At 40.8% G+C, this 72,089-nt stretch overlaps 3 non-coding genes across 3 annotated transcripts; 1 reads left to right on the top strand and 2 right to left on the bottom strand.

Annotated features, from left to right (window-relative positions):
- Positions 1–1,298: 1,298 nt before the first annotated feature.
- Positions 1,299–1,406, bottom strand: LOC130977657 (small nucleolar RNA R71). The gene has a single exon (XR_009085341.1). It is a non-coding gene; the product is annotated as a small nucleolar RNA R71 (small nucleolar RNA).
- Positions 1,407–38,199: 36,793 nt separating this feature from the next.
- On the bottom strand, positions 38,200–38,307 carry LOC130977778 (small nucleolar RNA R71). Its single transcript, XR_009085454.1, has one exon. It is a non-coding gene; the product is annotated as a small nucleolar RNA R71 (small nucleolar RNA).
- Positions 38,308–46,534: 8,227 nt separating this feature from the next.
- Positions 46,535–46,642, top strand: LOC130977736 (small nucleolar RNA R71). The gene has a single exon (XR_009085415.1). It is a non-coding gene; the product is annotated as a small nucleolar RNA R71 (small nucleolar RNA).
- Positions 46,643–72,089: the final 25,447 nt, after the last annotated feature.

Genomic DNA, 72,089 nt, shown 5'->3' with positions numbered 1-72,089 from the left:
CCCAAAAGGGTAGAGTTTTGGGCGTTAAACGCCAGAATGTGCACCATTCTGGGCGTTTAACGCCAGGATGGCTAAAGGGGGAAGATTTTGTTTTCAAATCAATTTTTTTTAAAAGTTTTCAAAATCTTTTCAAAATCAAATCTTTTTCAAATCAATTTTTCAATTAAATCTTTTTCAAAATTACTTTCTTTCCATTTTTAAAGATACTTGCCATCAATTAATGATTTGATTCAACATTTCAAGTATGTTGCCTTTTTTGTTGAGAAAGGTTTAATGATTGAATCATATCTTTTCTTGATAGCCAAGTTATTAATTTTTTCTTTTAAATCAAATCTTTTTTAAAATTGATTTCAAATCATATTTTCCCAATCACATCTTTTTAAAACTAATCACATCCTCTTAACCACATCTTTTTCAAAACAGTTTTCAATCAAATCTTTTTGATTTCTAATTTCAAAATCTTTTTCAAAAATCACTTTATTTCTTTCCGACTTTCATTTTTGAAAATTAAGTAATGTTTTTCAAAAATGTTTTCAAAATCTTCTATTTAATTTTCGAAAATTACTTCCCTTCTTCTTACATCCTTCTATTTATGGACTAACACTATTCCTTAATGCGAAATTTGAACTCATTCTTCTCTGTTAAGTTCGAATTTTCTGCTTCTGTCTTCTACTCTTCTTTTCCTCTGACACCTAAAGGAATCTCTATACTGTGACATAGAGGATTCCATATTTTCTTGTTCTCTTCTCTCTCATATGAGCAGGAGCAAAGACAAAGGCATTCTTGTTGAAGCTGACCCTGAACCTGAAAGGACCTTGAAGCGAAAACTAAGAGAAGCTAAGGCACAACTCTCTGTTGAGGACCTGACCAAATTCTTCAAAGAAGAAGAAGCCATGGCAGCCGAAAACAACAACAATGCCAACAATGCAAGGAAGGTGCTGGGTGACTTTACTGCACCTACTCCCGACTTCTATGGGAGAAGCATCTCTATCCCTGCCATTAGAGCAAACAACTTTGAGCTTAAGCCTCAATTAGTTTCTCTAATGCAACAGAATTGCAAGTTCCATGGACATCCATTGGAAGATCCTCATCAGTTCTTAGTTGAGTTCTTGCAAATCTGTGACACTGTCAAGACTAATGGGGTAGACCCTGAGGTCTATAGACTTATGCTATTCCCTCTTGCTGTAAGAGACAGAGCTAGAACGTGGTTAGACTCACAACCTAAAGAAAGCCTGGACTCATGGGAAAAGCTAGTCAATGCCTTCTTGGCAAAGTTCTTTCCACCTCAAAAATTGAGTAAGCTTAGAGTGGAAGTACAAACCTTCAGACAGAAGGATGGAGAATCCCTCTATGAAGCTTGGGAAAGATACAAGCAATTAATCAGAAAATGTCTTTCTGACATGCTTTCTGAATGGAGCATCATAGGTATTTTCTATGATGGTCTCTCTGAACTATCCAAGATGTCTTTGGATAGCTCTGCTGGAGGATCTCTTCATCTGAAGAAGACGCCTACAGAAGCTCAAGAGCTAATTGAAATGGTTGCAAATAACCAATTCATGTACACTTCTGAAAGAAATCCTGTAAATAATGGGACTAGTCAGAAGAAAGGAGTTCTTGAGATTGATGCTCTGAATGCCATATTGGCTCAGAACAAAATATTGACTCAACAAGTCAATTTAATTTCTCAAAGTCTGTCTGGAATGCAAAATGCACCAAGCAGTACTAAGGATGCTTCATCTGAAGAAGAAGCTTATGATCCTGAGAACCCTTCAATGGAAGAGGTGAATTACCTAGGAGAACCCTATGGAAACACCTATAATTCTTCATGGAGAAACCACCCAAATTTCTCATGGAAGAATCAAGAGAGACCTCAACAAGGTTTCAACAACAATAATGGTGGAAGAAACAGGTTTAGCAATGGCATGCCTTTTCCATCATCTTCTCAGCAACAGACAGAGAATTCTAAGCAGAACCCCTCTGACTTAGCAACCATGGTCTCTGATCTAATCAAAACCACTCAAAGTTTCATGACTGAAACAAGGTCCTCCATTAGAAACTTGGAGGCACAAGTGGGACAGCTGAGCAAGAAAATTACTGAACTCCCTCCTAGTACCCTCCCAAGCAACACAGAAGAAAATCCAAAAGGAGAGTGCAAGGCCATAAACATGGCCGAATTTGGAGAGGAAGGAGAAGAAGTGAACGCCACTGAGGAAGACCTCAATGGGCGTGTACTGACCTCCACTTAGTTCCCTAATGAGGAACCATGGGAATCTGAGGCTCAAAATGAGACCATAGAGATTCCATTGGACTTACTTCTGCCTTTCATGAGCTTTGATGAGTATTCTTCCTCTGAAGAGGATGAGTATGTCACTGAAGAGCAAGTTGCTAAATACCTTGGAGTAATCATGAAGCTAAATGACAAGTTATTTGGAAATGAGACTTGGGAGAATGAACCTCCTTTGCTCACCAAAGAACTGGATGACTTGTCTAGGCAGAAATTACCTCAAAAGAGACAAGATCCTGGGAAGTTTTCCATTCCTTGTACCATAGGCACCATGACCTTCAAGAAAGCTCTGTGTGACTTAGGGTCAAGTGTAAACCTCATGCCCCTCTCTGTCATGGAGAAGCTAGGGATCTTTGAGGTACAAGCTGCAAAAATCTCACTAGAGATGGCAGACAACTCAAGAAAACAAGCTCATGGACTTGTAGAGGATGTTTTGGTAAAAGTTGAAGATCATTACATCCCTATTGATTTCATAGTCCTAGAGACTGGGAAGTGCATGGATGAATCCATCATCCTTGGCAGACCCTTCCTAGCCACAGCAAAGGCTGTGATTGATGTTGATGGAGGTGAACTGATCATTCAAGTGAATGAAGAATCCTTTGTGTTTAAGGCTCAAGGATATCCCTCTATCACCATAGAGAGGAAGCATGAAGAGCTCCTCTCAAATCAGAGACAAACAGAGCCCCCACAGTCAAACTCTAAGTTTGGTGTTGGGAGGCCACAACCAAACTCTAAGTTTGGTGTTGAACCCCCACATTCAAACTCTAAGTTTGGTGTTGGGAGGTTCCAACATTGCTCTGAGAAAATGTGAGGCTCATTGAGAGCCATCTGTCAAGCTACTGACATTAAAGAAGCGCTTGTTGGGAGGCAACCCAATGTTATATTTTATATATTTTTCTTTGTTATTTTATTTTATTTTGTAGGTTGATGATCATGAGAAGTCACAAAATTAATTGAAAAAGCAAAAACAGAATGAAAAACAGGAAGAAAAACAGCACACCCTGGAGGAAGAACCCACTGGCGTTTAAACGCCAGTGAGGCTAGCAGTTGGGCGTTTAACGCCCAGTCTGGCACCATTCTGGGCGTTTAACGCCAGAAAGGGGCACCAGACTGGCGTTAAACGCCAGAAAAGGGCAAGAACCTAGCGTTAAACGCCAGGAATGGGCACCAGCCCGGCGTTTAACGCCAGAAATGGCTCAAAACGTGATTTTGAATGCCATTTGGTGCAGGGATGACTTTTCCTTGACACCACAGGATCTGTGGACCCCACAGGATCCCCACCAACCCCACCACTCTCTCTCCCTTCTTCACCCATTCACCAATCACCTCAACACCTCTTCCCCAAAAACCCTTCACCTATCAAATCCCATCTTTCTCTTCACCACTCACATCCATCCTTCATAAAACCCCACCTACCTCACCATTCAAATTCAAACCACTTTCCCTCCCAAACCCACCCATACATGACCGAACCATACTCCCCCCTTTTCCTATATATACCCTTCTTCACCCCTTCATTTTCACACAACCTAAACACCACTTCTCCCCCTCTTTGGCCGAACACAAAGCCACCCCCTTCTTCCTCATTTCTTCTTCTTCTACTCTCTTCTTTCTTCTTTTGCTCGAGGACCAGCAAACATTTTAAGTTTGGTGTGGTAAAAGCGTTGCTTTTTCGTTTTTCCATAACCATTTATGGCATCCAAGGCCGGAGAAACCTCTAGAAAGAGGAAAGGGAAGGCAAAAGCTTCCACCTCCGAGTCATGGGAGATGGATAGATTCATCTCAAGGGTGCATCAAGATCACTTCTATGAAGTTGTGGCCTTGAAGAAGGTGATCCCCGAGGTCCCTTTTTCACTCAAAAAGGGTGAATATCCGGAGATCCGCCATGAGATCCGAAGAAGAGGTTGGGAAGTGCTTACCAACCCCATTCAACAAGTCGGAATCTTGATGGTTCAAGAGTTCTATGCCAATGCATGGATCACCAAGAACCATGATCAAAGTGTGAACCCGGACCCAAAGAATTATCTTACAATGGTTCGGGGGAAATACTTGGATTTTAGTCCGGAAAATGTAAGGTTAGCATTCAACTTGCCTATGATGCAAGGAGATGAGCATCCTTACACAAGAAGGGTCAACTTTGATCAAAGGTTGGACCAAGTCCTCACTGATATTTGTGAAGAGGGCGCCCAATGGAAGAGAGATTCAAGAGGGAAGCCGGTTCAATTGAGAAGGCATGACCTCAAACCCATGGCTAGAGGGTGGTTGGAGTTCATCCAACGCTCAATCATTCCCACTAGCAACCGGTCCGAAGTTACTCTAGACCGGGCCATCATGATTCATAGCATCATGATTGGAGAAGAAGTGGAAGTTCATGAGGTTATAGCCCAAGAACTCTATAGGGTGGCGGACAAGTCCTCTACCTTAGTAAGGTTAGCCTTTCCTCACCTCATTTGTCACCTCTGTTATTCAGTAGGAGTTGATATAGAGGGAGACATCCCCATTGATAAGGACAAGCCCATCACTAAGAAGAGGATGGAGCACACAAGGGACCCCTCTCATCTTGAGATCCCTGAGATACCTCAAGGGATGCACTTTCCTCCACAAGACTATTGGGAGCAAATGAACACCTCCCTAGGAGAATTGAGTTCCAACATGGGACAACTAAGGGTGGAGCACCAAGAACATTCCATCCTCCTCCATGAAATTAGAGAAGATCAAAGAATCATGAGAGAGGAGCAACAAAGACAAGGAAGAGACATTGAGGAGCTCAAGCACTCCATAGGATCTTCAAAAGGAAGAAAGAGCCGCCATCACTAAAGGTGGACCCGTTCTTTAATCTCCTTGTTCTTTATTTTCTTGTTTTTCGAAATTTATGCTTTATGTTTGTCCATGTTTGTGTCTTGTGATCATTAGTGTCTTAGTGTCTATGCCTTAAAGTTATGAATGTCCTATGAATCCATCACCTTTCTTAAATAAACATTGTTCTTAATTGAAAAAGAGAAGAATTGCATGAATTTTAATTTTTATAACAGTTTAATTATTTTGATGTGATGGCAATACTTTTGTTTTCTGAATGTATGCTTGAACAGTGCATATGTCTTTTGAATTTGTGGTTCATGAATGTTGGCTCTTGAAAGAATGATGAAAAAGGAGACATGTTACTGAGGATCTAAAAAATCATAAAAATGATTCTTGAAGCAAGAAAAAGCAGTGAATACAAAAAAAAAAAAGAAAAAAAAAGAGAGAAAAAGAAAAGAAAAAGAAAAGAAAGAAAGAAAGCAATAAAGTTGTGATCCAAGGCAATAAGAGTGTGCTTAAGAACCCTGGACACCTCTAATTGGGGACTTTAGCAAAGCTGAGTCACAATCTGAAAAGGTTCACCCAATTATGTGTCTGTGGCATGTATGTATCCGGTGGTAATACTGGAAGACAGAGTGCTTTGGGCCACAGCCAAGACTCAATAAGTAGCTGTGTTCAAGAATCATCATACTTAACTAGGAGAATCAATAACACTATCTGGATTCTGAGTTCCTAAAGAAGCCAATCATTCTGAATTTCAAAGGATAAAGTGAGATGCCAAAACTGTTCGGAGGCAAAAAGCTACTAGTCCCGCTCATCTAATTTGGAGCTAAGTTTCATTGATAGTTAGGAGTCTATAGTATATTCTCTTCTTTTTATCTTATTTGATTTTCAGTTGCTTGAGGACAAGCAACAATTTAAGTTTGGTGTTGTGATGAGCGGATAATTTGTACACTTTTTGGCATTGTTTTTAGTATGTTTTTAGTATGATCTAGTTAGTTTTTAGTATATTTTTATTAGTTTTTAGTTAAAATTCACTTTTCTGGACTTTACTATGAGTTTGTGTGTTTTTCTGTGATTTCAGGTATTTTCTGGCTGAAATTGAGGGACCTGAGCAAAAATCTGATTCAGAGACTGAAAAGGACTGCAGATGCTGTTGGATTCTGACCTCCCTGCACTCGAAGTGGATTTTCTGGAGCTACAGAAGCCCAATTGGCGCGCTCTCAACGGCGTTGGAAAGTAGACATCCTGGGCTTTCCAGCAATATATGATAGTCCATACTTTGCCCAAGATTTGATGGCCCAAACCGGCGTTCAAAGTCACCTACAGAAATCCCAGCGTTAAACGCCGGAACTGGCACCTAAATGGGAGTTAAACGCCCAAACTGGCATAAAAGCTGGCGTTTAACTCCAAGAAGAGTCTCTATACGAAAATGCTTCATTGCTCAGCCCAAGCACACACCAAGTGGGCCCGGAAGTGGATTTTTATGTCATTTACTCATCTCTGTACACCCTAGGCTACTAGTTCTCTATTTATAGGACCTTTGGCTATTGTATTTTATCATCTTCGGACATCTAGTTCTTAGATCAGATCTTGGTTCTTCTGGTTCCCTCTTTGGGGCCGAAACCAATGATCACCTTTGTTCTTATGTATTTTCAACGGTGGAGTTTCTACACACCATAGATTAAGGTGTGGAGCTCTGCTGTACCTCGAGTATTAATGCAATTACTATTGTTCTTCTATTCAATTCCGCTTGTTCTTTGTCCAAGATATCACTTGTTCTTCAACTTGATGAATTTGATGATCCGTGACACTCATCATCATTCTCACCCATGAACAAAGTGACTGACAACCACTCTTGTTCTACAAGCATCCGAGGCCCTAGTGAATATCTCTTGGATTCCTGATTGCACGATGCATGGTTGATCGCCTGACAACCGAGTGCTCGTCTGACAAACGAGCCAGCCATTCCGTGAGATCAGAGTCTTCGTGGTATAGGCAAGAACTGATGGCGGCATTCAAGAGAATCCGGAAGGTCTAACCTTGTCTGTGGTATTCTGAGTAGGATTCAATGATTGAATGACTGTGACGTGCTTCAAACTCCTAGCAGGCGGGGCGTTTGGTGACAGACGCAAAAGAATCGATGGATTTTATTCCGGCCTGACCGAGAACCGACAGATGATTAGCCATGCTGTGACAGAGCATCGGAACGTATTTTCACTGAGAGGATGGGAGGTAGCCACTGACAACGGTGAAACCCTACACAAGCTTGCCATGGAAAGGAGTAAGAAGGATTGGATGAAGACTGTAGGAAAGCAGAGAGACGGAAGGGAAGGCATCTTCATACACTTATCTGAAGCTCTCACCAATGATATACATAAGTATCTCTATCTTTATCTTTATGTTTTATTCATCATCTATACCCATTTGAGTTTGCCTGACTGAGATTTACAAGGTGACCATAGCTTGCTTCATACCAACAATCTCCGTGGGATCGACCCTTACTCGCGTAAGGTTTATTACTTGGACGACCCAGTGCACTTGCTGGTTAGTTGTGCGAAGTTGTGTTTATGCCATGGTATTGAGCACCAAGTCTTTGGAGCCATTACCGGGGATTGTTTTGAGTTGTAGTGATCACAATTTCGTGCACCAGCGCCACAAAGAGGAAAAATGGCTCTCTTGGCAGCAACGTTTGAGCCAACATTTGACCTCAAACGTTGAGGCAAACGTTGGCTACATTTTGGCAAGAAGGAGCATGGAAGAACAACCCTGGTTGATGAGCTAATTGAGCCACGTTTGCGCTAACGTTTGACCTCAAACGTTGGGCCAAACGTTGGCCAGAAAGGAAGCTTGGGGAGATCCACGTTTGAGCTCACGTTTGACCTCAAACGTTGAGCCAAACATGGATGACAGCAACAAATGGCTCTGCATAATGGTTCACACGGCAACGTTTGAGTCAACGTTTGACCTCAAACGTTGGCTCAAACGTGAAAGTCACTCGGCCCGGTTCACAAGTGGATTTCTTCCCAACACCAAGAGCAAGCAATAGAGGCCTAATTCAACCCAATTCCATCAAGGCCAAGGCCCAATTGAAGGCTCTAGGATCATGTAAAGAAAGTGTATAAATAGCTTAGGATTTGAAGTTTTAAGCAGCTTTCTTTTTAGAATTTTTAGAATAGTTACAGAGAGCTCACTTTTACATTTTTTTGTTATTGCCTTCAGAATTCTGAGTCTTGGGGAAGGAGAATTGAATTCTCTTCCTCTTAGTTTTCTTGCTTTCAATTTCAATTACACTAGCTTGGATCTTGGGTTGGAGAATTGAAGGAATTCTATTTCAATCTCATCCTGAGATCTCTCTGTTTTCATTTTACTGCACAATTGAATTTCCATTTTGGTTAATTGTTTCTGTCTTCTACTTTCTCTGCACTTTACAATTCTTCATTTCCTTTGCAATTGTTCTTGTTGGATCTAGGAAGGCATTGAGATCTAGACTTGGTTATCTAGTCTCTTGGGTCCTGAGATCTGAATTCCAATTTTACTTTCCTCGTTTAATGCTTTTCAATCTCATTTACATTCCTGCTTCAAGATCCGATTCAATCCAAGTCATCTTCTATTTCCTGTTTATTGCAATTTTACTTTTCCTTGTTTAATTTCTGCAAATCCAATTCCCAATTCCCTTTACAATTCAAGTCATTTACATTTCTTGCAATTTAAGATTCTGCAATTTACAATTCTTGCGTTCTAAGTTTCTGCCATTTAATTTCTTGTTCTTTAAGATTCAGCACTTTAAATTTCAGTTTTCTTCAATTTCATGCAATTTACCCATTCCTTTTACATTCTATGCAATTTACATTCTGTCAACACAAATTCACACAATCAACACTTGTTTGCTTGACTAATTCAACCACTAAACTAAAATTGCTCAATCCTTCAATCCCTGTGGGATCGACCTCACTCATGTGAGTTATTATTACTTGATGCCACCCGGTGCACTTGCCGGTGAGTTTTGTGTCGGATCGTTTTCCGCACATCAACCATCCATGGAAGAGCACTCACATCCATCAATCCAAGAGCAAGATGATCCCAATTATGCTATTGATATGGAACAGGAAAGAAGGAATCATCTTTGCGAATCCATACTTCATAAAGAGCTAGAGGAGGCCCTACGGGTAAGGGTAGGAGAGACCCTTGAAGATGAAAGAATAGTTGAAAGGAGTTGTCATAGAAAGAAAAACATCGAGGATGAGTACGATTTTATACTTAAACAACTGGACAAAGCAGCAATTATTAAAAAGGAAGAAGTGGTTGCAGACTTAAGAGATGCTGTACCTCCATTGGAAAGTCCAGTCACAGAGCCTCCTTCCACGGTGTTTGATGTTGATGTTGAGAAGAGCGTACAACCTCCAAGGCAGATCATGGTTGAAGATTTTGTAGAGGTTGATCAAGAGGTAGAAGATGTCAAAGAAGAGCACAAGGGAGTGGAGCTTGAGATTACCTTGCAAAAGTTGTTGGAAACCCCTCCACTTAAGTTGCCATCATCCTTCACAACATTCAAGTGGGTAAAATTCATATCCCATAGCTTTCTAATCCCACTTGAATATAGGCTACTGGAGACGGATGGTCAACTTAGAGCTCTTTGCGGCATTAAGAGTAAGAGGAAGATGGCCAGTGATAAGAATTGTCAAGCAAGGTTCAACATGGTTGTGCGCTCAAAGTTTAAATGCAAAGGTTGGTGTAAGGCTCAACTGAATGGGTCTAGGAAGTTGTTTGGACACTTCAGTGAGAATTCTAAAACTGAACCACCCGGATGGAATCATGATAATCAACTTGAAGACGGGTACAAAAGCAAGGTTTGGGACCCCGGAATTCATTCCAACAATCAACACTCTTGGGGCCTTGTAACTTGCTTTAACTTACTTGAAGGCTTTCTGCGCTTAGTTTGGGACCCTGGAGGTTACTGGAGATACAAACATTGGTGGAGATTCCTGGATGAGTTCAAGCACAAGCCACCATAACAAGGAGCTCACCAAATGTCCAACTTAAGGACTTTAACTAAAAGTGCTAGGTAGGAGACAACCCACCATGGTATGATCGTTTCTTTTTCAATTTTATTTCGTTTTGTTTGTTTTTATTTTATTTTATTTTATTGAACCTGGAGTTTTGCATCACATTCATATTAACACTGCATTCTGCATCTTTTCAGATTAAAAAAAAAAAGCGAGCACGCGACGCGACCGCATCAGCGACGCGTCCGCATCGCAAGGAGATGAGAGAATAATAAATTGAATAGAGAGTTACGCAGGAGCAGGGCTGGAGGCGCGCTATTAGCACAAATTGACTCCACGCGAACGCGTCAATGACGCGTCCGCGTCATTTGGAAAAATAGCCTCCCACGCGACCGCGTCACCCACGCGGCCGCGTGACCTGAAATCGGCGTAAAAAGGGTGTATGGCCGAAAGTTGAGCTGGAATTGGGCTGGACCCGTGCTAGTAGCACAAGCCCTGCCACGCGAACGCGTCACCCACGCATCCGCGTCATATTGGAAATAAGGCCACCCGCGCGATCGCGTCGACCACGCGACCGCCTCACCCTGGATTTTGGCAATACTGACGTTTTGAACAGAGAGTTGTGCGACCGCGAGGCTGCACTCGCGCCACTAGCACAAATCGAGTCACGCGATCGTGTGCCCCACGCATCCGCGTCGCCCAACCTTATCGCGCACCACGCGACCGCGTCACCCACGAGACCACGTCGCCAGCGTCGTACAACCTAACTAGATTAGTGCCAATTTTCTTATCTTTTCTCTTCTAATCCTAATTTCTTCCTTCTCTCTCCTTTCTCACTTTCTTTTTCTACTTCTCATTCTTTTTCACTTTCATTTTATTTTATTTAATTTATTTGCATACTTTCATTCATTGCATATTTTATTTTTCTAAAAGTTATTATTGGTGTTCAAATATTCTTATTCAACTGTTACATCTTTTCTGGTATTTTCTTGGTGCTTCATGACTTGTTTAATTCTGATTGAGTAATATTATTTAAATCAATGCCAATCTTTTATACCTATATTACTTTTGCATTGACATGAATTTATATTATCTCTCCTTACCCACACTCTCTTCCCTATTGTTGCAACTTTTTGCACTCTTGATTTGCCATGTCCTTCTATTATTTTCTTACTTACATGTTGTAGCTACCATGTAATTGAGACCCTTATTTTTGGCATTAACCAACCCCTGTTTTATTTGTTTTCTATCTTTGCTTTGGGTTACTTTCCTTCCCTTTTTCTTTCAGGATGGCCACCAGGAAGAGACCGGAAGACGTTTACATGGGAGAGACAAACAAGTTCCTACGCACATTCCTTGATGAGAAAAGCATCAGTTGGAGCAACCCATCCACCTGCACATCTCAGCATGCACTGAGGACGGTGCAATCTTTAAGTGTAGGGAGGTCGATACCGATCTCCATGGGTTAGTACTTTCCTGTCTCAAACACCAATATTTTATTTTCTTTGTTAATTGTTGCATTTGCATATTTAATTTCATGTTTATTTGATTTTTGCATTTAGTTACTGCTTGGTTAAAATAATAAGTTTCTTCTTAAGATCCTATTTTTTGAAAAATTTTACTAATTTAAATTGAAAATTTTTTTTGTTAAATTTGTTTGAAGTTGTATTTGGAACATGGTTTTTGAGCTAAAGAACACACAACCTGTGAGACTTTGAGCTTATTTACATGGTTATATTATTTAACCATAAATATTTTATTCCTGTGTGTTTCCTTCTCCATGATTGTAATCTGTATTTTGTTCCAGTCTATATGTCCTTTGTTTAGTATATTTACATGCTTGCGTATGATTGAGGCCATATTTGATTATCAACTCACTTACCCCAAATAAGCCTACCTTTTACATCACCTTTGTTAGCCCCTTGAGCTTTTAATCCCCTTCTGTTCTATAACCACATCACTAGCCTTAAGCGGAAAACAAATTAATTATCCCAATTGAATCTTTGGTTAGCTTAAGATAGAGATTGTGTAGCAAATAAGTGTGGGGAAATTTTGGGAACATGGGTTGATAAGGGAATGTAACATGTTTCTAATTTATTTGAATATTAGGAATTTGGGAACCTACTTGTTCCGAGGGTTACCTGAAACGTGTAGCTCGGTCGTCTGGCAAGACCCGAGGTAGGGGTTCCGTGACCCGAGCTTGGTGTGCTGAGCGGCGGGGGGTTGTACCTGCAATGACACTCCGATGCTTAAGTTAGCATGGGTCCAAGCAGATATTGAGTAGAATTAGAGTATGAGTTATACCTGGGTGCTCCAGTGTATTTATAATGATGAGATGTGGCCTCCTGTAGATAAGATAAGTTAGTTATCTTATCTTTATCTTTAGGTAAGGTCATCTTATCTTCAAGGGAACCGCCTTTATCTTTCTGGGCTTTAGCCGCCTTTAGATTGGGCTATGTTCCTTCGTTTTGGGCCTGCTTTGGGCTCCTTTGGCTTTATTGTCCGAGGTCCGACCTCAGGCGTGGGCCTTTGGGACGAGGTCGGACCTTCTGCGAACTTCCCGAGTTTGGAGAGCTCGGTCAGGGTATGAACAGTGCCCCTGTCCGAGTTCGTCCTTTTGAGAGGTCGAGCTCGGGCATAGTCGTCTTTTCAAAATTTGAAAATGGCCGTTTCAGCATTTATTGCTTTTTACCGTTTCTCCTCGATTTCCGTTCGGGCTCTGTGAAGGCATTATTTATTTGCCCCTTTCCTCATTTTCTTTGTTTATTCTGTTCCCTTTCCCTTTTTCTGGGTTTTTCAGACTCGATCGAAGACCATTCCGACTCCTCAGTTCCGAGCTATAACTCAAGATCCTCTGACCTCCGGACCCGGTCACCTTTCCCCGTCTTCGACCTCGGGTCCTCCCCCCAAGAAACAGAAGACCTCTCAAGAGCTTGCCGGTTTCAATGATAAGGATTTTGACGCTCTTGGTTGGATTGAGCAGCACATTCTCCCCCAGACCTTTATTTCTACTGATGATGCGTCTATGGAGCATCACTTTCAGTATATGGCGCGGAGCTGTGTTCGGATGGCTAGTCTTCATGCCGCTATTGCTCGGGAGTTCAAGAAAGCTCCACTTGGGGCGACCAGCTCCCGACTTGAGAAGGCACGGTCTGAGCTTGATAAGATTAGTCAACTGAAGGCTGCCAGGATTACTGAGCTGGAGGCCTCTTTGGAGGAAGAGAAAACTAGGGCCACCGCGGCTGTGGCGGCGGCGAAGACATCTGAGGAGATGACGAGGGTGGCGACGGAGAACTATACTAAGCTGTATGCCGAGCTTGTGGAGACGAAGGAGAAGTTGCAGTCTGCTCGGGATGATTTTTACGAGCTGGAAGATAATGTGGCCAAGGGTATGGATGCTATGTTTGTGAATTTGAGGGATCAGGTCCGGGTTCTTGCTCCCGACCTGGATCTGAGCTTATTCAGTACGGAAAACATTGTCGTGGAGGGAAAGATTGTTCCTGCTCCTGCCGAGGATGAGGTTCCGGTGTCCGACCACAAGGCTCCGGTGTCCGACCCCGAGGTTCCGGTTGTGAACCCGACTTCACCATTGGCTGAGGATAGATCTGGTGTGGAGGTTTTAAACCGGGATGACGTTGCCGTCGATGCAGTCCCGATATCTATGTTTCATCCTGCTGTCGATGTGGAGTCCGGAAAGGGCCTCGATCCTCTGTAATCTTGTACTTCTTGGTGTTTTGCCCGACCTGTGGGCTCTTTTGTTTTTGGATGGTTTCTGTTGAACGCTTTGGACACCTTTTTGTTTTATTTAGCTACTTGTAGTAGCTTTGTGGTGTTTTTTTGTTCGCGCTTTTGTTTCCGCTTTTGCGCTTTTTAGTCGTTTTCGGATAACAACTTTTTAGCTAGCGTTTTGACTTCTTGTTTTCGCTTTTGTGCTTTTTAGTTGTTTTCGATTAACAACTTTTTAGCTAGCGTTTTGACTTCTTGTTTCCGCTTTCGTGCTTTTTAGTTGTTTTCGATTAACAACTTTTTAGCTAGCGTTTTGACTTCTTTCGATTTCGTTCTTTTCGCTTGTACTTTTTAGTTGCTTTTTGTAAAGCAACTTTTTAGTAAGCGTTTTTCAAAATCCTGGTTCTTGCCGTTTTGAGGCTTCTTTCTTGGGCCGAGCTTTTTCTCGGACATCGGGTGCTCGAGTACCTCCTTTTTGTTAGGTCCGACTTTGTCGTTGGTCGGTTCTTCTGAGTTATTTCTGTAATCTCTTTTTATTTGGCTTTTTGAGCCATTTTAGAGTTACTTTATAACTTTTCCCTTTGCTGGGTCCGACTTCGTCGTTTGGTCGGCCTTTTTAAGTTATTTTTGTAACCTCTTTTTATTTGGCTTTTCGAGCCATTTCAGAGTTACTTTATAACTTCTCACATTAATTTGAACCTCGTCGCTTTATCTTTGCCGACCTTGTATGGTCTCTTGGCAAATGATTTTTTGCGTTTTGCCGAGCATAAATTAATGCGCCTTGGTGGGGTACTTTCTAGGATTTGCTTCATCATGAGGAAGAGAAAATAGAGAAATTTGATTAGTGAAAAAAGAAAGAATATTTACAAAGTGTTTACCCTTTAGGTCGGGTATCCTACTTAACCGGGTGTCTCATTAAAAAACCCTTGTAGGGAAAAAGAGTACACCTCGGGTTAAGTTTTTCTAGCTGTAGTACCGTCTTAGATTACAGGCGTGCCAGGTCCTGGGCAGCTCATTGCCTTCTAGGTCGGATATTTTGTAGTAGCCTGTCCCTAAGACTTCTGTTACCTTGTAGGGCCCTTTCCAATTTGCGGCTAGCTTTCCTTCTCCTGACTTTTGTGTTCCGATGTCATTTCGGATTAGAATCAGGTCGTGAATGGAGAAGCTTCGCTTTATTACCTTTTGATTGTATCTGAGGGCCGTTCGCCGTTTTAAGGCTTCTTCTTGAATTCGGGCTCTTTCTCGGACCTCGGGGAGGAGGTCGAGTTCTTCCCTTTGTGCCTGTGGGTTGCCTTCTTCGTTGTAGAAGATGACTCTGGGCGACCCTTCATCTATTTCGATAGGAATCATTGCCTCCATCCCATAAGCTAGCCGGAATGGGGATTCTCCCGTTGTAGAGTGCGGGGTTGTCCGATATGCCCATAGTACCTGGGGGAGTTCGTCGGCCCACGCCCCTTTGGCCTCTTGGAGTCTTCATTTTAACCCGGCCAAGATGACTTTATTTGCAGCCTCTGCTTGTCCATTGGCTTGTGGGTGCTCGACCGATGTGAATTGCTGTTTGATTTTTAATTCGGCCACCAAGTTCTGAAAACTTGTGTCCGTGAACTGTGTTCCATTGTCTGTTGTGATGGAGTAGGGGACTCTGAACCTCGTGACGATGTTTTTGTATAGGAATTTACGGCTTTTCTGAGCCGTAATAGTGGCTAAGGGTTCGGCTTCGATCCACTTTGTGAAGTAGTCGACCCCTACTATGAGGTATTTGACTTGCCCCGGTCCTTGTGGAAACGGGCCGAGTAGGTCGAGTCCCCATTTTGCGAAGGGCCATGGCGCGGCGATGCTGATAAGGTCTTCGGGCGGTGCCTTGTGAAAATTGGCGTGTTTTTGGCAGGGGGGCATATTTTCACAAACTCTGTTGCGTCTCTTTGCAAGGTCGGCCAGTAGAACCCGGCCCTAACTACTTTCTTGGATAGTGCCCGAGCTCCGAGATGGTTCCCACACATGCCTTCGTGGACTTCTTCGAGGACGCCCTTTGTTTCTGAGGTCGGAACGCACCTAAGGAGGGGGTTTGAGAATCCTCTTCTGTATAATACGTCGTGAATTAGCGTATAATTCTGGGCGTCCTTTGTAAGCCTTTTAGCTTCTTTTCTTTCTATGGGGAGAGTTCCTGACTTCAGGTAGTTGAGTATGGGGGTCATCCATCCTTGCTGTTGGTTGGATATATTTAACGTTTCTTCCTCTCTTAGCACGGAGGGAGATTGTAGGGTTTCTTGGAGAAGACTTCTGTTGTTGCCTCCGGGCTTGGTGCTAGCAAGCTTTGAGAGGGCGTCTGCCCGGGCATTTTGTTCCCGAGGTATGTGCTGGATTTGTATTTCTGGGAAGTGGCGTAATTGTGCCTGTGCTTGGTCCAGGTATTTTTTCATAGTTGGGTCTTTGGCCTGGTAACTTCCATTTACTTGTGATGTGATGACCTGGGAGTCGCTGAAGATCGTGATTTTCTGGGCTCCGACCTCTTTGGCTAGCTTTAGACCAGCTAGTAGGGCCTCGTATTCAGCTTGGTTGTTTGAAGCCTGGAACTCGAATTTTAGGGATAGTTCTATCCGCGTTCCTTGGTCGCTTTCGAGTATGACCCCGGCTCCGCTTCCCGTTTTGTTTGAGGACCCGTCGACATATAGGTCCCATGAGAGTGGGGTTCCCGGGGTCTCAGTATATTCTGCGATGAAGTCGGCTAGATATTGAGATTTTATGGCAGTCCGGGCTTCATAGTGGAGGTCGAACTCGGACAGTTCCACCGCCCATTGTAGGATTCGTCCTGCCATGTCTGTTTTTTGTAGGATGTGTCTCATGGGTTGGTTCGTCCGGACTTTGATGGTGTGGGCTTGAAAGTAGGGACGGAGCCTCCGAGCCGTGAATACTAGGGCGTAGGCGAATTTCTCTATTTTCTGATAGTTTAATTCGGCCCCTTGTAGTGCCTTGCTTACGAAGTATATGGGGTGTTGTCCTTGGTCATTTTCTCGTATTAATGCTGAAGCAACTGCCTGATGTCCGACCGAGAGGTATAGTACGAGCTTTTCCCCTTTTAGAGGTCGGGTTAGGATTGGTGGCTGCCCGAGGAATTCCTTGAATTCTTGAAAGGCTTTTTCGCACTCCGGGGTCCATGAGAAGGGTTTCCCCTTCTTTAGGAGTGAGTAGAGAGGCAGTGACTTTATTGCTGATCCTGCCAAGAATCTTGATAGGGCGGCTAGCCTTCCATTCAGTTGTTGTACTTCTTTGACACACGTCGGGCTCTTCATTTTGAGTATCGCTTGGCATTTGTCCGGGTTTGCTTCGATGCCTCTTTGAGTCAGCATGAAGCCTAAGAACTTTCCGGCTTCTGCGGCGAAGGTGCACTTGGTCGGGTTAAGTCTCATGTTGTGTTTCTTGAGGGTGCCGAAGACACTTGTGAGGTCGGGAACCAAGTTTCTGTCTTCTTGTGTCTTTACCAGCATATCGTCGACGTACACTTCTAGCTGTAACCCGATGTGCTCTGAGAATACTTTGTTCATTAGCCTCTGGTAGGTTGCCCCGGCGTTCTTCAGCCCGAAGGGCATTACTACGTAGCAGTAGTTTGCCCTTGGGGTTATGAACGAGGTCTTTTCTTGGTCGGGTCCGTACATCGGGATTTGATTGTATCCCGAGTATGCATCCATGAAGGAGAGATATCTGTAGCCTGAGGCTGCGTCGACTAAGGCGTCGATGTTTGGCAGTGGATATGGGTCTTTGGGGCAGGCTTTGTTGAGATCCGTGTAATCGACGCACATCCTCCATTTCCCGTTGGGCTTTTTTACCAGGACCACGTTTGCGAGCCATAGGGGATATTTTACTTCTCTAATGAATCCTGCATCTAGCAGTGCTTGTACCTGTTCTTCTATTGCTTGCATGCGCTCGGGTCCGAGCTTCCGGCATCTCTGTTGGACGGGTCTGGATCCCGGGTATACTGATAGCTTATGGCACATCAGGTCGGGACTTATGCCTGGCATGTCGGAGGCCTTCCAGGCGAAGAGGTCGGAGTTCTCCCTTAAGAGGGTTATGAGTTCCTCCTTTAGGCCTGCTTCGAGGTTTGCTCCAATGTTTGTTACTTTTTCAGGTGTGTTCCCGATTTGGATCCTTTCGGTTTCTCCCTCTGGTTGTGGCCGAAGGTCTTCTTGGGTTTGAACTCGCCCGAGTTCTATTGTGTTGACCTCTTTCCCTTTTAGGCTTAGACTTTCGTTGTAGCATCGCCGTGCTAATTTTTGGTCGCCTTTTAGGGTGGCGATTCCCTTTGCGGTAGGGAACTTCATACAGAGGTGTGGGGTTGAGACCACAGCTGCCAGTCTGTTTAGGGTTGGTCGCCCAATGAGGGCATTGTATGCTGAGGTAACGTCGACTATAATGTAGTCGATGCTTAACGTTTTAGATTGCTCGCCTCTTCCGAAGGTAGTGTGTAGCGAGATGTATCCTAAGGGGTGGATCGGGGTGTCCCCTAGCCCAAATAGGTCGGAGGGATAGGCCTTTAGCTCTTTTTCTTCAAGTCCGAGCTTGTCGAAGGCCGCTTTGAACAGGATATCTGCTGAGCTTCCTTGGTCAATCAGGGTTCGATGTAAGTTGGCGTTTGCTAGGATAATGGTGATCACCATAGGATCGTCGTGGCCGGGTATTATCCCCTGAGCATCTTCTTGGGTAAATGAGATGGTTGGCAGCTCGGGCAGGGGGTTGTCTTCTCGGACATGATAGATCTCTTTGAGGTGTCTTTTTTCGCGAGGATCTGGATGTTCCTCCGCCTGCAAAACCTCCGTTTATCATGTGTATGTGCCTTTCAGGGGTTCGCAGGGTCTGTTCGGCCCGATCCTCGTTATCTCCCCTCCTTCTCTTTTTGGTCTCTTCTCCTTTTTCCGCTATGTATCTGTCGAGTTTTCCTTCTCTGGCTAGCTTTTCTATAACATTCTTCAGGTCGTGGCAGTCATTAGTAGAATGACCGTAGAGCTTGTGGTATTCACAGTATTCGGACCGTTCTCTCCCCGCTCTCTTGTGTTTTAAAGGTCGGGGCGGTGGGATTTTTTCGGTGTGGTATACTTCTCTGTAGACGTCTACCAGGGAAACTCGGAGGGGAGTGTAGCTATGGTACTTCCGTGGTTTGTCCGAGTTGGATTCTTCTTTTTTTTTCTGTTCCCGATCTCGGTCTCGGAGTGGGTAGGTTGATTCCTTCCTAGAAGAGTCTCTTAGCTGGGAGGTTTCCTCCATGTTGATATATTTTTCTGCCCGCTCTTGCACCTCGTATAAGGAGGTCGGGTATCGTTTGGATAGGGATTGGCTAAATGGTCCTTCTTTTAGGCCGTTTGCTAGTCCCATGATGGCTGCTTCAGTGGGCAAGTGTTGTATGTCCAGGCAGGCTTTGTTGAATCGCTCCATGTATTCTCGGAGAGTTTCTTGGTTACCCTGTTTGATCCCGAGTAGACTGGGGGCATGTTTTGCCTTGTCCTTTTGAATAGAGAACCTTGTTAGGAATTTTTTGGTTAGGTCCTCGAAGCTGGAGATTGATCCTGGTGGCAGGTTGTCGAACCACTTCATGGCCGACTTGGTGAGAGTGGTGGGGAAGGCTTTGCACCGAATCGCGTCGGAGGCGTCGACCAGATACATTCTGCTTCGGAAGTTGCTGAGGTGGTGACTTGGGTCGGTGGTGCCGTCGTAGAGATCCATATCAGGTGGTTTGAAGTTTCGCGGTACCTTCTCCTTCATGATCTCTTGTGTGAAGGGATCATGGTTGTTTTCGGGGGTGGTGCCGCGTTCCGTCCGGTCTTTCAACTCGGCCTCTATCTTCCGCAGCTTTTCTTCTAACTCTCTGCGCTTGCGAGCTTCCCTTCTCAAATCTCGTTCAGTTTCTTTCTGCTTTTTTATGTCCTCTTCGAGTTGTTTCAGTCGGTTTTGCTGTGCCCGTACTGCTTCTAGAATTTCTGAGCTCTCTTCCTTTTCGGGATTTTGTGGATTTTTGTTTGGAAGTGATGTCTTTGGGCGATTCTGTTTGTTTCCTCCTGGAGTGCGTGGTGATAGAGGGCTGTCCGGTCGTTCTCCGGTGTCAATTTCCTCTTCTTGTTCTGATGTAGCGTGGTTATTGTTGGGAAGGTCGTCCGCCATGATAAAGGGATGACTTCCAGGTTCCCCGGCAACGGCGCCAATGTTCCGAGGGTTACCTGAAACGTGTAGCTCGGTCGTCTGGCAAGACCCGAGGTAGGGGTTCCGTGACCCGAGCTTGGTGTGCTGAGCGGCGGGGGGTTGTACCTGCAATGACACTCCGATGCTTAAGTTAGCATGGGTCCAAGCAGATATTGAGTAGAATTAGAGTATGAGTTATACCTGGGTGCTCCAGTGTATTTATAATGATGAGATGTGGCCTCCTGTAGATAAGATAAGTTAGTTATCTTATCTTTATCTTTAGGTGAGGTCATCTTATCTTCAAGGGAACCACCTTTATCTTTCTGGGCTTTAGCCGCCTTTAGATTGGGCTATGTTCCTTCGTTTTGGGCCTGCTTTGGGCTCCTTTGGCTTTATTGTCCGAGGTCCGACCTCAGGCGTGGGCCTTTGGGACGAGGTCGGACCTTCTGCGAACTTCCCGAGTTTGGAGAGCTCGGTCAGGGTATGAACACTACTCATGAAAAACCAAAATAGAAAAATAATAGAAAATCCATGTGCATTGATAAGTTATGTTTATTTCTCTACAAAAAAAAAGAGAAAAAGAAAAAAATAAAAAAATAAAAAAATATATATAATATAAATAAATAAATAAAGGGGACAAAATTACCCCAATGTTAAGTTAATGAAAAAATCAATGCACATGTAATAAATTAAAAAGAAAAAGTTGATACATGAGTATGGGAATTATACAAAAGTGGGAATTATGGGTAGCTAGGCATGAATTTAAAAGTATATAGAGTATATGTATATTAGGTGAGAGTTTAGGTTAATTAAAGATTCAATTTATAAAGCTCACTTAGCCATATATATACCTTTACCCTTACCTTAGCCCCATTACAACCTTGAAAAAGACCTCATGACGTTTGCATTGGTATATTAAATATTGTTGATTGGTTAGATGAAGAACAAGGTTTAGAAAGCATGACTAGAGAAGAGTAGAGTGAATAACCCTATACACTTGAGAGATTAGAGTGATACACACTACCAGTGAGGGTTCAATGCTTGATTCTATGTTCCCTGCTTTCATGAGCTGTCTTCTTACAAGTTTACTTGCTTTTTATTGTATGATTTGAATTAGTGAAATCTGGTTTATGTTTGTCTTGAAGAGCTTATTTACTTTTAACCAAGTAGGTAGAAACATTTTTTTGCATGTAGTTGCATTCATATAGATAGGTTGCATTTCATACATTCTACCATTCCTCTTCATCTTTATAGTCTCTCTTGAGCTTAGCATGAGGACATGCTAATGTTTAAGTGTGGGGAGGTTGATAAACCACTATTTTATGGTTTATCTTGTACTCAATTGAGTGGTTTTTATTAACTCTTTACCCACTTATTCATACTATTTGCATGGTTTTATATTTCCTTCCTAATTATGTGTTTTGATTGAAAACATGCTTCTTTGATCTTATATTTGCTTATTATTAATCCTCTCTTATTACCATTAGATGCCTTAATATGTGTGTTAAGTGTTTTCAGAGATTATAGGGCATGAATGGCTCAGAGGATTGGAAGAAAGCATGCAAAAGAGGAAGGAATGCAAGAAGTTGGAGAAATTGCTAAGCTGTCCAACCTGACCTCTCTGCACTCAAACGGCTATAACTTTAGCTACAGAGGTCCAAACGACGCGGTTCTAGTTGCGTTGGAAAGCTAACGTCTGAGGCTTCGATTTGATAAATAATTTGCCATAGCTGCCCCGACGCCAGGCGACGCGAACGTGTGAGTCACGCGGACGCGTGACCTGGCAGAAACGCAACCCGCGCGGCCGCGTGAGTCATGCGGCCGCGTCACTTTTCCGCGACCTGTACGGACCAGAAAGCACTGGAAGTGACTTCTGGGCTGCTTTTGACCCAGTTTTCAGCCCAGAACACACAGATTAGAGGCTATAAAGTGGGGGAATGCATGTATTCATAATTATTCACTCATAATTCACTTCTCATGATTTAGATCTAGTTTTGAGAGGGGTTCTCTCCTCTCTCTTTAGGATTTAGGATTTAGGACTTCTCTTAGTTTTAGGAGTGACTCTCGATCCCAGGTTCTTTATTTTTATTTATCCCAATTTAATTTATGAATTCTTCCATGTTACAGATTACTCTTTTAAATTAATGTTATTTGAGATATTTTAGATTGATGATTGCTGTCTTTTATTTATATAAATAATTTGGATTTTCCTATTGCCCAATTGGCTTATGAATATTGTTAGTTTTAGATTTTACTACTTTGAATGAATTGAAGGTATTCCAGATATTTATGATTTTAATTTAGGTTTTTACATTCTTGCCTTTGGTTAAATAATTGGTGGCTCTAGAGTTATCAAACTCATTGTTGATTGAAAATTGGATTTCTTCGTTTCATTAATTCAAGTTCTAATAACTCTAGTCTTTCCCAAGGAAAGACTAGGACCTGAGGAATCAAAATTAGTTCATCCACTTAACTTACCTTCATAGTTAGAGGTTAACAAAGTGGGAGAAAAATCCAATTCTCATTACAATTGATAAGGATAACTAGGATAGGACCTCCAGTTCCCATACCTTGCCAAGAGTTTATTTTATAGTTATTTATTTATTTTTCTTATTATTTTTTGTGCAACATACTGCCCCCTTGATGTGTGGAAAACGATCCAACACAAAACTCACCGGCAAGTGTACCGGGTCGCATCAAGTAATAATAACTCACATGAGTGAGGTCGATCCCACAGGGATTGAAGGATTGAGCAATTTTAGTTTTAGTGGGTGATTTAGTCAAGCGAATCAAGTTTTGGTTGAGTGGGTTGTATTTAACAGAAGATAAATTGCTTGAAATGTAAAGGGAGAGGGGAAATTGCAGTAAAGTAAAGAACAGGAAAGTAAAATAAACTGAATCTTAAAGAACAAGAAATTAAATGACTGAAACTTAAAGTGCAAGAAATGTAAATTGCAGTAGCTTAAATGGCAAGAAATATAAATTGCTTGAATGTAAAAGGGAGTTGAGGACTGGGATTGCAGAATCTAAACAAAGAGAAAGTAAATTGCAACAATCAATAAGAGTAGAAGATGAATTGGTATAAACTGAAATTCAACAGAAAATGAAATTAAAGTGCAGCAGGTTCACAGAAGAACCAAAAGTAAATTGTGGTCTCAGGTCTCAAGAGACTAGGTAGCAGAGCCTAGATCTCTATTTGCCTTCCCAGATCCAAGTTCTCAAAGCAATTGACAAGAAATTGAAGAAGAAACAGTAAAGAGAATGTAAATTGATTCAATTATGCAGAAAAGAAAATAAAGAGTTCTTGAGTGAAGATTGAGACAGAATTTCCTCAATTCCAAACACCCAAGAATCAAAACAAGGAAATTAAAAATGCCCAAGCAAGAACGAGGAAGAAGAGAGATCAATTCCCCTCCCCAATTCTCTGAAAGCTCGGTTCAGTCTCTCTAGGAAAGTAGCTAAAATTCAAAGCTCAAAGAAAGTGCAAAATTCAAAAGCTAAGCCAAAGGTCAGTCTAAAGGCCCTAATTACATCAAACTAGCTCCTATTTATACACTTTCTATTCTTGGATTTTGGGATTTGGATGGGCTTTTGATTTGGTGAAGAAAAGAATTTAATTGGAATTTTAATTGAATTTTTCGGCCCAAAATGGTAGCTCCCAGGAGGCTGCCCTGCCCTTGTGGAGGGCAGGGCAGGATTTGGTGCATGTTGGTGCTTGCTTGGTGCGGCTTGGTGCGGCTTGGTGCAGTCTTGGTGCGCAAAACGCTGCCCTGCCCTCGCGGAGGGCAGGGCAGGAAAAATTGGTGCTGCCAGGATGTGCCACGGTGCGTGCTTGGTGCTGCCAGATTTGTTTCTTGGTGCGCCAGAATCATGTCAACAAAATGCTGCCCTGCCCTCGCGGAGGGCAGGGCAATGTGCGTCATGGTGCGTTTGAAATATTTTGCGTGCCAAGTCTTGGACATCATCAAGGTAGCGCTCAAGTGGTGCAGCTTCCTTGCTTTCTTTGTGAAGGATCCGTGTTCGAGACTGGCTGGGAGCATTTTGGCCAATTTTTGGCTTATTTTCCTTTGTGAGTAGCGCTCCCCCACTCCCCCTTGCTCATGAGTTCGAACCTTGTGGCAAGCATTGGTAGGCAGAATTTCTTTGGAAGCTTGTTTCATTATGTTGCCCTCCTGGAGGGCAGTGTGCCCTTGTGGAGGGCAATGCTTGCCTCCCCCATTGTATGTGGCACACTTTTCTCTCTTTGACCACACTTTCTTTTCCTTGGGCCACACTTCCTTAGGCTACGCTTTTTTCTTTTTTCCTTTTCTTCACCTATAATAAACCAAAACAACCACTCAAAGTATCACTAAATTCAAGAGGCTTATAAATCAATTAAAATTCAATTAAAATTAGCTTAAACCTCATGGATTAACATTAATTTCATGGTGGTTGCTTGATTTAAAGAAGTTGTGCATTTTCACTCCAAATCACTTACTTAAGAAGCAAGAAAGTGCATAAAGACTAACAAAACAAGTGAAATTAGCTTGAAAAATGGGTATATGATGACTTGTCATCACAACACCAAACTTAAATCTTGCTTGTCCCCAAGCAAGCATCAAAAATAAGAGTAAATGACATGAATAAGAAAAGAACACATATCCTTATTAGGCATATAGCAGAACTTGATTTATGGAGTCTTTATGCAGACAATGACAACTCACTTATTGTTGCTGCTACATAATACATCTTTCCTCAAAGGCTTGCTAAACTTGCTGTTAGAAGACTCACTTTTTAATTACTCCCTTGCTAACTTTTCTTGGCTTATAATGCTTACAAGCTTATTATTCTTTTAGAGGTTTGGTGTCAAATGTTGCAGTATTAGCCTTTGGCTTTATTTTCTTTTCTTTTGCTCAACATCTTTCCACCACAGACACATTGCTCACTAATTCTTCCTAGGATCATTGATGCCCAGCATCTCTTTGGATAACTAAATGTTCTGTATCTAAGTTGCTCTTTATTGTGGACTTTCAATTGGCCATCCCAAATCAGTTGATCTAAGTGACCGAGTTTTAAAATACCCCTTAGAATTTACTCATCCAAGCATATCTTAGTACAAGAACACCACAGGCATATGTCCTAAGTTCCAAGCTATTGGTGTCCAACCTTTATTCTTTATTTTTCTTGCCATTTTGGTTTTTTCTTTCCCTTTTCTTTCTATTTTTGTTACCAAGGGCTTTTTCATTATTGATAAGAGTCTTTACAACAGCAAGCTAACTCACAATTGAATGAGAATGATATTATGCAACAATTATTTCATGAGTTATGCATTTAATCAAACACATATACCACCACCAACTTCCATTCATACTTATGCAACATTGGATATTTCACTTTTCAATTCAAACCAAACTCTTTTATTTAAGCATATGGGAAACAAAACAATTTTCAAGCTAAGTGATGGATAACAAGCATTATGCAGACTTAGCATTTTTAGCAAACAATTTCACTTGCAACTAGATAAACACTTTAGCAAGACATACAATGGTTTCCAGATTCAAAACATTTCACAGCAGCAAGGATTAAGTTTAGATACAACCTTTGAAGTTGCAGCCCTTTGATTTTTCCTTCTGTTGTGTTCTCTTTGAGTTAAGATGCATAATGTCTTCAATTGTTGACTCATGTCCTGCATATTCCTCAAAGTTGCTTGCTTCTCAAGCCCTTAATTATATGGTTAGTATGCATAAACTGAGTGTGGTTCCAGGATTGGTTTTTGGTGTAGGGACACCAAACTTAATTGTTTGCCACTGCCTCAGATGCAACAAGTCAACCATATTTGAAACCAAGTATCCTTGCTAAAGGTTAATGAAATTAAAGCTAGAAAACAATTCAATCAGTTGAATAATGTGTTTGATTGCTTGGAGCTAGAATCATGCAAGAGGTGAGAATGTGTTTTTAAATGATATTTTTGGTGGAACACCAAACTTAGAAGTTTTCATTCTTCCTCAAATTGTTTTGGTGTGCAACACCAAACTTAGCTCCTTGCAATGCATACCAATTATTCAACATTTTTATTGAAAAAGCTATGAAAAAGAAAACTACATCAGGTTGGGTTGCCTCCCAACAAGCGCTCTTTTAATGTCACTAGCTTGACATTCCTTATTCTTGCTCAACTTCCAAAGTGTTTCAGGGTCAAAAGGTGTGGATTCATTGCTCTTTCCTCCTGTCACAAAAGCAGAAGCACAAACAGAGCCAGAAACTAAAATAGAGCACTTTGTAACCTGAGTGCAGTTAGAGTTAGTAGAGGAAAAATCTCGAACAGTTAGTGTGTTAGTTTAAAAATAAAGAAAAGTGCTTGATCTAGATCTCCACTTCACTTAATCATTGTCAATCTATTTCAATCCCCGGCAACGGCGCCAAAAACTTGATGTGTGGAAAACGATCCAACACAAAACTCACCGGCAAGTGTACCGGGTCGCATCAAGTAATAATAACTCACATGAGTGAGGTCGATCCCACAGGGATTGAAGGATTGAGCAATTTTAGTTTAGTGGGTGGTTTAGTCAAGCGAATCGAGTGTTGGTTGAGTGATTTGTGTTTATCAGGAAGTAAATGACAGTAAATGTAAAGGGGGAAGGGAGAAATGCAGTAAAATAAAGAACAGAAGAGTAAAAGTGCAGAAACTTAAAGAGCAAGAAAGTAAATGACTGAAACTTAAAGTGCAAGAAAGGTAAATTGCAGTAACTTAAATGGCAAGTAATGTAAATTGCTTGAATGTAAAAGGGAATTGAGGAATGGGATTGCAGGATCTAAACGAAAGAAAAGTAAATTGCAGTAATGAAGGTAGCAGAAATTGAGTTAGATGCAAGCAGAAATTTAAACAGCAAGGAAATTAAAGTGCAGTAAGGTTCATAGAAGAACCAAAAGTGATCTCAGGATCCCAAGGGCTTAGGTAGCAGAGCCTAAAACCCAATTTCCTTCCCAGATCTGAAGTTACTAAGCAATTGACAGAAAATTAAAGATGAAGCAGTAGAAGAACAGAATTTGGATTGAATTATGCAGAAAATATAATGCAAAGAGTTTGAATGGGAATTGGGACAGAATTTCCCCAATTTCACACACCCAATACTCAGAAAACAGAAGAGGAGAATTGCCCAAGGGAATTGAGGAAGGAGATCAATCAACTCTCCCTTGATCCTCCGAAGTCTCGGCCAATTCTCTCCAGAACAATTCCAAGAGAGTCAAAGCTCCAAAGGAATGTGAAAATGAAAATTCAAAAGCCAAGGTAAAGTAAAAATTCAAAAGTGAGCATAAAGGTCCTTATTACATCAAACTAAGTCCTATTTATACACTTTCTATTCTTGGATAATGGGATTTGGATGGGCTTTTGGATTGGTGAAGAAATGAATTCAAATTTATTTTTAATTTGAATTTTGGCCCAAAAACCACTCCCAGGAGGCTGCCCTGCCCTTGTGGAGGGCAGGGCAGAAAATCGATGCTAGGCACAAGAAGTTGGTGCGGCCATGTTGCTTGTTGGTGCGAGTTGGTGCGCATGAGGAGGAAATTTGGTGCGCCAGAGGCTGCCCTGCCCGCGCCAAGGGCAGGGCGGGAAAGGTTGATGCGCCAGGATGAGCGTTGCGCGCGGATGGTGCTGCCAAGAAGAAAAGTTGATGCGCCAGGAAGGAATTTGGCGCGCCAGGATGCGCTGGTGCGTGGGAGGCTGCCCTGCCCGCGCCAAGGGCAGGGCAGGATCGGTTTGGTGCGCCAGGGATGGGACGCGCGCGCCAGGATCGTGCCAAGGAAGGAATTGGTGCGCGCGTTGGTGCTTGTTGATGCGCCAAGTTCAATTGCCGCCCTGCCCGTGCCAAGGGCAGGGCAGGGTCCTTCCTTCACGCTTCGGGTTCGATCCTGGGAGCTTGCAAAAACGCCACTTTTTCTTTTGATTTCTTGGCACGCTAGTTGGTTTCAAGGCTTGGCTTCCTCATGGTTCTTGGTTCGAACCTTGTGGCATGCATGGGAGCTATTTTTCCTTGGATTTCTTTCCTTGATGTGCCCGATCCTGCTCTCCACAAGGGCAGGGCAGAATTTGCTTCTCTTGGCTCCAAGGCACCATTTTGTGCTCTGCCCTTGGAGTGGGCAGGGCAAGGTTGCCTTGTCTTGGTTCGGTCACTTAGTGCTGCCCTCCTAGAGGGCATTCTGCCCTTGTGGAGGGCAAGGTTGCTTCCCCCATTAGTTGAGGCACGCTTCTCCCTTCTTTGGCCACGCTTCCCTTTTCTTTTGTCACGCTTCTTAGGCCACGCTTTTCATTTTCTTTTCTTTTCTTCACCTAAAATAAACCAAACAACCACTCAAAGTATCACTAAATTCAAGAGGCTTATAAATCAATTAAAATGCAATTAAAATTAGCTTAAACCTCATGATTTATCATTAATTTCATGGTGGTTGCTTGATTTAGAGAAGTTATGCATTTTTACTCCAAATCACTAACTTAGGATGCAAGAAAGTGCATAAATGCTAACAAAACAAGTGAAATTAGCTTGAAAAATGGGTATATGATGACTTGTCATCACAATCCATGCGACGCGATCGCGTTGCTCACGCGGTCGCGTGGGATTGGTTTTGTGTAAGTGGCGCAATCGCATGGGGCATGCGATTGCGTGGGCCAATTTGTGCAAAACGCACAAGGGCCGCATGATTCCAGCCCAACTTTCTGGACGTTGGATCTTTACACCGATGTCCAGGTCACGCGGCCGCGTGGGTGACGCGGTTGCGCGGGTTGCGTTTTCGCAATATGACGCGATCGCATGGGGCATGCAGTCGCGTCGTGCACCCCTTTTGTTTTTTTTATTATGCATGAAAAATGCAAAATGCAGTGATTAACATGAATGTTATGCATGATGCCAGGTTCAATAAAAATAAAATAAAAAGGAAATAAAAATAAAAATAAATAATATGAAATAAACTGAAAAAGAAGCGACCATACCATGGTGGGTTGTCTTCCACCTAGCACTTTTAGTTAAAGTCCTTAAGTTGGACAGTGGAGGAGCTTTCTGTTATGGCGGCTTATTTTTAAACTCGTCCAAAAATCTCCACCAGTGATTGGAATGCTAATAGCCTCCGGGGTCCCAAACGAGGCATGTAAAGCTTCTGAGCAGCTTCAAACAGATTGTTAGGCTCCCGGGGTGACAAATGTCAGAATAAACTCCAGGATTCCAAGCCTTGCTTTTAAATCCACCTCCGTCTTGATCTATATGTTTCCATCCGGGCGGTTTAAAAAGTAGAATCTCACCATGGTGACCAAACGTTCTCCGTGATCCATGCAATTGAGCATGATACCAATCTGTATACTTTGAGGTGAAGCGTGGAACCTTATTGAACCTTGTGCACCAACTCTGAGTACGAGCCATTTCCCTCTTACTCTTAAAGCCGCAAAGAGCTCTAAGCTGGCCATCTGTTTCAAGCAAACCATATTCAAGTGAATAAGTAAAGTTATAGGTTAAGGATTGTACCCACTTGAAGCTTGTATTAGGTGGTAATGGCCTTGGGATAGGTGTTTCCGGTGGTTCTGTAAGTTCTACTCCCTTGTGCTCTTCTGTGAATTCCTCCACTTCCTTGCAAGGCTCTACAATTGTATCTGTGTCCTGGTCAAAGTCTTCTATGTCTTCCTCATCACTTGAGTCATAGATTGGAGGTTGAGAGAAATCTACCTCCGCATCGTCTTCATATTCACTTGGGGAAGATTCTTCGATCTCAGAGAATTCACTTGCGGATGCAAGTTCATTACTAAGAGAGCTAGACTTGTGACTATCATCATCACGGGAATTTGTGTCCTGGGTTATTCCGTCTGATTCTTCATAAACAACTTGCCTTGGAGATTGTACAATATCCTCCTTAGCATCAACTGTAGCGTCCTTGACGGAGTTCTCCTCAGTTCTGGATTCCCATGGAGGTTCAGCATCTCCTAGATCTTCAACCAACTCTTCTTCTTGAACAATGACAACTTCTTCTACTTGTTCTAGTACAAATTCATTCTCTGTCTTGTCCACTAGAGTTTCTGGTATCTCCTTCATGCTCCGCTCTTCATTAGACTGTCCACATGGAGTTGTGGCTGATCCTTGTATATTTGGGCGTCTAGAAACCCATTGAATTACTGCTTGCTCCAGTTGTTGAATGGTGGTTTGAAGTTTATTTACTGTTTTCTTTAGGCGAACCTCTACTCTTCGGGTTGCCGGACTTGGACACGATACATAAGAAAGTGGTGGTGATTGGGAGTGATTTGATTGTTTGCGGGGTAAGGAAGGACCATATGGTGGCGAATGGTGAAAAGAAGCTTGTGAGTATGGTGGTTCGAGATTATGTTGAAAGGATGGCCTATATGCACGGGGTGGGGCTTGTTGGTAGTTACAAGGTTGTCCACCGTATCTTTCAGCTGGGTATGCATTGTAGAATGGTCTTTGTCCAGGATATCTCGGAGGGTGTTGTTGCATAAAGGGTTGATTAGATCCTCTTGACTCCATCCATCCTTGATTGGTCTGACCTTGATGCATATTCCTGCTGTAACTTCTATTTCCTTCAACAAAGTTAGAACCAAACTCAAATCGAGAGGGGTGAGAGTTCATGGTAGAAAATAAAATTAAAAAGGAAAATTAAAAATAAATAAACAAACAAAAGAAAAATATTTACAATAACCAATAATAAGGCACACGTTAGCAGTTCCCCGGCAACGGCGCCATTTTGATGAGAGAACTTTTGCGTGGTCTAGAAATTTGCGGATAAATCCTCGTTGCAAGTATAGTTTCTAAACCTTCAAAAGTTCTTTCATACAAACTTTTTGGGTGTCACAAGTAACAAACCCCTTTAAAAATTGTTAACCGAGTATTCAAACCTCGGGTCGTCTTCTCAAGGAACTGCAAGGAGGTATGTTCTTATTATTGGCTATGGAGATTGTGAATTTAGGGTTTCAAGAATAAGGAATAAGTAATATAAATGGCAAGTAAAATAAATGGCAACTAAAATAAATAAATACTGTAAAGCAACTTTTGGCAAGGTGAGAGAAATTAGAAGTCCAACTTAGTTATCCCTCTCAACAATAATGAAAGTTGTATCTTAATTCCACTTAGTTAACCTTTGAAGCAAAGGTAAGTCAAGGGACTAATTAGTTTGACCTTCGAATCCTATTTATTTCCTAAGAGAAAGTTGGGATTATTGAAGTTCAGTTCAATTAGCAAGATAACGATTATCACTTACGCTGAGTTTGATAACTATTGAGTTACTGATTTCTTAACCAAGACCAAAAGGGGGAAAACGTAAATTGCTGGAATAAAATATCTTCAAATCGGAAGCAATGGTAACGTAAATAAAAGCAAGCAATCATAAACTAAAAATACCTCAATTATCATTAATTCAAACAATAATCTGTGACATGGAATAATTCATAAATTAAATTATAAAAGTAAATAATTAACTCAAATGCTGGAATAAATAAATAAAGTGAAAGGGAAGCTTAAAAACAAAGGAACATAAAAACCTGGATCGAGAGTCACTCGTACAAGCTAAGAGAAGTCCTAAATCCTAATCCTAAGAGAGAGAGGAGAGAACCTCTCTCAAAACTAAATCTAAATCATGGGAAGTAACAAAAAATGCGAGCCCCCTCTGAATGGATGCATTCCCACACTTTATAACATATAGTCTATGCTGTCTGTACTTGGATCTGGGCCAGAAAGGGCTTCAAAAATCGCTGGGGGCGTATTCTGTAAATTCTGATTCGTGGCCTCTGTCACGCGTCCGCGTGGGTCACGCGGTCGCGTCATTCGGAGCTTTTCCTTGCCACGCGGTCGCGTCAGTCACGCGTCCGCGTCGTCTGCGTTCTGCTTAAGGCGCGCGGTCGCGTCAGTCATGCGGCTGCGTCGCTGCTTCTTTGCTTCTGGCACGCGATTGCGTCATCCATACGATCGCGTGGGTGCCAGTTTCTTCAAAACTCCGTTTCGCACTTTCCTTCCATTTTTGTATGTTTCCTTTTCCATCCTTTAAGTCATTCTGCCTTAGAAAATCTGAAACTACTCAACACACTAATCACGGCATCGAATGGAAATAAAGGTAATTAAAATAATTAATTTTAAAGCTTAGAAAACATGTTTTTCACATACATCACATAATAACGAAGGGAAATTAAAACCATGCAATTAATATGAATATGTGGGTGAAGGATTGAATAAATCACTCAAACTAAGCACAAAATAACTCATGAAATATGGGTTTATCAATGTGACATAGTCAAAACAAATGGTGTACACCCAGACATCTATAAGTTGCTACTGTTTCCATTTTCCTTAAGGGATAAGGCTACTCAATGGTTGGAAGTATTTCCCAAGGAAAGCATCAACAATTGGGAGGATCTAGTGAGCAAATTCCTAGCCAAGTTCTGCCCACCTCAAAGGATCATAAGATTGAAGACAGAGGTGCAAACCTTCACTCAAATAGAAGGAGAATCTCTTTATGAGGCTTGGGAGAGATACAAAGCCTTGATTAGGAAGTGTCCACCTGAGACGTTCAATGAATGGGACAGACTTCAAAATTTTTATGAGGGATTGACTTTAAAAGCTCAAGAAGCTTTGGATTATTCTGCTGGAGGATCAGTGCAACTCATGAAGACAGCTGAGGAAGCTCAAAATCTCATAGACACTGTGACAAATAACCAATAATTCTATGCTCATCAAAGGCAATGCCAACCAGCTCAAAAGAAGGGTGTATTGGAGCTGGAAGGTGTGGATACTATTTTGGCTCAAAACAAAGTAATGCATCAACAAATCCAACAACAAATAGAGATGATGGCCAAGAGGATTGATGGTCTTCAAGTAGCTGCAGTGAACACAACAACGCAACCATCACCTACATGGGGACAAAATGAAGAGAACCAAGAAGAGCAGCAGCAAGAACAAGTTAACTATATGCACAACCAAGGAGTTGGACAAAATGAGTTCCATGGAAATACCTACAACTCATCCTGGAGGAACCACCCCAATTTGAGGTGGGGAGATAACCAAAACTAACAATCTTGGCAAAGAAACTCAAACCAAAATAATTCCAGAAATACAAACCTTCAAAACCATCAAAACACTAACGAAAATGAACACAGAAAACCACAAAACAACCAACCCCAACCCAATTATTATCCACCTAACAACCCATCCACTAACCAAAACAACTTTCACCCACCATTCACATCCTACAATCAACCACAACCACCTCAAGAATCTCAAAGGATCTCCAACTTGGAGATGATGATGGAGAAGATGATGAAACAACAAGAGTTAACCAGTAAGAACCATGGAGCTTCAATGAGGAATCTGGAAAGGCAGATTGGCAAATTGTCCAAGCAAGTAGTGGCTGAAAGAGCACCCAATGCATTACCAAGTGACACCATTCTTAATCCCAGAGAAGAATGCATAGCAATCCAATTAAGGAGTGGAAGAACCTTGGTGAATGACGAAGAAGATAACAAGAAGCCTGTGGAGGATGATATTGGCAGCAAGAAGCAAGAAGGAGAAGAAGACAAGCAAGACCAAGAGAAACTCAAGGAGAAATGGGAATAACCATAAGCTTCAAAGAAGGGAAAGCAAGTCATGGAGGAGCAATCACAAGAATAGAGGAAGATGGTGAAGCCTTACACCCCTCCTTTATCATATCCTTAAAGATTTCAGAAGGAGATCAAGGACCAATAATTTCCCAAGTTCCTAAAAGTTTTCAAGAAGCTTGAAATTAATATTCCTCTTGCTAAAGCATTGGAGCAGATGGCTCTGTATGCAAAATTTCTAAAGGAGGTTATCAACAAGAAGAGAAGCTGGAATGAAAAGGAGACAGTGATCTTGACACAAGAATGCAGTGCATTGATCCAAGAAGGCCTCCCACCAAAGCTCAAAGACCCTGGGAGTTTCTTTTTGCCTTGTACCATTGGTAACATATCCATTGATAAGGCACTGTGTGATTTAGGATCCAGTATCAACCTGATGACTTTATCTATGATGAGAAGGTTATTTATAGAAGAAGTAAAGCCTACACAGATGTCATTGGAACTAGTGGATAGATCACTGGTAATCCCCAAGGGTGTGATTGAAAATCTTTTGGTCAGAGTAAGGAAATTCATATTTCCAGCAGATTTTGTAATCCTGGACTTAGGTGAAGAGTGGAGTGATTCTATTATATTGGGAAGACCTTTCCTGGCCACAGCAAGGCCATTATTAATGTGGAACAAGGAGAGATGACTTTGAGGGTACATGATGAGAAGATCACTCTAAATGTCTTTCCAGAAATGCAGCATACTGTTGAAGAGAAAAGCTGCATGAAAGTTGAAGAAAAAGACTTGAATTGGAAAGAAAAACCCAATGAAGCACTCATCAGCTCACCTCCAAAGCAAAAGACAAACAATGAGGAAAAGCAAAAGGTAATTAAAGATGCAAGGAATGAGAAGAAAAGGCAGGAGGAGAGTAAAGAGTTGATCACTATGAAGGCAGACCCTGACATACAGCCTACTGTCAAGACAGAAGAGCCACCAAAGAAAGGAAAGAAGAGTAAGAAAAAAGTTCCAAAAGGGTGGAGAAACAAAAGAATCCCAACTGAAGGGTTTTCTAAAGGAGATAAAGTGCAACTGATATACTGATGAGCGGATAATTTGTACGCTTTTTGGCATTGTTTTTAGTGTCTTTTTAGTAGTTTTAGTTAGTTTTTAGTATACTTTTTATTAGTTTTTAGTTAAAATTCACTTTTCTGGACTTTACTATGAGTTTGTGTGTTTTTCTGTGATTTCAGGTATTTTCTGGCTGAAATTGAGGGACCTGAGCAAAAATCTGATTCAGAGACTGAAAAGGACTGCAGATGCTGTTGGATTCTGACCTCCCTGCACTCGAAGTGAATTTTCTAGAGCTACAGAAGCCCAATTTGCGCGCTCTCAACGGCGTTGGAAAGTAGACATCCTGGGCTTTCCAGCAATATATGATAGTCCATACTTTATCCAAGATTTGATGGCCCAAACCGGCGTTTAAATTCACCTTCAGAATTCCCAGCGTTAAACGCCGGAACTGGCACCAAAGTGGGAGTTAAACGCCCAAACTGGCACAAAAGCTGGCGTTTAACTCCAAGAAGAGTCTCTACATGAAAATGCTTCAATGCTCAGCCCAAGCACACACCAAGTGGGCCCGGAAGTGGATTTTTATGTCATTTACTCATCTTTGTAATTCTTAAGCTACTAGTTCCCTATAAATAGGACCTTTTACTATTGTATTTGACATCTTGGTGGCTATCTTTAGTCTTATGCTATCTTAGATCATTGGGAGGCTGGCCTCACGGCCATGCCTAGACCTTGTTCTTATGTATTTTTAACGGTGGAGTTTCTACACACCATAGATTAAGGTGTGGAGCTCTGCTGTACCTCGAGTATTAATGCAATTACTATTGTTCTTCTATTCAATTCAGCTTGTTCTTATTCCAAGATATCACTTGTTCTTCAACTTGATGAATGTGATGATCCGTGACACTCATCATCATTCTCACCTATGAACGTGTGACCGTCAATCACCTCCGTTCTACCTTAGATTGGGTGGATATCTCTTGGATTCTTTAACCGGAATCTTCGTGGTATAAGCTAGAATTGATGACTGCATTCAAGAGAATCCGAAAGGTCTAAACCTTGTCTGTGGTATTCTGAGTAGGATTCAATGATTGAATAAACTGTGACGAGCTTCAAACTCGCGATTGTGGGGCGTTAGTGACAGACGCAAAAGAATCACTGGATTCTATTCCGACATGATCGAGAACCGACAGCTGGATAGCCGTGCCGTGACAGGGTGCGTTGAACATTTCCACTGAGAGGACGGGACTGTAGCCATTGACAACGGTGATGCCCAACATACAGCTTGCCATGGAAAGGAGTAAGAAGGATTGGATGAAGACAGTAGGAAAGCAGAGAGACGGAAGGGACAAAGCATCTTCATACGCTTATCTGAAGTTCTCACCAATGAATTGCATAAGTATCTCTATCTTTATCTTTATGTTTTATTCATACATCATCCATAACCATTTGAGTCTGCCTGACTAAGATTTACAAGGTGACCATAGCTTGCTTCATACCAACAATCTCCGTGGGATCGACCCTTACTCGCGTAAGGTTTATTACTTGGACGACCTAGTGCACTTGCTGGTTAGTTGTGCGAAGTTGTGTTTATGCCATGGTATTGAGCACCAAGTCTTTGGGGCATTTACTAGGGATTATTTGAGTTATGAAAAGTAGTGATCACAATTTCGTGCACCAAGTTTTTGGCGCCGTTGCCGGGGATTGTTTCGAGTATGGACAACTGACGGCTCATCTTGTTGCTTAGATTAGGCATTTTTCTTCAGAGTTCTTTAAGAATGAATTCTAAAGTTTCATGATGATCTGTTGAAATCTGGCTGGCTGTGAAGCCATGTCTAATCTTATTGGACCGAGGTTTCAACTTATCATCACAAGAGCTTGTTGATTTCTATCAAACTTGCTGTTGGAGCAATGATCTGCTAAGGCTTGGCTGGCCATTGGCCATGTCTAGTGTTTTGGACCGAAGCTTTCTTTGAAAGCTTGGCTGGCTGTGAAGCCATGTCTAATTCCTGGACTGAAGTCTTAGACTAGCATTGCAATGATTCCTGGAATTCTCATTAAGAAGTCTGAAACCTTTATTTTCTTTTTTCATATAATTTTCGAAAAAGCACAAAAAATATTACAAAATCATAAAAACCAAAAAAATATTTTATGTTTCTTGTTTAAGTCTAGTGTCTTATTTTAAGTTTGGTGTCTTGCATGCATTGTTTATTTGATCTTGGTTCTATTTTCAAGTCAATAGTATAGGGAACTGAAGATTCAGTACATGCAGCAGAGGAATTATACAGAAAAAGCTGGGCGTTCAAAACGCCCAGTGAAGAAGGAAAAACTGGCGTTTAAACGCCAGCCAGGGTGCCTGGCTGGGCGTTTAACGCCCAAAAGGGTAGCATTTTGGGCATTAAACGCCAGAATGGATACCATTCTGTGCGTTTAACGCCAGGATGGCACAAGAGGGAAGATTCTGTTTTTAATTCAAATTTTTTTCAGGTTTTCAAAAATTTTTCAAAATCAAATCTTTTTCAAATCATATCTTTTCAATCAAATCTTTTTCAAAATCAATTTCTTTCTTTTCACAAAGATACTTGCTAACAATTAATGATTTGATTGAACAATTCAAGTATGTTGCCTTTTCTGTTGAGAAAGGTTTAATGTTTGAATCATATCTTTTCTTGTTAGGCAAGTCATTAATTTTTAAAATCAAATCTTTTTAAAATTGTTTTTCAAATCATATCTTTTTCAAAATAGTTTTCAATCATATCTTTTTGATTTTTAATTTCAAAATCTTTTTCAAAAATCACTTGATTTCTTTTCCACTTTTAGTTTTTGAAAATCAATTACTTTTTTTCAAAATGTTTTTAAAATCTTTTACTTTGTTTTCGAAAAACTCTTCCTCTCTTCTCACATCCTTCTATTTATGGAGTAACACTCCTCCTCAATGCACAATTCGAACTCTATCTCACTAAGTTCGAATTCTTCTACCTCTTTCTTCTATTTTTCTGTTCCTCTGACACCTCAAGGAATCTCTATACTGTGACATAGAGGATTCCATATTTTCTTGTTCTCTTCTCTTTCATATGAGCAGGAGCAAAGACAAAGGCATTCTTGTTGAAGCTGAACCTGAACCTGAAAGGACCTTGAAGCGAAAGCTAAGAGAAGCTAAGGCACAACTCTCTGTAGAGGACCTAACAGAAATCTTCAAAGAAGAAGAACCCATGGCAGCCGAAAACAACAACAATGCCAACAATGCAAGGAAGGTGCTGGGTGACTTTACTGCACCTACTCCCGACTTCTATGGGAGAAGCATCTCTATCCCTGCCATTGGAGCAAACAACTTTGAGCTTAAGCCTCAATTAGTTTCTCTGATGCAACAGAATTGCAAGTTCCATGGACTTCCATTGGAAGATCCTCATCAGTTTTTAGCTGAATTCTTGCAAATCTATGACACTGTCAAGACTAATGGGGTTGACCCTGAGGTCTACAGACTTATGCTATTCCCTTTTGCTGTAAGAGACAGAGCTAGGATATGGTTGGACTCACAACCTAAAGAAAGCCTGAACTCTTGGGAAAAGCTAGTCAATGCCTTCTTGGCAAAGTTCTTTCCACCTCAAAAATTGAGTAAGCTTAGAGTGGAAGTCCAAACCTTCAAACAGAAGGAAGGAGAATCCCTCTATGAAGCTTGGGAAAAATACAAGCAATTGATCAAAAAATGTCCCTCTGACATGCTTTCTGAATGGAGCATCATAGGTATTTTCTATGATGATCTGTCTGAACTATCCAAGATGTCTTTGGATAGCTCTGCTGGAGGATCTCTTCATCTGAAGAAGACGCCTACAGAAGCTCAAGAGCTCATTGAAATGGTTGCAAATAACCAATTCATGTATACTTCTGAAAGGAATCCTGTGAACAATGGGACAAATCAGAAGAAAGGAGTTCTTGAGATTGACACTCTGAATGCCATATTGGCTCAGAACAAGATATTGACTCAGCAAGTCAATTTGATTTCTCAAGGTCTGTTTGGAATGCAAAATGCACCAGGCAGTACTAAGGATGCTTCATCTGAAGAAGAAGCTTATGATCCTGAGAATCCTTCAATGGAAGAGGTGAATTACATGGGAGAACTGATGAGCGGATAATTTGTACCCTTTTTGGCATTGTTTTTAGTATGTTTTTAGTATCTTTTAGTTAGTTTTTAGTATATTTTTATTAGTTTTTAGTTAAAATTCACTTTTCTGGACTTTACTATGAGTTTGTGTGTTTTTCTATGATTTCAGGTATTTTCTGGCTGACATTGAGGGTCCTGAGCAAAAATCTGATTCAGAGACTGAAAAGGACTACAGATGCTGTTGGATTCTGACCTCCCTGCACTCGAAGTGGATTTTCTGGAGCTACAGAAGCCCGATTGGCGCGCTCTCAACGGCGTTGGAAAGTAGACATCCTGGGCTTTCCAGCAATATATGATAGTTCATACTTTGCCCAAGATTTGATGGCCCAAACCGGCGTGGCAAATCAGCCTCAGAAATTCCAGCGTTTAACGCTGGAACTGGCATAAAACTTGGAGTTAAACGCCCAAACTGCCATAAAAGCTGGCGTTTAACTCCAGAAAAGGTCTCCACACGAAAATGCTTCATTTCTCAGCCCAAGCACACACCAAGTGGACCCAGAAGTGGATTTTTACATCATTTACTCATTTCTGTATACCCTAGGTTACTAGTTTACTATTAATAGGATCTTTTGACATTGTATCTGTACCTCATGACGCTTTACACGTTTCTTTGTGTACCTTCTACGGCATGAGTCTCTAAACCCCATGGTTGGGGGTGAGGAGCTCTGCTGAGTCTTGATGGATTAATGCAATTACTACTGTTTCTTATTCAATCATGCTTGCTTCCATTCTAAGATATCACTTGCTCTTAACCCGGATGAATGTGATGATCTGTGACACTCATCATCATTCTCAACTATGAACGTGTGTCTGACAACCACCTCCGTTCTATTTTAGATTAAGTAGATATCTCTTGGATTCTTTAATCGGAATCTTCGTGGTATAAGCTAGAACTGATGGCGGCATTCAAGAGAATCCGGAAGGTCTAAACCTTGTCTGTGGTATTCTGAGTAGGATTCAATGATTGAATGACTGTGACGTGCTTCAAACTCCTAGCAGGCGGGGCGTTAGTGACAGACGCAAAAGAATCACTGGATTCTATTCCGGCCTGAACGAGAACCGACAGATGATTAGCCATGCTGTGACAGAGCATAGGAACGTTTTCACTGAGAGGATGGGAGGTAGCCACTGACAACGGTGAAACCCTACATACAGCTTGCCATGGAAGGAGCCTTGCGTGTTTGATGAAGAAGACAGTAGGAAAGCAGAGATTCAGAAGATGGAGCATCTCCAAAGCCTCAACCTATTCTCCATTACTGCAGAACAAGTACCTATTTCATGTTCTTTTGCTTTTCACAATCAATCCTGATAATTTCTGATATCCTGACTAAGAGTTACAAGATAACCATAGCTTGCTTCAAGCCGACAATCTCCGTGGGATCGACCCTTGCTCACGCAAGGTATTACTTGGACGACCCAGTGCACTTGCTGGTTAGTTGTGCGGGATTGCAAAAGTGTGATTGCAATTTCGTGCACCAAGTTTTTGGCGCCGTTGCCGGGGATTGTTCGAGTTTGGACAACTGACGGCTTATCTTGTTGCTTAGATTAGGACTGTTTTGTTTTTGTTGGTTTAGAGTCTTTTAGTTGAGTCTAGTTTCATATTTTAAGTTTGGTGTCAATTGCATGCTTTTGCTTTTCTTTTAGTTTTTCGAATTTGCATGTCCTTAGTTTCTTTTTGATCTTTAAAAATTCTAAGTTTGGTGTCCTCTTTGTGTTTTTCCCTTAAAAATTTTCGAAAATTAGTGTTTGATTTTCTAAAAATTTTAAGTTTGGTGTCATTTTGTTGTTTTTCTCTTTCCTCTTTTCAAAAATCAAATCTTTTCCATAAAAATTTTTCAATCATATCTTTTTAATTGCTCTTTTCAAAATCTTTTTAATTAACTAATTGATTCAGTTATCAATTTGCTTTGATCTTATTTTCTTTTTGATTTTCGAATTTTTATCTTAATTTACTTTTATTTTATTTTATTTTTTCGTTTAATTCAAAAAAAAAATAAATAAATATACTTTGCTTGTGAATCCATATCATTTCCCTTTATCCATTATGGACCTAAGTGGGATTGATCAGTCCAGAAGGACTCAGGGGTCATATGCTAACCCCATTACAGCTGCATATGGGAGTAGCATTTGTATACCTCCCATCAAAGCAAGCAGCTTTGAGCTAAATCCTCAACTCATTATCATAGTGCAGCAAAATTGCCAGTATTCCGGTCTTCCACAGGAAGAGCCTACTGAGTTTCTGGCACAGTTCTTACAAATTGCTGACACAGTACATGATAAAGAGGTAGATCAGGATGTCTACAGACTATTACTGTTTCCATTTGCTGTAAAAGATCAAGCAAAAAGGTGGTTGAATAACCAACCTACAGCAAGCATAAAGACATGGAAACAGTTATCAGAAAAATTCCTGAATCACTTTTACCCTCCAAAGAGGATGACACAGCTAAGGCTGGACATCCAAGGCTTTAAACAAGAGGATAATGAATCCCTTTATAATGCCTGGGAGAGGTATAGAGGTATGTGGTGCACGAAATTATGATCACTACAACTTCGCACAACTAACCAGCAAGTGCACTGGGTCGTCCAAGTAATACCTTACGCGAGTAAGGGTCGATCCCACGGAGATTGTTGGTATGAAGCAAGCTATGGTCACCTTGTAAATCTTAGTCAGGCAGACTCAAATGGGTATGGATGATATATGAATAAAACATAAAGATAAAGATAGAGATACTTATGTATATCATTGGTGAGAGCTTCAGATAAGCGAATGAAGATGCCTTCCCTTCCGTCTCTCTGCTTTCCTACTGTCTTCATCCAATCCTTCTTACTCCTTTCCATGGCAAGCTTGTGTAGGGTTTCACCGTTGTCAGTGGCTACCTCCCATCCTCTCAGTGAAAATGTTCCCATGCTCTGTCACAGCATATGGCTAATCAGCTGTCGGTTCTCGTTCAGGCCGGAATAGAATCCATCGATTCTTTTGCGTCTGTCACTAACGCCCCGCCTGCTAGGAGTTTGAAGCACGTCACAGTCATTCAATCATTGAATCCTACTCAGAATACCACAGACAAGGTTAGACCTTCCAGATTCTCTTGAATGCCGCCATCAGTTCTTGCCTATACCACGAAGACTCTGATCTCACGGAATGGCTGGCTCGTTTGTCAGACGAGCACTCGGTTGTCAGGCGATCAACCATGCATCGTGCAATCAGGAATCCAAGAGATATTCACTAGAGCCTCGAATGCTTGTAGAACAAGAGTGGTTGTCAGTCACTTTGTTCATGGGTGAGAATGATGATGAGTGTCACGGATCATCACATTCATCAAGTTGAAGAACAAGTGATATCTTGGACAAAGAACAAGCGGAATTGAATAGAAGAACAATAGTAATTGCATTAATACTCGAGGTACAACAGAGCTCCACACCTTAATCTATGGTGTGTAGAAACTCCACCGTTGAAAATACATAAGAACAAGAGTGATCATTGGTTTCGGCCCCAGAGAGGGAACCCGAAGAACCAAGATGAAAATACAATAGCAAAAGGTCCTACTTATAGAAAACTAGTAGCCTAAGGTGTACAGAGATGAGTAAATGACATAAAAATCCACTTCCGGGCCCACTTGGTGTATGCTTGGGCTGAGCAATGAAGCATTTTCGTGTAGAGACTCTCCTTGGAGTTAAACGCCAGCTTTTATGCCAGTTTGGGCGTTTAACTCCCATTTAGGTGCCAGTTCCGGCGTTTAACGCTGAGATTTCTGTAGGTGACTTTGAACGCCGGTTTGGGCCATCAAATCTTGGGCAAAGTATGAACTATCATATATTGCTGGAAAGCCCAGGATGTCTACTTTCCAACGCCGTTGAGAGCGCGCCAATTGGGCTTCTGTAGCTCCAGAAAATCCACTTCGAGTGCAGGGAGGTCAGAATCCAACAGCATCTGCAGTTCTTTTCAGTCTCTGAATCAGATTTTTGCTCAGGTCCCTCAATTTCAGCCAGAAAATACCTGAAATCACAGAAAAACACACAAACTCATAGTAAAGTCCAGAAAAGTGAATTTTAACTAAAAACTAATAAAAATATACTAAGAACTCAACTAGAACTACCAAAAACATACTAAAAACAATGCCAAAAAGAGTACAAATTATCTGCTCATCACAACACCAAACTTAAATTGTTGCTTGTCCTCAAGCAACTGAAAATCAAATAAGATAAAAAGAAGAGAATATACTATAGACTCCAAATTATCAATGAAACTTAGCTCCAAATTAGATGAGCGGGACTAGTAGCTTTTTGCCTCCGAACAGTTTTGGCATCTCACTTTATCCTTTGAAATTCAGAATGATTGGCTTCTTTAGGAACTCAGAATCCAGATAGTGTTATTGATTCTCCTAGTTAAGTATGATGATTCTTGAACACAGCTACTTATTGAGTCTTGGCCGTGGCCCAAAGCACTCTGTCTTCCAGTATTACCACCGGATACATACATGGCACAGACACATAATTGGGTGAACCTTTTCAGATTGTGACTCAGCTTTGCTAGAGTCCCCAATTAGAGGTGTCCAGGGTTCTTAAGCACACTCTTTTTGCCTTGGATCACAACTTTATTTCTTTCTTTTTCTTTTCTTTTTCTTTCTCCCCCTTTTTTTTCGTTTTCTTTTCTCTTTTTTTTTGTATTCACTGCTTTTTCTTGCTTCAAGAATCATTTTTATGATTTTTCAGATCCTCAGTAACATGTCTCCTTTTTCATCATTCTTTCAAGAGCCAACAATTTTAACATTCATGAACAACAATTTCAAAAGACATATGCACTGTTTAAGCATACATTCAGAAAACAAAAGTATTGCCACCACATCAAACTAATTAAGCTAGTTTTAAAGATGAATTTGAAATCCTGTACTTCTTGTTCTTTTGTGATAAAAACAGTTTTCATTTAAGAAAGGTGATGGATTCATAGGACATTCATAACTTTGAGGCATAGACACTAAGACACTAATGATCATAAGACACAAACATGGATAAACATAAGCATAATAATCGAAAATCAGAAAAATAAAGAACAAGGAGATTAAAGAACGGGTCCACCTTAGTGATGGCGGCTTGTTCTTCCTCTTGAAGGCCTTATGGAGTGCTTGAGCTCCTCAATGTCTCTTCCTTGTCTTTGTTGCTCCTCTCTCATGATTCTTTGATCTTCTCTAATTTCATGGAGGAGGATGGAATGTTCTTGGTGCTCCACCCTTAGTTGTCCCATGTTGGAACTCAATTCTCCTAGGGAGGTGTTCAGTTGCTCCCAATAGTCTTGTGGGGGAAAGTGCATCCCTTGAGATAAATCTCTCCATCTCCCATGACTCGGAGGTGGAGGCTTTTACCTTCCCTTTCCTCTTTCTAGAGGTTTCTCCGGCCTTGGATGCTATAAATGGTTATGGAAAAACAAAAAGCAATGCTTTTACCATACCAAACTTAAGAGGTTTGCTCGTCCTCGAGCAAAAGAAGAAAGAAATAGAGGAGAAGAGGAAGAAGATGGAGGAGATGGAGGAGGTTGTGTGGTTTTATGAAGGATGGATGTGAGTGGTGAAGAGAAAGAAGGGTTTTTGATGGTTGAAGGGTTTTTGGGGAAGAGTGGTAGAGGTGATTGGTGAATGGGTGAAGAAGAGAGAGAGTGGTGGGGTTGGTGGGGATCCTGTGGGGTCCACAGATCCTGAGGTGTCAAGGAAAAGTCATCCCTGCACCAAATGGCATGCAAAATCACGTTTTGAGCCAATTCTGGCGTTAAACGCCGGGCTGGTGCCCATTTCTGGCGTTTAACGCCAGGTTCTTGCCCTTTCCTGGCGTTTAACGCCAGTCTGGTGCCCCTTTCTGGCGTTAAACGCCCACCTGCTAGCCTCACTGGCGTTTAAACGCCAGTGGGTTCTTCCTCCAGGGTGTGCTGTTTTTCTTCCTGTTTTTCATTCTGTTTTTGCTTTTTCAATTGATTTTGTAACTTCTCATGATCATCAACCTACAAAATAAAATAAAATAACAAAAGAAAATAGATAAAATATAACATTGGGTTGCCTCCCAACAAGCGCTTCTTTAATGTCAATAGCTTGACAGAGGGCTCTCATGGAGCCTCACATTTTCTCAGAGCAATGTTGGAACCTCCCAACACCAAACTTAGAGTTTGAATGTGGGGGTTCAACACCAAACTTAGAGTTTGGTTGTGGCCTCCCAACACCAAACTTAGAGTTTGACTGTGGGGGCTCTGTTTGACTCTGAATTGAGAGAAGCTCTTCATGCTTCCTCTCCATGGTGACAGAGGGATATCCTTGTGCCTTAAACACAAAGGATTCTTCATTCACTTGAATGATCAGTTCACCTCCATCAACATCAATCACAGCTTTTGCTGTGGCTAGGAAGGGCCTGCCAAGGATGATGGTTTCATCCATGCACTTCCCAGTCTCTAGGACTATGAAATCAGTAGGGATGTAATGGTCTTCAATCTTAACCAAAACATTCTCTACAAGTCCATAAGCTTGTTTTCTTGAGTTGTCTGCCATCTCTAGTGAGATTTTTGCAGCTTGTACCACAAAGATCCCTAGCTTCTCCATTACAGAGAGAGGCATGAGGTTTACACTTGACCCTAAGTCACACAGAGCCTTCTTGAAGGTCATGGTGCCTATGGTACAAGGTATGGAAAACTTGCCAGGATCTTGTCTCTTTTGAGGTAATTTCTGCCTAGACAAGTCATCCAGTTCTTTGGTGAGCAAAGGAGGTTCATTCTCCCAAGTCTCATTTCCAAATAACTTGTCATTTAGCTTCATGATTGCTCCAAGGTATTTAGCAACTTGCTCTTCAGTGACATACTCATCCTCTTCAGAGGAGGAATACTCATCAGAGCTCATGAAAGGCAGAAGTAAGTCCAATGGAATCTCTATGGTCTCATTTTGAGCCTCAGATTCCCATGGTTCCTCATTGGGGAACTCAGTGGAGGTCAGTGCACGCCCATTGAGGTCTTCCTCAGTGGCGTTCACTGCCTCACCTTCCTCTCCAAATTCGGCCATGTTAATGGCCTTGCACTCTCCTTTTGGATTTTCTTCTGTGTTGCTTGGAAGAGTACTTGGAGGGAGTTCAGTAACTTTCTTGCTCAGCTGACCCACTTGTGCCTCCAAATTTCTAATGGAGGACCTTGTTTCAGTCATGAAACTTTGAGTGGTTTTGATTAGATCAGAGACCATGGTTGCTAAGTCAGAGGGGTTCTGCTTAGAACTCTCTGTCTGTTGCTGAGAAGATGATGGAAAAGACTTGCCATTGGTAAACCTGTTTTTTCCACCATTATTGTTGTTGAGACCTTGTTGAGGTCTCTCTTGATTCTTCCATGAGAAATTTGGTTGATTTCTCCATGAAGAATTATAGGTGTTTCCATAGGGTTCTCCTAGGTAATTCACCTCTTCCATTGAAGGGTTCTCAGGATCATAAGCTTCTTCTTCAGATGAAGCATCCTTAGTACTGCTTGGTGCATTTTGCATTCCAGATAGACTTTGAGAAATCAAATTGACTTGTTGAGTCAATATTTTATTCTGAGCCAATATGGCATTCAGAGTATCAATCTCAAGAGCTCCTTTCTTCTGATTAGTCCCATTGTTCACAGGATTCCTTTCAGAAGTGTACATGAATTGGTTATTTGCAACCATTTCAATTAGCTCTTGAGCTTCTGTAGGCGTCTTCTTCAGATGAAGAGATCCTCCAGCAGAGCTATCCAAAGACATCTTGGACAGTTCAGACAGACCATCATAGAAAATACCTATGATGCTCCATTCAGAAAGCATGTCAGAAGGACATTTTCTGATCAATTGTTTGTATCTTTCCCAAGCTTCATAGAGGGATTCTCCTTCCTTCTGTCTGAAGGTTTGGACTTCCACTCTAAGCTTACTCAATTTTTGAGGTGGAAAGAACTTTGCCAAGAAGGCATTGACTAGCTTTTCCCAAGAGTCCAGGCTTTCTTTAGGTTGAGAGTCCAACCATGTCCTAGCTCTGTCTCTTACAGCAAAAGGGAATAGCATAAGTCTGTAGACCTCAGGGTCAACCCCATTAGTCTTGACAGTGTCACAGATTTGCAAGAATTCAGCTAAGAACTGATGAGGATCTTCCAATGGAAGTCCATGGAACTTGCAATTCTGTTGCATTAGAGAAACTAATTGAGGCTTAAGCTCAAAGTTGTTTGCTCCAATGGTAGGGATAGAGATGCTTCTCCCATAGAAGTCGGGAGTAGGTGCAGTAAAGTCACCCAGCACCTTCCTTGCATTGTTGGCATTGTTGTTGTTTTCGGCTGCCATGTGTTCTTCTTCTTTGAAGAATTCGGTCAGGTTCTCTAAAGAGAGTTGTGCTTTGGCTTCTCTTAGCTTTCTCTTCAAGGTCCTTTCAGGTTCAGGGTCAGCTTCAACAAGAATGCCTTTGTCTTTGCTCCTGCTCATATGAAAGAGAAGAGAACAAGAAAATATGGAATCCTCTATGTCACAGTATAGAGATTCCTTGAGGTGTCAGAGGAAAAGAAAAATAGAAGAAGGAAGTAGAAAATTCGAACTTATCAGAGAAGAATGAGTTCAAATTTCGCATTAAGGAATAGTGTTAGTCCATAAATAGAAGGATGTGAGATGAGGGAAGGAAATTTTCGAAAATTAAGTGAAAAAGTTTGAAAACATTTTGAAAAACTTTAATTGATTTTCGAAAACCAAGAGTGAAAAAAAATCAAGTAATTTTTTGAAAAAGATTTTGAAATTAGAAATCAAAAAGATATGATTGAAAACTATTTTGAAAAAGATGTGATTAAAAAGATTTGATTGAAAAGTTATGGTTTTAAAAAGATGTGATTGAGAAGATATGATTTGAAAATAATTTTAAAAAGATTTGATTTTAAAAATTAATGACTTGCCTAACAAGAAAAGATATGATTCAAACATTAAACCTTTCTCAACAGAAAAGGCAACAAACTTGAGATGTTCAATCAAATCATTAATTGTTAGTAAGTATCTTTGAAAAAGGAAAGAAATTGATTTTGAAAACATTTGATTGAAAAGATTTGATTTGAAAAAGATTTGATTTTTGAAAAACTTTGAAAACTTGAAAAAAAATTGATTTGAAAACAAAATCCTTCCCCTTGTGCCATCCTGGCGTTAAACGCCCAAAATGGTGCACATTCTGGCGTTTAACGCCCAATGCACACCCTTTTTGGGCGTTAAACGCCCAACCAGGCACCCTGGCTGGCGTTTAAACGCCAGTCTGTCCTTCTTCACTGGGCGTTTTGAACACCCAGCTTTTTCTGTGTAATTCCTCTGCTGTATGTTCTGAATCTTCAATTCTCTGTATTATTGACTTGAAAAGACACAAATTAAAAATATTTTTGGATTTTTAATAGTGAGGACTAATCAAAAATGCAACTAAAATCAAATAACAATGCATGCAAGACACCAAACTTAGCAGTTTGTATACTACTGACACTAACAAGATGAGAATGCATATGAGAAACAACAAAACACTCAAGTCAATAGAATTCAAAGATCCAAACAAGGAAATCATCAAGAACAACTTGAAGATTAATGAAGACACATGCATGAATGCAATAAGAACATAAACATACAATTGACACTAAACTTAAGATGAGACTCTAGACTCAAACAAGAAATATTTTTGGATTTTATGATTTTGTAAATTTTTTTGGTTTTTTCAAAAATTAAGTGAAAAGGAAAATAAAGGTATCAAAATTCTTAATGAGAATTCCAGGAATCATGCAATGTTAGTCTAAAGCTTTAGTCTAAAGGAATTAGACATGGCTAGCCAAGCTTCAGCAGAACATTACATTCAAGAGCTAAATTGATGAAGATCAATCAGCTTTGGTGATGATAAGAACATCACCTTGAAACACTAGAATTCATTCTCAAGAACTCTGAAAAAAATACCTAATCTAAGCAACAAGATGAACCGTCAGTTGTCCATACACAGAACAATCCCCGGCAACGGCGCCAAAAACTTGGTGCACGAAATTGTGATCACTACAACTTCGCACAACTAACCAGCAAGTGCACTGGGTCGTCCAAGTAATACCTTACGCGAGTAAGGGTCGATCCCACGGAGATTGTTGGTATGAAGCAAGCTATGGTCACCTTGTAAATCTTAGTCAGGCAGACTCAAATGGGTATGGATGATATATGAATAAAACATAAAGATAAAGATAGAGATACTTATGTATATCATTGGTGAGAGCTTCAGATAAGCGAATGAAGATGCCTTCCCTTCCGTCTCTCTGCTTTCCTACTGTCTTCATCCAATCCTTCTTACTCCTTTCCATGGCAAGCTTGTGTAGGGTTTCACCGTTGTCAGTGGCTACCTCCCATCCTCTCAGTGAAAATGTTCCCATGCTCTGTCACAGCATATGGCTAATCAGCTGTCGGTTCTCGTTCAGGCCGGAATAGAATCCATCGATTCTTTTGCGTCTGTCACTAACGCCCCGCCTGCTAGGAGTTTGAAGCACGTCACAGTTATTCAATCATTGAATCCTACTCAGAATACCACAGACAAGGTTAGACCTTCCGGATTCTCTTGAATGCCGCCATCAGTTCTTGCCTATACCACGAAGACTCTGATCTCACGGAATGGCTGGCTCGTTTGTCAGACGAGCACTCGGTTGTCAGGCGATCAACCATGCATCGTGCAATCAGGAATCCAAGAGATATTCACTAGAGCCTCGAATGCTTGTAGAACAAGAGTGGTTGTCAGTCACTTTGTTCATGGGTGAGAATGATGATGAGTGTCACGGATCATCACATTCATCAAGTTGAAGAACAAGTGATATCTTGGACAAAGAACAAGCGGAATTGAATAGAAGAACAATAGTAATTGCATTAATACTCGAGGTACAACAGAGCTCCACACCTTAATCTATGGTGTGTAGAAACTCCACCGTTGAAAATACATAAGAACAAGAGTGATCATTGGTTTCGGCCCCAGAGAGGGAACCCGAAGAACCAAGATGAAAATACAATAGTAAAAGGTGTGTGCTTGGGCTGAGCAATGAAGCATTTTCGTGTAGAGACTCTCCTTGGAGTTAAACGCCAGCTTTTATGCCAGTTTGGGCGTTTAACTCCCATTTAGGTGCCAGTTCCGGCGTTTAACGCTGGGATTTCTGTAGGTGACTTTGAACGCCGGTTTGGGCCATCAAATCTTGGGCAAAGTATGAACTATCATATATTGCTGGAAAGCCCAGGATGTCTACTTTCCAACGCCGTTGAGAGCGCGCCAATTGGGCTTCTGTAGCTCCAGAAAATCCACTTCGAGTGCAGGGAGGTCAGAATCCAACAGCATCTGCAGTCCTTTTCAGTCTCTGAATCAGATTTTTGCTCAGGTCCCTCAATTTCAGCCAGAAAATACCTGAAATCACAGAAAAACACACAAACTCATAGTAAAGTCCAGAAAAGTGAATTTTAACTAAAAACTAATAAAAATATACTAAGAACTCAACTAAAACTACCAAAAACATACTAAAAACAATGCCAAAAAGAGTACAAATTATCCGCTCATCAGTATGCTAAGAAAATGCCCCTCTGAAATGTTTTCAGAATGGGTACAGTTAGACATCTTCTACTATGGGCTTACAGAAAAAGCTCAGATGTCTTTAGACCACTCAGCTGGTGGATCTATCCACATGAGGAAGACAATTGAAGAAGCTCAAGAGCTTATAGACACTGTTGCTAGAAATCAATATTTGTACTCTAGCAATGAGTTCTCTCCAAAAGAGGAAGTCATGACAGTAGTCACTGACCCTAATCCTCAAGAACAGATGATTGAGCTTAATCAACAATTGCTCCTGATGACAGAACAGTTAGCAGAATTTAAAGAGATGCTCTATGAAACTAAAGTTGCTAACAAGAACATAGAACTGCAGTTGAATCAAGCAAAACAGCAAATATCTAAACAGATAACAGAGGAATGTCAAGCAGTTCAACTGAGGAGTGGGAAGACACTGGATAACACTGTTCAAAAAAGTAAAAGGCCAAATAAGGAACAATTGACAGAGGATAACCAACCTACTGTTCAAAATCCCTCTGAGGACAGTAAGAGCCCAGAGAGGAATACTTTTGGCATTCAAACGCCAGAGAGGGAAGGAAAGCTGGCGTTAAACGCCCATTCCTTGCCCAGTTCTGGCGTTCAAACGCCAGAAAAGGGAGAGAAGTTGGCGTTTAACGCCCAATCTTCACCCATTCCTGGCGTTCAGACGCCAAGGGAGGATCAGACACCTGAGAGTGCTGACAGTAATCCCTCTAAAAAGGCTTCTTCAACCACTTCTGTAAGGAATAAACCTGCAGCATCTAAGGTTGAAGAATATAGAGCCAAGATGCCTTATCCTCAAAAACTCCGCCAAGTGGAACAGGATAAGCAATTTGCCCGCTTTGCAGACTATCTAAGGACTCTTGAAATAAAGATTCCGTTTGCAGAGGCACTTGAGCAAATACCTTCTTATGCTAAGTTCATGAAAGAGATCTTAAGTCATAAGAAGGATTGGAGGGAAACTGAAAAAGTTTTTCTCACTGAAGAATGCAGTGCAGTCATATTAAAGAGCTTACCAGAGAAGCTTAAAGATCCTGGAAGCTTTATGATACCATGCACATTAGAGGGTACTTGTACCAAGAAAGCTCTATGTGATCTTGGGGCAAGTATCAACCTAATACCTGCATCCACTATCAGAAAGCTTGGCTTGACTGGAGAAGTCAAACCAACCAGGATATGTCTCCAACTTGCTGATGGCTCAATTAAATACCCATCAGGCATAATTGAGGACATGATTGTCAAGGTTGGGCCATTTGCCTTTCCCACTGACTTTGTAGTGCTGGAAATGGAGGAGCACAAGAGTGCAACTCTCATTCTAGGAAGACCTTTCCTAGCAACTGGACGGACCCTCATTGATGTCCAAAAAGGGGAATTAACCTTGAGAGTCAATGAGGATGAGTTCAAGTTGAATGTTGTCAAAGCTATGCAGCATCCAGACACATCAAAAGACTGCATGAGCACTGATATTATTGACTCTTTGGTGGAGGAGGTCAATATGACCGAAAGTCTTGAATCAGAGTTAGATGACATCTTTAAAGATGTTCAGCCTGATCTGGAGGAACTAAAGGAAATAAAAGAAATTCTGAAAATTCCTCAGGAGGAAGATAAGCCTCCTAAACCAGAGCTCAAGCCACTACCACCATCCCTGAAATATGCATTTCTGGGAGAAGGTGACACTTTTCCAGTGATCATAAGCTCTGCTTTAAATCCACAGGAAGAGGAAGCACTAATTCAAGTGCTAAGGACACACAAGACAGCTCTTGGGTGGTCCATACGTGATCTTAAGGGCATTAGCCCAGCAAGATGCATGCACAAGATCCTATTGGAGGATGATGCTAAGCCAGTGGTTCAACCACAAAGGCGGCTAAATCCAGCCATGAGGGAGGTGGTGCAGAAAGAGGTCACTAAGTTACTAGAGGCTGGGATTATTTATCCTATTTCTGACAGCCCCTGGGTGAGCCCTGTCCATGTTGTCCCCAAGAAGGGAGGCATAACAGTGGTTCATAATGAAAAGAATGAACTGTTTCCTACAAGAACAGTTACAGGGTGGCGCATGTGTATTGACTACAGAAGGCTCAATACAGTCACCAGAAAGGATCATTTTCCTTTACTATTCATAGACCAGATGCTAGAGAGACTAGCAGGTCATGAATACTACTGCTTTTTGGACGGCTACTCAGGTTACAACCAAATTGCAGTAGATCCTCAGGACCAAGAGAAAACATCATTTACATGTCCTTCTGGAGTATTTGCCTACAGAAAGATGCCTTTTGGTCTGTGTAATGCACCTGCAACCTTTCAGAGGTGCATGCTCTCTATCTTCTCAGATATGGTAGAGAAATTTCTGGAAGTCTTCATGGATGACTTTTCAGTATTTGGAGACTCATTCAGCTCATGCCTTAACCATCTAGCACTTGTTCTGAAAAGATGCCAAGAGACCAACCTAGTTTTAAACTGGGAAAAATGTCACTTTATGGTGACTGAAGGGATTGTCCTTGGGCATAAAATTTCAAACAAGGGAATAGAGGTGGATCAAGCTAAAGTTGAAATAATTGAAAAATTACCACCACCTACCAATGTTAAGGCAATCAGAAGCTTTCTGGGGCATGCAGGATTCTACAGAAGGTTTATAAAGGATTTTTCAAAAATTGCCAAACCTCTGAGTAATCTGCTAGCTGCTGACACTTGGTGCACGAAATTGCAATAACACTTTTGCAATCCCGCACAACTAACCAGCAAGTGCACTGGGTCGTCCAAGTAATACCTTGCGTGAGCAAGGGTCGATCCCACGGAGATTGTCGGCTTGAAGCAAGCTATGGTTATCTTGTAAATCTTAGTCAGGAGATCAGAAATTATCAGGATTGATTGTAAAAAGTAAAAGAACACACTACAAGAAAAAAGGCCTGTCGGCACCCTTTTTTCTTGCCACGCTTTTAAAGCGTGCCCAAAAGTGATCTATGGGCACGCTTTTGCGAGGGTGGCCATTGATTTATCATTTGGCCACGCTTTTTTTTGGCACGCTTAAAAAGCGTGCCCGTAAAGGGAAATCGGTACGCTTTTTAAGGGTGGCCACTTATTTAAAATTTGGCCACGCTTTCTTACTGCCACGCTTGAAAAGCGTACCGATAGAGAGAAATCGGCACGCTTTTACGAGAGTGGCCACTGATTTGATATTTGGCCACGCTTTTTTTTGCCACGCTTAAAAAGCGTGGCCGTAGAAAGAAACCGGCACACTTAAAAAGCGTGGCTATACATTGTGTATTTTGGCACCATAAAAAAATGTGCCGATAGAGTTCCCTCCTAAAATTTTAGTTTCCCACCTATTTTTCCCACACTTAACCTATATTTTTGTAAGTTATCAAATTTTACCCAACAACACACACTAATAACTTAAACACTAGTCACCAAAAAAAAAAAAAAAACACTAACTAAAACGATGAACAACACACATACACTAATAACTTTTATTTTTTTTGGTCGAGTACATACACTAATAACTTAAACACTAGTCACCAAAAACCAAAAAAATATACACTAACTAAAACAATGAAACCCTAAAAGTCAGGCTTCATCTCCTCGCCTCTCGAACCCTAAGGCACCGTCAGCTTCACTTCGCGATCGAACCCAGCCCTGGTCGCCTCTCTCTCTGGCGGTGCTGCTCGCCGCTGTCTGTCGCGGTGCTGGTCGCCCTATCGCGGTTCTGCTCAACCTCATCTTCTCGAACCCAGCCCTGGTCGTGGTGCTCCTCGCCTCTCTGTCGCGGTTCTGCTCACCTCTCATCTTCTCATCTTCTTGAAGCTTTCTGGTGGAGGTGAGGTTTTTCAGCAACGTTCTTTTTTATTTTTCAGCAAGGTTTTTCTGGTTATGTATTTTGATAGTGATAAACTGATAATGCGTCCTGTGGCATAGTGTTGTTCAATGTCATGTTTTTCTTCAGATTTTATTTTATTTTTCAGAATTTGGGTTTTATACTTCAATTTGATTTCTAGATTTTGAATCTGGTTATGTTTATATATTCTTGTTCCTGATATTAATATGAAACTACAATGTTTGGTGTGAATGAATTTTCTCTTTGCTTTAGATCTGGAAGAATGTATGGAACTACCCATTCAGAATTTCCTGTTTCAATTGAGACTCTCAATGTTTTTTAAGTTTTCTAGTCATCTGGTGTGATGAATGATGAAATTGGTTATTGAAATTTGATGGAAAAAAAAATTAAACATGCTTTAATAACTTAATAATGTATCAAAAATTAAACTGATGCTTTAATAGTTTAATTAGTGTTAGATACTTAGACTGTTAGTTACTTAATTATTTTTTTTGTTAAAGAATTTGAATATCTGAAACTGAAATACTGAAACTATCAAATGTTAGGGTTAGTTTAGTTTGTTTTTAATAGTTACTTCTTATAATTTGTAGTTCTTACTTGTTAGTGTGCTGTGTTGGTTCTGAATTTGTTGTTTATCATTTATTCATTTTATCAACTTTGATAACTTTGCAACTGAATCTGAATGTAAACTGAGCTCCTTCAATTCTGTTAGCAACCCTGCCAAATAATAAGCAAATGAGAGATACATCGAGAGAGAGTTACAGGTCCTCGCAAGTCTGGTGTGTATAGGGAGAGACGTAGCGAAGTTTGAATGTTTAGGATTTAGTCAAATTGAATTGAGGCTTGTACATTGTTAAAATTATTTTAAAAATACACACAAAGATTAAGAGTTAGTTACATCATTCATTCTATTAGTCAGATCAGCATTTAAATTTAACTCGGATCAGCATTTAGATTTAACTGAGTCTGAAACAGAATTTATTCAACTTTGATAATTTTTTTTGTTTAAGAACATTTTTAGGCTTGTTTCTTATATATTGTTGTATTTATCTTGTTAAATAATAGGCAAGCTCAGATATACTGTTTATGTTTGTAGTTTCAGAATATCTAATTGTTCTGAATTTCATATTTTTAGTTGCCCCTACTGCATAAAGATCTTTTTGCATCTGGATTACGCAAGAGATCCAGCGTTCTCCCGTATGATCCTCTTGGAACTGGCAGAGTAAGTTGCTGAGAGCCTATTAATGACAATATTCAACCTGCCTTTTACATTTTTCTCCCTTACTGAAATTTTCTGACTCCATTCTGTTTTCAATTATTTTTATTGCATTTCAGACATTATTAGCAAATGTTGTTGCTACTGAATTTGTTAACTTGATATTGGGATAATAACAAGTTCAAATGGAAGCATGCTTGGTCAGATGTGAGCAGCAGTAATATAACTAAAGATCTTGTTACAACTTTGAAAAAAAGAAAGTAAGTTAAATATGTTGATAGTTTTCTGGTGTTTGAACTATTTTCTTTTTGAAGTTTTATTGTTTAGAAATGTTACTTAAGAAATTCTTTTGTTACTTAAGAAATTCTTTTCTCTCTCTATTTTTTTTCTACAGTATCCTCCTTGTTACAAGGACATAAGTTTCTGGATCAATGAATCATTTACTGAAAACAAGCTGTGTGAACTTGTTAGAGGAATTGCTGGGGATCTTGTAGAAGAGGTAATTCTTTGAAAGTTCTAGTGAACCTTTTCTCTTGCATTTAAATGTATGTGGATTGTCAATGTTGCTTTTTCTTAAATGTCCAATGGATTGAAAATATATCTGGGCTGATCTGATCTGGGATTGAAAATTAGGGTTAATGATATAATTATGAAGAGCTCAGGTGCAAAGCAAATTAAATGTTGTGTTAAGATGAGCTCTGATGTCCTTATAATAATGAAGAGTTGCTGTTTGCTCTCAATTTTGTTCATGTATAGATCCTTTTCCTCCTCTGAGCATGTGATTCATGCTATATAGACATATATATGTATTATTCCATTTTCGCATAGGCGATAAACAGTATTTTGTATCCTCATTTTCCTTGACATGATGTTTCCCGACGCAAGAGATTAATTGTGATTTCTTTATATTTTTAGCCTAAAAAAAAAGTAAAATGGTAAGAGCAGACTTGCATCTATTCCTCATATCATTGCTCTATAAAAGACTCTTCTCTTAAATTTTAAACAATGAGGTTAACACAAAAACTCTTGTATTATTCAAACCTTTTATTACAATATAATTCAAACTCCTCTTGAAGCATTCTTTGTGCCTGCTGTTTCTTCTTTACTGCTTGTTTACTACTTTCCTGATTCTGTGGCTGTGGTTTTTCCAGCGGCTTTTGCTGCTGGACCTGGACATTTTTACAAGACAATAAGCCTCTTACCACTGCCCAAGAGGGTTATTTTTCTGTTTTCTGAGGCTTCTGGTGGTGGTGGCTTACATGCTTAGTCACTGTTGGTTTAAGAGGTTTTGGTTTGCTCATTGTTGAAAAAGTTTGCTTTTTTTTCTGCTTGAGAGTTCAGCCTAACAAATAATGGCTAATGACTTACATGGAAGAAATTGCAGTAGATTGGGACTTGGGATTTGAAGCATTGTTTTTGTTTTGTCTATAGTGTTAGAATATTTATTCACAAGTGTTGGGTCTATGAAGCTTTGGAGGAATCTATAGTTATTGTTTTGTGAGAGCTATTAGAGATGTATAATCTATCATGATGTGGAAGCTAGCCATTGGTTTTTTCTTGATTCAAGAGTTTTTTTTTTCTTTGAATTAATGGGAAAGCAAAGAGATGTGGCCTACTACTGGTCGGTTCCCTTCCTTTCATGATTTGGCTGTCCTATGTGTAATTAAGAAGTTGTTAAATATCATATTCACAATCTTTTTTTGCCTCAAGAGGTTACTAATTCCCACGAATGATTAAAGTACTTGGATTTAGTGGTAATTTGAGTTTAGTGTCTCTCTAATACACACATCTGATTGTTAAACTCTAAACCTTTTCTTCTTTTAATATATATTTTTTTCTTTTTTTGAAATAAGAATAACTCATTAATCAAGTGACACACTTAAAAAATAAATGTTTATGAATTAGAGGTTTAATTTAAGATTTTTACTATCAAATTTTTACTCTTAAAAACAGAACCTGCATATATCATTACACAAAACTAGTATTTACTTTTTTCTATCTTTGTTTGCCATGTCATATACTAATCAATATATACAACAGTAAAATTGAAAACTGTGTTTGCTTGAACTGAATCTTGTGTTTGCTTGGATGCTACTGAATCTTATTAGTGTTGATTTAAGTCTATTTTTTTTAATACAGGCTTTTAATAGTTGTGTTTTCGCTGCTGTTGCTGCTGCCACCTGTCTTGGTTTGCTTCTGCTGTGGTACTGCTGTTGCTGCTAGGGTACGGATTTAATTTCTGCAGTGCTAGTTGACTGCTAGGGTTTAGGGTTTAGGGTTTAGGGTACTGCCACCTGTCTTGGACTATTTCTTTTGTGTTGAGTATGCAATGTTGTGGGACAAAATTAAAGTTGCCTTGCCATTTTCATGTTTAATCAATTTGGATTTGGAATTGGATTTGTTGGACTTAATTGAAGTTGCTTTTATAACATGTACTAACACAAGATTATTTAAAATTCTACAGGGCAGTGATAAAAACAATGGAGCTCATAATGGATGATCACACTACTCATGAAATTTGATATTTTGTAACTAAATATATAAAAGAAGTAGATATGTGACACTTGTTGGAATTGTAATTCTTATTTACTTGTTATGATTTTACACTTTTTGGTACTTTGTCATCAAAGCCTACTTTTGTGGTGACAATTTTATATGTATGTCTTTTTTAATGGAAAAGTTTATATTTCTTGGATTAAGTTCAATATATATAATTTTAGTTGGATCTATAACTTTAAAATTATATATGCATTTTGCACGAAATATTAGGAAGATTAATGAAAAAAAAATTCTGACCAAACTTATGGGTACGCTTAAAAAGGGTGGCTATATCATAACTGTGGGATCAACAAGCACGCTTAATAAGCGTGGCCATAACTTGGCAACTAGCACGCTTTAAAAGCGTTCCCATATCCTAATCTACCGGCACGTTTTCTAAGCGTAGCCATATATTTTCGTAGTTATAAATAGCCACGCTTTTAGAGCATAGCCATATGTTTATCCTATTGGCACGTTTAAAAAGTGTGCCCATATATGCCCCTATCGGCACGCTTTTAAAGAGTACCCAAAACATACATTTCGGGACGTTTTAAAAGCGTGGCGATATGTACACTTTTAGGTACGCTTTAAAAGCGTACCTATAGATTAAGACCTATAGCCACGCTTTTAAGCGTGGCAATAAATGAAAGCGTGCCAACAAAAAAAACGTGCCGATAGATCCAAAAAAGCGTGGCGATAGAGCAATCGGCACGCTGGCAGATGTGACCCTTTCAAAAGCGTGCCGATAGCTCAAAAAGCGTGGCGAAAAGCTATCGGTACGCTTTTTTGCACTTTTCGGTACGCTTTTAAAGCGTGGCAGAAAGCTTATTTTCTTGTAGTGACATGAAATGGTTACTTGTTTTGCAGTAATGGAGAATGGGCTGAGGTTTGGAGATGCTCCATCTTCTGAATCTCTGCTTTTCTACTGTCTTCCTCTTCAAACACGCAAGTCTCCTTCCATGGCAAGCTCATGTAGGGTTTCACCGTTGTCAATGGCTACCTCCCATCCTCGCAGTGAAAGCTAATGCATGTACTCTGTCACAGTACTGCCAATCACCGGTTTGGTTCCCTCCCCTACCGGAATAGAATCCCTCTTTTGCGTCTGTCACTAACGCCCAGTAGGTTACAGGTTTGAAGCACGTCACAGTCATTCAATCATTGAATCCTACTCAAAATACCACAGACAAGGTTTAGACCTTCCGGATTCTCTTGAATGCTGCCATCAGGTCCTGCCTATACCACGAAGATTCCGATAAAAGAACCCAAGAGATAACTACTCAATCTAAGATAGAACAGAGGTGGTTGTCAGGCACGTGTTCATAGTTGAGAATGATGATGATTGTCACGGATCATCACATTCATCCGGATTAAGAACAAGTGTTATCTTAGAATCGAAGCAAGCATGATTGAATAAGAAACAGTAGTAATTGCATTAATCCATCAAGACACAGCAGAGCTCCTCACCCCCAACCATGGGGTTTAGAGACTCATACTGTGGTAAGAAACGTGTACAAAATGTTATGGGGTCATAAGGTACGGATACAATGTCAAAAGATCCTATAAGTAGTAAACTAGTGTCCTAAGGTTTACAGAAATGAGTAAATGACAGAAAAATCCACTTCCGGGCCCACTTGGTGTGTGCTTGGGCTGAGCAATGAAGGAATTTCGTGTAGAGACCTTTTCTGGAGTTAAACGCCAGCTTTCATTCCAGTTTGGGCGTTTAACTCCAAATTTTATGCCAGTTCCGGCGTTTAACGCTGGAATTTCTGTAGGTGACTTTGAGCGCCGGTTTGGGCCATCAAATCTTGGGCAAAGTATGGACTATTATATATTGCTGGAAAGCCCAGGATGTCTACCTTCCAATGCCGTTGAGAGCGCGCCAATTGGGCTTCTGTAGCTCCAGAAAATCCACTTTGAGTGCAGGGAGGTCAGAATCCAACAGCATCTGCAGTCCTTTTCAGTCTCTGGATCAGATTTTTGCTCAGGACCCTCAATTTCAGTCAGAAAATACCTGAAATCACAGAAAAACACAAAACTCATAGTAAAGTCCAGAAAAGTGAATTTTAATTAAAAACTAATAGAAATATACTAAAAACTAACTAAAAGATACCAAAAACATACTAAAAACAATGCCAAAAAATATACAAATTATCCGCTCATCACAACACCAAACTTAAATTGTTGCTTGTCCCCAAGCAACTGAAAATCAAAATAGGATAAAAAGAAGAGAATATACTAAAGACTCCAAAATATCAAAGAAACATAGCTCCAATTAGATGAGCGGGACTAGTAGCTTTTTGCCTCCGAACAGTTTTGGCATCTCACTCTATCCTTTGAAGTTCAGAATGATTAGCATCTATAATAACTCAGAACTCAGATAGTGTTATTGATTCCCCTAGTTAAGTATATTGATTCTTGAACATAGCCAGTGTATGAGTCTTGGCTGTGGCCCAAAGCACTCTGTCTTCCAGTATTACCACCGGATACATACATGCCACAGACACATAATTGGGTGAACCTTTTTGGATTGTGACTCAGCTTTGCTAAAGTCCCCAATTAGAGGTGTCCAGGGTTCTTAAGCACACTCTTTTGCCTTGGATCACAACTTTATTTCCTTCCTTTTCTTTCTTTTTCTTTTTTCTTTCTCTTTTTTTTTCGAAAATTTTTTTTTTCTTTTTTTTTTTTCACTGCTTTTCTTGCTTCAAGAATCAATTTGATGATTTTTCAGATCCTCAATAACAGTTCTCTTTCTCCTCATTCTTTCAAGAGCCAACAATTTTAACATTCTTAAAACAACAAATTCAAAAGACATATGCACTGTTCAAGCATTCATTCAGAAAACAAAAAGTATTGTCACCACATCAAGCTAATTCAACTAGTTTCAGAGATAAATTTTGAAATCCTGTACTTCTTGTTCTTTTGTGATTAAAGCATTTTTCTTTTAAGAGAGGTGATGGATTCATAGGACATTCATAGCTTTAAGGCATAAACTTTATTAATTTTATTAATTATGAACTAAGAACAAGACTCAAATATAGATATAAGATGAGACTAGAATTAGAAAAACAAGAACAAAGAATAAAAAAATAGGCTCCTAATGATAGAGGTGTTCACAGAGTTAGGACTCAACAACCTTGATTTTGAGAAGTGGATGCTCCCTCAGCTTGAGAGGAAAGCTTTTGGCGTTTCATCTCTTGAATTTCATGCCCCTGCTTCTCTTGTTCCTTCAGCAATTTGCAGAGCATGCAGTTCTGATTCTGCTGTTCTTCCTTTAGTTGCTCCATAGTCTTTTGCAACTTGTTAATGGATGCTTCTAGGTTGGACCAGTAGTCAATTTTTGGAAATTCAGGGAGGAATTCCTGCGCCCTCCTCTTGATGGAGTTGTCTTGCACTTGTCCTTCCATTGACTTCTTGGTGATTGGGTGTTCAATGGGTATGAACTCATCTACTCCCATCTTCACCCCAGCCTCTTTACAGAGCAAGGAAATCAAGCTTGGATAAGCCAATTTGGCTTCAGTGGAATTCTTATTTGCAATTGTGTAGATCTCACAAGCAATCATATGATGCACCTCCACTTCTTTTCCAAGCATAATGCAATGAATCATCACTGCTCTCTTGATGGTGACCTCAGAACGGTTGCTAGTGGGCAATATGGAACGCCCAATAAAGTCTAGCCAACCTCTTGCAATTGGTTTGAGGTCTCCCCTCTTGAGTTGGTTTGGGACACCCTTAGAATTGGTTATCCACTTAGTTCCAGGGAGGCATATGTCCTCTAGAACTTGATCCAACCCCTTATCTACTCTCACCATCCTCCTATTAAAGGAATCAGGATCATCTTGCAGTTGAGGCAACTTGAAGATTTCTCTTATTTTGTCCAGATGGAAGTATATAACTTTCCCTCTGACCATGGTTCTATAGGTATGGTAAGCAGTTCCAGTCATTCTCTGCTTATCTGTTAGCCACATATTTGAGTAGAATTCCTGAACCATGTTCCTTCCAACCTTTGTTTCAGGATTGGTTAGAACTTCCCATCCTCTGTTTCGAATTTGCTCTTGGATCCCCGGATATTCATCTTCTTTCAGATCAAATTTAACTTCCGGGATCACTGACCTCAGACCCATTATTTTATGATAATGGTCTTCATGTTCTTTGGTTAAGAACTTCTCTTCATTCCAAAGATTCTTTGGATTATTCTCTTTCTTGCCTCTTAAATTGGTTTGTTTTCCCTTAGGAGCCATAATATTGATGAATCTTGGCTTAGTGATCACGGAAAAGCACACCAAACTTAGAGGTTTGCTTGTCCTCAAGCAAAAGAGAAGAGAGAAGAGAGGGGGAGGAAGAGAAAATTCGAATGGTGTGGTTGGAAGAGGGGAACAAACGTGTATTTATAAGGTGGGGAGGGGAGTTTTCGAAAAAAAAAGAGGAATTTAAAAAGAGATTTGAGAAGATATGAGAAGAAATTGAGAAAAGGGTGAAATTTTTGAACAATGTTTGTAATTGATTTGAAATAAATTTGAAAAATGGTTTTGATTTTTTGAAGATTTGAAAGTGAATGATGAATGATTGAAGTGTGATTTTGTAGAAAAGCATGGGTGAGAAAAGGAAAGTTTGAAAAAATTTGATTTGAAAACAAAATTGTGGTCCCCCCACCAAGCTGGCGTTAAACGCCCAGAATGGCACCCATTCTGGCGTTTAACGCCCATTTGTTGCCCCATTTGGGCGTTTAACGCCCAGCCAGGTACCCTGGCTGGCGTTAAACGCCAGAAATTCTTCCTCACTGGGCATTTTTTCAAAACGCCCAGGATGCTGCACACCTGGCGTTAAACGCCCAGAATGGTGCCCATTCTGGCGTTTAACGCCCAAAATGGCACCATTCCTGGCGTTAAACGCCCAGAATGGTACCCATTCTGGCGTTTAACGCCCAAAATGCCCCTTACTGGCGTTTTTTCGCCAGTAAGCTCATTTTCTCTGCTTTTTGAGCTGAATCCTTCTGTAACTCTGTGAATTCCTTCATTTTTGATACTTGCCTTTGTAAGAACAATTCATACAACCTTCTAATGACTGGGTTGCCTCCCAGCAAGCGCTTCTTTACTGTCTTTAGCTGGACTTTCACTGAGAATCACTCAAGTCTCAGTTTTGAGCATTCCTGCTCAAAATTTCCTTCAAGATAGTGCTTGATTCTCTGTCCATTGACAATGAACTTCTTGTCAGAATCAATATCCTGAAGCTCAACATATCCATATGGTGATACTCCTGTAATCACATACGGACCCCTCCACCGGGATTTGAGTTTTCCTGGAAATAGTCTGAGCCTAGAGTTGAAGAGCAGAACTTTTTGTCCTGGCTCAAAGACTCTGGTTGACAATCTCTTGTCATGCCATTTCTTTGCCTTTTCCTTATAAATTTTTGCATTTTCAAAGGCATTGAGTCTGAACTCCTCTAGCTCATTTAGCTGGAGCAGTCTTTTCTCACCAGCTAACTGTGCATCCATGTTTAGGAATCTGGTTGCCCAGTAGGCTTTATGTTCCAGTTCCACAGGCAAATGACAGGCCTTCCCATACACCAATTGGTATGGAGAGGTGCCTATAGGAGTCTTGAATGCTGTTCTGTATGCCCACAGAGCATCATCCAAGCTCTTTGCCCAATCCTTTCTTCGGGCCATTACAGTCCGTTCCAGGATTCTTTTTAGCTCTCTGTTAGAGACTTCAGCTTGCCCATTTGTCTGTGGATGATACGGAGTTGCCACTTTATGGCTGATTCCATATCTAACCATAGCAGAGTATAGCTGTTTATTGCAGAAATGAGTGCCCCCATCACTGATTAGTACTCTGGGAACACCAAATCTGCTGAAAATGTTCTTCTGGAGGAATTTCAGTACAGTCTTGGTATCATTAGTGGGTGTAGCAATTGCTTCTACCCAGTTAGATACATAGTCTACTGCCACCAGAATGTAAGTGTTTGAGTATGATGGTGGGAATGGTCCCATGAAATCAATTCCCATACATCAAACAATTCTATCTCTAATATTCCTTGTTGAGGCATGGCATATCCGTGAGGCAGGTTACCAGCTCTTTGGCAACTGTCACAGTTACGCACAAACTCTCGGGAATCTTTATAGAGAGTAGGCCAGTAGAAGCCGCACTGGAGAACTTTAGTGGCTGTTCGCTCACTTCCAAAATGCCCTCCATACTGTGATCCATGGCAGTGCCATAGGATCCTTCGTGCTTCCTCTCTGGGTACACACCTGCGGATCACTCCGTCAGCACATCTCTTAAAGAGATATGGTTCATCCCAAAGGTAGTACTTGGCATCTGAAATTAGTTTCTTTCTCTGCACATAATTGTACTCTTTGGGTATGAACCTCACAGCTTTATAGTTTGCAATATCTGCAAACCATGGAGCTTCCTGAATGGCAAAGAGTTGCTCATCTGGGAAAGTCTTAGAGATCTCAGTAGAAGGGAGGGACGTCCCAGCTACTGGTTCTATCCGGGACAGATGATCAGCCACTTGGTTCTCTGTCCCTTTTCTGTCTCTTATTTCTATATCAAACTCTTGCAGAAGCAACACCCATCTTATAAGCCTGGGTTTTGAATCCTGCTTTGTGAGTAAGTATTTAAGAGCAGCATGGTCAGTGTACACAATCACCTTTGATCCCACTAAGTAGGATCTAAACTTGTCAATGGCATAGACCACTGCAAGTAATTCTTTTTCTGTGGTTGTGTAATTCTTCTGTGCATCATTTAGAATACGGCTAACATAATAAATGACATGCAGAAGTTTGTTATGCCTCTGTCCCAACACTGCACCAATGGCATGATCACTGGCATCACACATTAATTCAAATGGTAATGCCCAATCTGGTGCAGAGATGACTGGTGCTGTGACCAGTTTAGCTTTCAGGGTCTCAAATGCCTGCAAACACTGTGTGTCAAACACAAATGGCGTGTCAGCAGCTAACAGGTTACTCAAAGGTTTAGCAATTTTCGAAAAATCCTTGATAAACCTTCTATAGAATCCTGCATGCCCCAGAAAACTTCTGATTGCCTTAACATTGGCAGGTGGTGGTAATTTTTCAATTACCTCTACCTTTGCCTTATCCACCTCTATTCCCCTGCTTGAAATTTTGTGCCCAAGGACAATTCCTTCAGTCACTATAAAGTGACATTTCTCCCAGTTTAAAACCAGGTTAGTTTCTTGGCATCTTTTCAGGACAAGTGATAGGTGGTTAAGACAGGAGCTAAATGAGTCTCCATATACTGAAAAGTCGTCCATGAAGACTTCCAGAAATTTCTCTACCATATCTGAGAAGATAGAGAGCATGCACCTTTGAAAGGTTGCAGGTGCATTGCACAGACCAAAAGGCATCCTCCTGTAGGCAAACACGCCAGAAGGGCATGTGAATGCTGTTTTCTCTTGGTCTTGAGGATCTACTGCAATTTGGTTGTAGCCTGAGTAGCCATCCAAAAAGCAGTAGTAATCATGACCAGCTAGTCTTTCTAGCATTTGGTCTATGAATGGTAAAGGAAAATGATCCTTTCTGGTGGCTGTATTGAGTCTTCTGTAGTCAATACACATGCGCCACCCTGTGACTGTTCTTGTAGGAACCAGTTCATTTTTTTCATTATGAACCACTGTCATGCCTCCCTTTTTGGGAACAACTTGGACAGGGCTCACCCAGGGGCTATCAGAAATAGGATAAATAATCACAGCCTCTAGTAATTTAGTGACCTCTTTCTGCACCACCTCCTTCATGGCATGATTTAGCCTCCTCTGTGGTTGAACCACTGGTTTGGCATTATCCTCCAATAGGATCTTGTGCATGCATCTAGCTGGGCTAATGCCCTTGAGATCACTGATGGACCACCCAAGAGCTGTCTTGTGTGTCCTTAGCACTTTAATCAATGCTTCCTCTTCCTGTGGATTTAAAGCTGAGCTTATAATCACTGGAAAAGTGTCACCCTCTCCCAGAAATGCATATTTCAGGGATGATGGTAGTGGTTTGAGTTCAGGCTTAGGAGGCTTATCCTCCTCCTGAGGAATTTTCGAAAATTCCTTTGCCTCCTCTGGCTCTTCCTGATCAGTTTGAGCATCTTTGAAGATATCCTCAAGCTCTGATTCTAGGCTTTCAGCCATATTGATCTCTTCTACCAGAGAGTCAATAATGTCAGCGTCCATACAGTCCTCTGGTGTGTCTGGATGCTGCATAGCTTTTACAGCATTCAACTTGAACTCATCCTCATTGACTCTCAGGGTTACTTCCCCTTTTTGTACATCAATGAGAGTTCGTCCAGTTGCTAGGAAGGGTCTTCCTAGAATGAGAGTTGCACTCTTGTGCTCCTCCATTTCCAGCACCACAAAGTCAGTTGGAAAGGCAAATGGCCCAACCTTTACAATCATGTCCTCTATTATGCCTGATGGGTGTTTAATGGAGCCATCAGCAAGTTGGAGGCATATCCTGGTTGGTTTGACTTCTCCAATCAACCCAAGCTTTCTGATAGTGGATGCAGGTATTAGATTGATGCTTGCTCCAAGATCACATAAAGCTGTCTTGGTGCAAGTGCCTTCTAATGTGCATGGTATCAGAAAGCTTACAGGATCTTGAAGCTTTTCTGGTAAGCTTTTTAGAATGACTGCACTGCATTCTTCAGTGAGAAACACTTTTTCAGTTTCTCTCCAATCCTTCTTATGACTTAAGATTTCCTTCATGAACTTAGCATAAGAAGGTATTTGCTCAAGTGCCTCTGCAAAAGGAATCTTTATTTCAAGAGTCCTTAAATAATCTGCAAAGCGGGCAAATTGCTTATCCTGTTCCGCCTTGCGGAGTTTCTGAGGATAAGGCATCTTGGCTTGATATTCTTCAACCTTAGATGCTGCAGGTTTATTCCTTACAGAAGTGGTTGAAGAAGCCTTGTTAGAGGGATTACTGTCAGCACTCTCAGGTGTCTGATTCTCCCTTGGCGTTTGGACGCCAGGAATGGGTGGAAATTGGGCGTTTAACGCCAACTTTTCCCCCTTTTCTGGCGTTTGAACGCCAGAACTGGGCAAGGAATGGGCGTTTAACGCCAGCTTTCCTTCCCTTTCTGGCGTTTGAACGCCAATATTCCTCTCTGGGCTCTTACTGTCCTCAGAGGGATTTTGAACAGTGGGTTGGTTGTCCTCTGTCAATTGTTCCTTGTTTGGCTTTTTGCTCTTTTGAGCAGTGTTATTCAAGGTCTTCCCACTCCTCAATTGAACTGCTTGACACTCCTCTGTTATCTGTTTAGATATTTGCTGTTTTGCTTGATTCAACTGTAGTTCTATGCTTTTATTAGCAACTTTAGTTTCATGGAGCATCTCTTTAAATTCTGCTAACTGTTCAGTCATCAGGAGCAATTGTTGATTAAGCTCATTCATCTGTTCTTGAGGATTAGGATCAGTGACTAATGCCATGACCTCCTCCTTTGGAACGAACTCATTGCTAGAATATAAGTATTGGTTTCTAGCAACAGTGTCTATAAGCTCTTGAGCTTCTTCAATTGTCTTCCTCATGTGTATAGATCCACCAGCTGAGTGGTCTAAAGACATCTGAGCTTTTTCTGTAAGCCCATAGTAGAAAATGTCTAACTGGACCCACTCTGAAAACATTTCAGAGGGACATTTCCTTAGCATACCTCTATACCTCTCCCAGGCATTATAAAGGGATTCATTATCCTCTTGTTTAAAGCCTTGGATGTCCAGCCTTAGCTGTGTCATCCTCTTTGGAGGGTAAAAATGATTCAGGAATTTGTCTGATAACTGTTTCCATGTCTTTATGCTTGCTGTAGGTTGGTTATTTAACCACCTTTTAGCTTGATCTTTTACAGCAAATGGAAACAGTAATAGTCTGTAGACATCCTGATCTACCTCTTTATCATGTACTGTGTCAGCAATTTGTAAGAACTGTGCCAGAAACTCAGTAGGTTCTTCCTGTGGAAGACCGGAATACTGGCAATGTTGCTGCACTATGATAATGAGTTGAGGATTTAGCTCAAAGCTGCTTGCTTTGATGGGAGGTATACAGATGCTACTCCCATATGCAGCTGTAATGGGGTTAGCATAAGACCCCAGAGTCCTCTTGGACTGATTAATTCCACTTAAGTCCATAATGGACAAAATGGAAATGAGAATGATTGCAAAGAGATAAATTTTGTTTATTTTTATTTTTTTTTTGAAATAGCCGAAAATAAAATACAATAAAATAAAACAAAAGGAAAATAAAAATAAAATTTGAAAATAAAAAAAAAATAAAATAAGATCAAAGCAAATTGAGAACTGAATCAATTAGTGAAAAAAAAGATTTTGAAAACAGCAATTAAGAAGATATGATTGAGAAATTTTTATGAAAAAGATTTGATTCTTAAAAAGAGGAAAGAGAAAAACAGCAAAAAGACACCAAACTTAAAATTTTTAGAAATCAAACACTAATTTTTCGAAAATTTTAAAGGAAAAACACAAAGAGGACACCAAACTTAGAATTTTTATGAATCAAAAAGGGACTAAGACTATGCAAAATCGAAAATTTTAAAAGAGAAATAAAAGCATGCAATTGACACCAAACTTAGAATATGAAACTAGACTCAACTAAAAGACTCTAAACCAACAAAAATAAAACAGTCCTAATCTAAGCAACAAGATAGGCCGTCAGTTGTCCAAACTCGAACAATCCCCGGCAACGGCGCCAAAAACTTGGTGCACGAAATTGCAATAACACTTTTGCAATCCCGCACAACTAACCAGCAAGTGCACTGGGTCGTCCAAGTAATACCTTGCGTGAGCAAGGGTCGATCCCACGGAGATTGTCGGCTTGAAGCAAGCTATGGTTATCTTGTAAATCTTAGTCAGGAGATCAGAAATTATCAGGATTGATTGTAAAAAGTAAAAGAACATGAAATGGTTACTTGTTTTGCAGTAATGGAGAATGGGCTGAGGTTTGGAGATGCTCCATCTTCTGAATCTCTGCTTTCCTACTGTCTTCCTCTTCAAACACGCAAGTCTCCTTCCATGGCAAGCTCATGTAGGGTTTCACCGTTGTCAATGGCTACCTCCCATCCTCGCAGTGAAAGCTAATGCACGTACTCTGTCACAGTACTGCCAATCACCGGTTTGGTTCCCTCCCCTACCGGAATAGAATCCCTCTTTTGCATCTGTCACTAACGCCCAGTAGGTTACAGGTTTGAAGCACGTCACAGTCATTCAATCATTGAATCCTACTCAGAATACCACAGACAAGGTTTAGACCTTCCGGATTCTCTTGAATGCTGCCATCAGGTCCTGCCTATACCACGAAGATTCCGATAAAAGAACCCAAGAGATAACTACTCAATCTAAGATAGAACAGAGGTGGTTGTCAGGCACGTGTTCATAGTTGAGAATGATGATGATTGTCACGGATCATCACATTCATCCGGATTAAGAACAAGTGTTATCTTAGAATCGAAGCAAGCATGATTGAATAAGAACAGTAGTAATTGCATTAATCCATCAAGACACAGCAGAGCTCCTCACCCCCAACCATGGGGTTTAGAGACTCATACTGTGGTAAGAAACGTGTACAAAATGTTATGGGGTCATAAGGTACGGATACAATGTCAAAAGATCCTATAAGTAGTAAACTAGTGTCCTAAGGTTTACAGAAATGAGTAAATGACAGAAAAATCCACTTCCGGGCCCACTTGGTGTGTGCTTGGGCTGAGCAATGAAGGAATTTCGTGTAGAGACCTTTTCTGGAGTTAAACGCCAGCTTTCATGCCAGTTTGGGCGTTTAACTCCAAATTTTATGCCAGTTCCGGCGTTTAACGCTGGAATTTCTGTAGGTGACTTTGAGCGCCGGTTTGGGCCATCAAATCTTGGGCAAAGTATGGACTATTATATATTGCTGGAAAGCCCAGGATGTCTACTTTCCAATGCCGTTGAGAGCGCGCCAATTGGGCTTCTGTAGCTCCAGAAAATCCCCTTCGAGTGCAGGGAGGTCAGAATCCAACAGCATCTGCAGTCCTTTTCAGTCTCTGGATCAGATTTTTGCTCAGGACCCTCAATTTCAGTCAGAAAATACCTGAAATCACAGAAAAACACACAAACTCATAGTAAAGTCCAGAAAAGTGAATTTTAATTAAAAACTAATAGAAATATACTAAAAACTAACTAAAAGATACCAAAAACATACTAAAAACAATGCCAAAAAATATACAAATTATCCGCTCATCAACACTCCATTTATTTTTGATAATGAGTGTCTGCAGGCATTTGAGACTCTGAAAGCTAAGCTGGTCACAGCACCAGTCATTTCTGCACCAGACTGGGCATTACCATTTGAACTAATGTGTGATGCCAGTGACCATGCCATTGGTGCAGTATTGGGACAAAGGGATGGTAAGCTTCTGCACGTCATTTACTATGGCAGCCGTATTCTAAATGATGCACAGAAGAACTACACAACCACAGAAAAGGAGTTACTTGCAGTGGTTTATGCCATTGACAAGTTCAGATCTTATTTAGTAGGATCAAAGGTGATTGTGTACACTGACCATGCTGCTCTTAAATATCTACTCACAAAGCAGGATTCAAAACCCAGGCTCATAAGATGGGTGTTGCTTCTGCAAGAGTTTGATATAGAAATAAGAGACAGAAAAGGGACAGAGAATCAAGTAGCTGATCACCTGTCAAGGATAGAACCAGTAGCAGGAGCATCCCTCCCTCCTACTGAGATCTCTGAAACCTTTCTGGATGAGCAATTGTTTGCTATTCAGGAAGTTCCGTGGCTTGCAGACAGTGCAGACTATAAAGGTTCTCCTTCTGTAACCATAGAGAGGAAGCATGAAGAGCTTCTTTCAAAACAGAGTCAAATAGAGCCCCCACAGTTAAACTCTAAGTTTAGTGTTGGGAGGCCACCACCAACTTCTAAGTTTGGTGTTGAACCCCCACATTCAAACTCTAAGTTTGGTGTTGGGAGGTTCCAACATTGCTCTGAACATCTGTGAGGCTCCATGAGAGCCCACTGTCAAGCTACTGACATCAAAGAAGCGCTTGTTGGGAGGCAACCCAATGTTATATTTTATCTATTTTCTTTTGTTATTTTATGTTTTCTGTAGGTTGATGATCATGAGAAGTCACAAAATCAATTGAAAAAGCAAAAACAGAAAGAAAAACAGAAAGAAAAACAGCACACCCTGGAGGAAGAACCTGCTGGCGTTTAAACGCCAGTAAGGCTAGCAGATGGGCGTTTAACGCCCAGTCTGGCACCATTCTGGGCGTTTAACGCCAGAAAGGGGCACCAGACTGGCGTTAAACGCCAGAAAAGGGCACCAAGCTGGCGTTAAACGCCAGAAATGGGCACCAGCCCGGCGTTTAACGCCAGATTTGGCCAAAAACGCATTTTTGCATGCCATTTGGTGCAGGGATGACTTTTCCTTGACACCTCAGGATCTGTGGACCCCACAGGATTCCCTCCTAACCCACCACTCTCTCTCTGCTTTCTTCTTTTGCTCGAGGACGAGCAAACCTTCTAAGTTTGGTGTGGTAAAAGCGTTGCTAAGGCCGGAGAAACCTCTAGAAAGAGGAAAGGGAAGGTAAAAGCTTCCACCTCCGAGCCATGGGAGATGGAGATACTCATCTCAAGGTATGCACTTTCCTCCACAAAACTATTGGGAGCAAATCAACACCTCCCTAGGAGAATTGAGTTCCAACATGGGACAACTAAGGGTGGAGCACCAAGAACATTCCATCCTCCTCCATGAAATTAAAGAAGATCATAGAATCATGAGAGAGGAGCAACAAAGGCAAGGAAGAGACATTGAGGAGCTCAAGCACTCCATAAGATCTTCAAGAGGAAGAACAAGCCGCCATCACTAAGGTGGACCTGTTCTTTAATCTCCTTGTTCTGTATTTTCTATTTTTCGAATCTTTATGCTTATGTTTATCCATGTTTGTGTCTTATTACATGATTATTAGTATCTTAGTGTCTATGCCTTAAAGCTATGAATGTCCTATGAATCCATCACCTTTCTTAAATGAAAAATGCTTTAATCACAAAAGAACAAGAAGTACAGGATTTCGAATTTATCTCTGAAACTAGTTGAATTAGTTTGATGTGGTGACAATACTTTTTATTTTCTGAATGAATGCTTGAACAGTGCATGTGTCTTTTGGAATTTGTTCGTTTGAGAATGTTAAAATTGTT

This window comes from Arachis stenosperma, chromosome 4 (genome assembly GCF_014773155.1).
Source record: "Arachis stenosperma cultivar V10309 chromosome 4, arast.V10309.gnm1.PFL2, whole genome shotgun sequence".
NCBI classification, from domain to species: domain Eukaryota; kingdom Viridiplantae; phylum Streptophyta; class Magnoliopsida; order Fabales; family Fabaceae; genus Arachis; species Arachis stenosperma.
This window is presented reverse-complemented; position numbering and strand designations above follow the sequence as displayed.